The sequence below is a fragment of the Malus domestica genome, chromosome 14, assembly GCF_042453785.1.
Source record: "Malus domestica chromosome 14, GDT2T_hap1".
Lineage (NCBI taxonomy): Eukaryota > Viridiplantae > Streptophyta > Magnoliopsida > Rosales > Rosaceae > Malus > Malus domestica.
The window spans coordinates 3,511,577-3,580,635 of NC_091674.1; the positions used below are offsets into that span (position 1 = coordinate 3,511,577).

The 69,059-nt window shown below is 39.5% G+C and overlaps 7 protein-coding genes and 1 long non-coding RNA gene across 9 annotated transcripts in view; 4 read left to right on the forward strand and 4 right to left on the reverse strand.

The window, feature by feature from the left end:
• Positions 1–578: 578 nt before the first annotated feature.
• On the forward strand, positions 579–3,696 carry LOC114820852 (putative HVA22-like protein g). The gene is made up of 7 exons (XM_029092122.2): positions 579–836; positions 949–1,026; positions 1,140–1,238; positions 2,376–2,432; positions 2,517–2,580; positions 2,864–3,079; positions 3,320–3,696. Exons 2-7 carry the CDS (start codon positions 995–997, stop codon positions 3,572–3,574), a joined length of 723 nt encoding a protein of 240 aa, XP_028947955.2. The 5' UTR covers positions 579–836; positions 949–994; the 3' UTR covers positions 3,575–3,696.
• Positions 2,625–4,449, reverse strand: LOC103414920 (uncharacterized). Of its 2 annotated transcripts, none has more exons than XM_029092123.2 (2): positions 3,313–4,449; positions 2,625–3,187 (listed from the first exon to the last, which is right to left on the reverse strand). In XM_029092123.2, the coding sequence occupies exon 1, from the start codon at positions 4,295–4,297 to the stop codon at positions 3,752–3,754; it is 546 nt and encodes a 181-aa protein (XP_028947956.1). In that variant the 5' UTR covers positions 4,298–4,449; the 3' UTR covers positions 2,625–3,187; positions 3,313–3,751. The 2 variants fall into 2 exon arrangements, with proteins under 2 accessions (XP_028947956.1, XP_028947957.1); XM_029092124.2 differs by having other exon boundaries at positions 2,625–3,197; positions 3,313–4,418.
• A 1,015-nt stretch (positions 4,450–5,464) lies between these two features.
• Positions 5,465–10,305, reverse strand: LOC103414950 (transcription factor E2FA-like). The gene is made up of 14 exons (XM_029092120.2): positions 9,783–10,305; positions 8,809–8,992; positions 8,524–8,571; positions 8,334–8,419; positions 8,150–8,238; positions 7,990–8,044; positions 7,664–7,716; positions 7,529–7,579; positions 7,364–7,412; positions 7,213–7,278; positions 7,046–7,122; positions 6,707–6,938; positions 6,228–6,294; positions 5,465–6,102 (listed from the first exon to the last, which is right to left on the reverse strand). The coding sequence occupies exons 1-14, from the start codon at positions 9,999–10,001 to the stop codon at positions 5,966–5,968; spliced, it is 1,413 nt and encodes a 470-aa protein (XP_028947953.2). The 5' UTR covers positions 10,002–10,305; the 3' UTR covers positions 5,465–5,965.
• A 1,982-nt stretch (positions 10,306–12,287) lies between these two features.
• Positions 12,288–14,005, reverse strand: LOC114820851 (protein SEEDLING LETHAL 1, chloroplastic-like). The gene has a single exon (XM_029092121.2). The coding sequence runs from the start codon at positions 13,353–13,355 to the stop codon at positions 12,318–12,320; it is 1,038 nt and encodes a 345-aa protein (XP_028947954.2). The 5' UTR covers positions 13,356–14,005; the 3' UTR covers positions 12,288–12,317.
• Positions 14,006–19,973: 5,968 nt separating this feature from the next.
• LOC103454221 (uncharacterized) lies at positions 19,974–24,284 on the forward strand. The gene is made up of 7 exons (XM_029092887.2): positions 19,974–20,299; positions 20,560–20,628; positions 21,946–22,062; positions 22,140–22,214; positions 22,622–22,756; positions 23,602–23,743; positions 23,963–24,284. The coding sequence occupies exons 1-7, from the start codon at positions 20,072–20,074 to the stop codon at positions 24,121–24,123; spliced, it is 927 nt and encodes a 308-aa protein (XP_028948720.2). The 5' UTR covers positions 19,974–20,071; the 3' UTR covers positions 24,124–24,284.
• A 21,859-nt stretch (positions 24,285–46,143) lies between these two features.
• On the forward strand, positions 46,144–48,825 carry LOC103454146 (2-Cys peroxiredoxin BAS1, chloroplastic-like). The gene is made up of 6 exons (XM_008393735.4): positions 46,144–46,614; positions 46,954–47,035; positions 47,154–47,233; positions 47,923–48,048; positions 48,158–48,271; positions 48,422–48,825. The coding sequence occupies exons 1-6, from the start codon at positions 46,318–46,320 to the stop codon at positions 48,536–48,538; spliced, it is 816 nt and encodes a 271-aa protein (XP_008391957.2). The 5' UTR covers positions 46,144–46,317; the 3' UTR covers positions 48,539–48,825.
• Positions 48,826–48,932: 107 nt separating this feature from the next.
• LOC139191346 (uncharacterized) lies at positions 48,933–54,966 on the forward strand. Its single transcript, XR_011575371.1, has 2 exons — positions 48,933–49,141; positions 54,839–54,966. It is a non-coding gene; the product is annotated as an uncharacterized lncRNA (long non-coding RNA).
• A 10,367-nt stretch (positions 54,967–65,333) lies between these two features.
• LOC103454147 (cytokinin riboside 5'-monophosphate phosphoribohydrolase LOG7) overlaps positions 65,334–69,059 on the reverse strand; it is a 4,804-nt gene continuing 1,078 nt past the window's right edge. The window contains exons 2-7 of the mRNA XM_008393736.4: positions 68,648–68,745; positions 67,911–67,941; positions 67,709–67,808; positions 67,396–67,466; positions 66,506–66,649; positions 65,334–65,707 (exon numbers count right to left, since the gene is read on the reverse strand). Coding sequence (XP_008391958.3) covers positions 65,612–65,707; positions 66,506–66,649; positions 67,396–67,466; positions 67,709–67,808; positions 67,911–67,941; positions 68,648–68,745 — 540 coding nt within the window. The 3' untranslated portion in view covers positions 65,334–65,611. The remainder of the gene's footprint in view (positions 65,708–66,505; positions 66,650–67,395; positions 67,467–67,708; positions 67,809–67,910; positions 67,942–68,647; positions 68,746–69,059) is intronic.

Consider the following 69,059-nt stretch of genomic DNA (forward strand, 5'->3'; position numbering starts at 1 on the left):
ATAATTTCAATTTATTACAAAATCGTCTAAATAAATAATGTTTATATTAGAAATTATCTCAAATATGTGACTTCTTGCAATGTGATGCAACCTTTTACTTCTTTCCATACGAACCTCCTCCCTCCCTCTTTTTCTCTTTATTTTCATTTTAGTTTCGTGGAATTTTCTTTTCTTAATTAATTGTTAAAACAAAATATCGAACAGAAAAACCAAATTTTATTTTCGAAGGAAATAAAAATAGGCAAAAGTAAAAAACAAATTCGCACCCTCTGGCAACCGGGTACCTTATATGTCAAATGACAAAAATACCCCTAAGAAGAACCAACTGCCAAACGGTAATTGAGGAATCCCGAGAAATCCCTTCCGCTCTCCCCCACAGACTTGCGTGTAAAATTGTAAGGAGGCGTCCATCGCAAGAAATCCTCCTTTTTTTTTTATTTTAAAAATCCAAATCTCTGTTCATCTCTCATATATTAATTAAATTAATTAATTAATCTAAATCTGATCCTGTTGTGGATTAACAGCTTAACTCCCCAAAACTCCATTGTATATATATAGGAATCGATACATATACTGATATACAAATATAGCATTTCTAGAAATTTGGCAATTCTTCCCGTCTCAAACTCCCTGCGAATCTCTCTCTCTCTCTCTCTATCTCTCTTGTTTCTCTCTCCTCGAAACACATTTTCCTTCACAGAATCAGAGTAAATAAAACCCCATTTCTTCTCAAAGAATAATATTAATCCCTTCCTTCTTGCTGTTTAATTGGAACTCCTCACTTGGTGGGCATTTGTGGTTCTATTTCTTCCTTTTAACTTGTTCTCAACGAGAAGGTGAGTCGATCAACGCTGGCCCGTCTTTCTGAAATCTCGACGTTCTATGCGTTTCGGGGTTCGAAGCAATGCAACTGTGGGGTTGATTTAAAAGTTCGGTTTCGTGTTGCAGGGATATAATTTATGTGTGTTGGTGTTTGATGTGAAGAGATTGAAAGATGTTGGGAAGCTTGCTAACCAGAATTCTTATGTATGTTAATGTTTTTTCATTAACGTTAATCCAGTTTTGGATCTTGATCTTCGACTTTACTTTTGGTTTTGTTTTTCGGGTTGGTTTTGACTTGTTTTGTTGGGGGTGTGCAGATTGTTTCTTGGGTATGCATACCCAGCATTTGAGTGCTACAAAACAGTGGAGAAGAACAGAGTTGAGATTGAAGAACTCCGGTTTTGGTGTCAATACTGGTACGTAATTAAAAACCCAGTCGTTTTAGTCATATGCCAATATGGTAAGAGTCTTATATGAAACGAAGATGTCAATATGACGATATTTCAAACCAACCATGTGACGTGGGAAAAAATTAAGAGAATTTTAACGAAAAGCTATCGGTACTATTTACTTTGACGAAAAACCACATTTTTATACTAAAAAGTCAATCTTAGTACTATTTACTTTACCCTTTATTTTGTCATTATCGTTAAAACTCAAAGTTTTCAAGTCATTTTTATTAGTTTTCCTAAAAATTAAAGCACAAGGCAACACGTGATAGGTTTGAGACTCTGTTGTTTTGACATATTCGATTTATGTTCTTCCCCTTATAGGGTTGGTATGGTTGATGTTTGAAATTCATTTTGGTTCCGTTTTGGAAGAGTATTTTCATGTTTTGGTTGTCATCTCATATTGGTTAAGTTCAGATCCTTGGGTAGCAATTCGACCAATAATTTGTTCGTTATTTATTTATTTTTTATCTAAAAATGATCCATGAGATTGACATAACTTCTCATTTTGATTTTCGAGTTTGTCCACTACAATCAATCATTTTTATCATTCCGTGAAAAATTTCCGTTAAATAAGGATAAAATGACAAAAATGCGCTCACTTTTGTCAAATTATTTTGGCCCAGTGTTTACTAAATTCAGGGTATTTTTTGTTATTTTATCCTCATTGAGGGTATTTTTATCATTTTATCTTTATTTAACATAGATTTTTCACAAAATGACCAAAATAATTGATGGTGGACAAACTCAGAGACCAAAGTGAGGAGTTATACCAATTTCAAAGATAATTTTGACTAAAATGCCTTAAAAATATAGAAGAAAAAGTATAGAGAGAAAATGTTGTAGATTCAATTTTAACGTAAAAATAAACTTTTACCTTATCTGAATAATTATACGTATCTGAAGTTTATTTTTATGAAATTAATGTTTTTATTTTATCCGAGTTCCTTCTTTTTCTTTTGAGTCCCTATCATTGTAAACATATCATTAAAGCATTTTGGTGTCTTATGTGGATGTATAGTTACATGTTGTGGGCATGTTTGATTGAGCTCTAAATTGGTAATGTCTAGTTGAATATGCAATAACGACATGTCGTTTTCACAGGATAATTGTGGCAATGCTCACAGTTCTTGAGAGGGTTGGAGATGTATTCATCTCATGGTACAAGTCACTCTCTTACTATAAACTCATTTTGCATACCACATTTTAAATTTAATTTGACATTTGCATTGTGAAAATTTGAAGGTTGCCCATGTATGGTGAAGGGAAGGTGGCCCTTTTTATATACCTATGGTGTCCAAAGACCAAGGTAAGAAACACATAACGGCTGGCTAGACTTATGTTAGTAAACTGTGAATTTGAAGACGATCGACTATACATTCCGTCAACTCTGACAACATAAAATGACAATTTGAAATGTGCATACTTTGTGCTACACTTATGCTAGCAGACTATAAGTCCGACCGACTACACAAACATTAAGATAACAATTAACCTGATTAGAGGTCCACATTCACAGTCTGACAACATAAAGACGGTTGCACGGATTTTCAATTTGACTCATTGGAATGGCGTTTGAAATGCGGTTGCAGGGAACTTTCTTTGTGTACAAGACCTTCCTGAGGCCATATGTAGCAAAGCATGAGACAGACATAGACAGGAAGTTGCTGGAGATGAGAGCAAGAGCCTGGGATTTGACGGTACTCTACTGGCAGAACTTCGCCCAATATGGCCACGCTGCTTTCCTCCAAGCCCTTCGGTACATGGCTGCTAACTCCGCAAAGTTCGCCACCAAACCCACCACCGAGGTACGCCACATTCACAGTGCAATTCAATTGTCGGGTTTTTCCAGTATCGATCGAAGTTTAGTATGTATGTGCCGGAATTCTTGATCGCACATTCAGTCGTTCATTCACCTGGTTCATGCTATGCGTGATCCCATACAATTCTCAGCAAGAAACAGTTTCTCGTACACGAAAACAAAGATTTGAATTCTCCTGGGAAACAAGTTACTGAAAATTCATTGTTTTTTTTAACCAACCTCGCAGTCGCAGACAGTCGATGATGATCAGCAGGACACAGCAGCGCCAGCACCGCCGCTACGTAAACCGAGCGGGAAGAACAAGTGGCAGCCAGGATCCCCACCAGCAACACCAAATGGCAGAGCCACCACAGTCAACCGCGCCATGTCTGAGACTCCGAGGTCCCCCAAGGTGGTTCATCCCCGACATCAAACGGATGGTGGGCAGGTTGACGAGTTGACTGAGAAGCTCCGGCTCAGGCGTTCTAAGCCAATCCAGTGAGAGAGATTAGATTGTAATCACAAAAAACAAGAACAAAAATTGTACAAAACCCAGAAACAGAAATCGATTGATTGATTCATCGAACTCCGAATTCAAATTTAAATTCAAATTCTTTCATTCAATTGTGTTTTCTTTTGAGCCGAAGTATATACAGATGAACAAAAATGGAAGACTGGGTTAGGTGGCGAGCCCGGTACAGAGGAGTGTGCGGCGGAGGGCTCGGGAGAGGAGGGGGACGATGCGGTTGGTGAAGAAGGAGAGGCAGGGGGAGAGCTTTTGGCAGAGGCGGCGAAGGAAGTTTGGGCCCGATGGGCCGGAGGTGGAGGACATGGGCTGGAGGTAGGCCCAGGCGGCCTGTTTCACGAGGCGGTTGCGGATGGAGATTTCGTAGCCGGAGTTGTTGGCGGAGGCGGCGGTGGGGGAGTTAGCGGCGGAGGAGGGGAGCAGGTCTTTGAGAGAAGTGTAGGATTCGGAGCTCTTGTGGGAGAGGAACTCCAGGTCCAGTTGAGGGGGTGCTGGGGGCGAAACGTCACCGTTTGGGAAGGTGGAGCTGTGGAGGCGCTGGAGATGCTTGGTCGCTGAGGTGGGAGTGGTGGTGTCGGAGAGGAGGCTGAGCTTGGCGGGGACCACCACGGAAGTGGAGATGGAGTTTCTGCGGCCGAGCTTGCTTGACGGGAGTAGTGGACCCGCCGGGTATGAGCTGAGTAGGGTGGAATCGTCCATAGTAGAGCAGCTGAAAGCAAAGCAGAAGAAGAAACAACAAAATATGAGAGAGAGAGAGAGAGAGGGAGAGAGGGAGGGAATGGAACGTGAAACGCGGGGTTGGGTTTCCCGCGGGGTGCGTTTTGGCAATAATTGGCCTAAAACAAACGTCGTTTTTGTCTCTAAGCGTATAACACTATCTTATCTTATTATTTGTTTTAAAAGATTGATGTTTGCGGTCCCGCGAATTTCTGGTTGGGGCCACCCGCATGCACTCAAATCCTAGTTGCAACTTGAAAACAGAGGGAGGCTGCGCACACTACTAGTCAACAACTAAACTCGATACTAGGATGGAAGTGATGCTTGGAAACTAATGGAACAAGAGAAATACTAATGAAATTCTCTTAAGTTAGATTTTTTTATAGATACAGGAACTGATAACATAGCGAAAAAGCTTTTGAAAATGAGTTTAAATTGTTGGAGTGTTAAAGTATTTATATTGATCAATCATGTCATATACGCCATTTAACGTTAATTTATGTCCGAAGGCATTCTTGGAGTGACCTCGTAGTTCCTATGGGGTGGAGATGATGGGGTCTGTCCATAGATTTTCTTCTTTTGGCCGCATTTCTTTCAAACAGTTGAAGTGAGATAGCGCATCAAGCTATTCGCAAGGATCAGCTTGATCCTCTTCTCCAATGATCCCAGATGAGGGAACCTTAATAAAGCGTCAATATTATAAAATATAGTGTAAAACACATAAGGTGACAGAGCCCTTAGAAAGTCTCACTTTTGAGAATGTCTCTTTAACATTTCTCATGGAACAATTCTTCACGCACAAGACGTCCATTGCATTTCTCTAAAAGAACTAGATATGAATCAGGGATGGTCAATGGGTGTCCATAAATACTCCAGTCCACATCACCATTAGCACCATCACACACAAATATCACCACTAACTATCGCAATTATCACAAATCTATACTTAAATGTATCAATGTTATTGAAAATTACAGCTATACCTTAGGGTTGTATTTCAAGGATCGAAACACTTGACAGGATAACTGCATATCGTTGGGACCTGGAAAAGCAGGTGCTAGTAGAGACAAAATAGAGACAGCATTGGTGCACGATGGATATAAACCGATTAGTGTTGTAATAAGGAGACACGAAACCCGGACAATAACATTCTTAAGAAAATAGAATCAGATTAAACTCAGGACTAGAAAATCTCTGCTGCCGTAACAATATCCAGCATGCCTGTCCTGCGACATGTTTAAAATCACAGCATTTACAGACAAGGATTCCAAACAGAACCCCCCACGGTGTATGCATGCAGTAAACAATGAGCATGCATCGTACAACTAGATTATGCCATTTAGATTCAGCATTACTTTTCTCCCGTACGTAGCGCTGCCTACCGTTATTGGATGTGCCATCCCTCAATGTTTCGTTCCTCGCTGAATATCCGCCGCTTCTACGGTTTAACGATCAACTCTTTATTCCTACAACAGGGTTCTAAGACATACTGAACTGTACAGTATAACAATAACTCCCAGCTTGTCATCCATAAACTTCTTCCAAATGCATTGCCGGTGTTGCATCTAGCAATACTCGACAGTGATGGAAGGCAGCCGATGGGGTAGATACATGACATTTCTACAGATACTCCGTTACACAAACGAAGATTCATCTTTGAGTGAAGTTAACAGCATGAGATGGGACTTCAACAACCCTAGATGGAGGAGTTTGCGGCCTTGAAGTAATAACATCAGTCACTCCAAAGTCAGCATGAAGAATGTCCGTCCCATTCCATCCAACACCAGCTGAAGTTGTTATAGTGAAGGAACTGATCATTCACACAGTGAAGTATTAATTTAATTGAAAAGAAAACAGAAAGAGTGGGAAGAGAGTGAAAAGAAAAAGGGGGAACAATTTTGAAAAAGGATACAATCCGTCCTCCACATATCTGTAATGCTAACTTCGGCATCAGACAAAAGCCAGTAGTCTGCATCATTCTGTAACAATAACAAAAAAATATTTAGTATTAGCAAGACTCTAAATATTTTGTCTATGTATACATGGTTCTGAAAAATCTTTTACGGGAGCATATGGAACTCCGCTTGCTCTATTTTTCTGGCAAAGGTTGCAATAGGTCCGACAAAAGCATCCATGTAACAAGTCTTCCTATATTTTGCTCAGCTTTCTGATATCATCATACAAACATATAAAAGCGTCTTATGTTGTACCTTCATATAACTATGTGATAAGTAGTCCAGTTAACAATCTTCAAATCTGAGACTTATACGGAAGCTACACTAATTCTCTTGTCATTGTCAATAGTTGACTTTCAGTCTTGGAATGATGTTTTTCTCTTTTACCTTTGCAAGTTACATAAGAAGACAAATCAGTCAGAACAACTATACTTACATCAACATCAGAAGGAACAATCTTCATCATTCCCCCAGCAAACTCCTGAGAAGCGTTCACGTCAGAGCATGTGTGATGAACCTGTTGCAGCCAAGGCTCAATTTCCTTCCCGCTGCTTTCCACAGTTACCACTTCTGTTGTTGGATGTTCATTGGACCCAGAACCAGAAGCAATTGGGAAGTTCACAGGTGGTTCAGCACCATGCACATCCTCGAACTTTTCCTCAAATTGACTAACACCAAATAATACACGCAAAACAATACACAAATAAATAAAAAGGGAGAGGACCTCAAATGTAAAACGATGTTCGTCCACAAAAGAAAAAAAAGGAAACCATACCTGACAAGGTAGACATCAATGGGCCCCATTGTGCTTCTAAGTATTATCCTGTATCTCCTCTGTGGATAGTCAACAGCCTGGTGCATATTGAAGAAGAATTCAGCTATGTATCAAAGAGAAAAGGAATATAAAACATTTACCTTCAGAAAAATTTATGCTTGACTTACTTCATCAGGATCTGGGACTTCCAAGGTGGTTCCATGTGGAGCTTTAATTGCTATCAGGGTTTCATTCTGAAAAAGAAAAGGCGTAATTAACCTAATGGAAAACACTAAACCATCATAGAAATCAGTGTTAGATGTGATGTGTGGAACTCACGTGGAAGCAAGGTAGGCCCTTAATGTCATCTTCAGTCACAAAAAGCCACCTAGAGTAAGAGTAGAAGATAAGAATCTATTTATATACATAGAAGCAAGTGACTCACAATACAAACATAAAAAAGAAAGACAAATTATATGAGAAAATCAATGGACAAGACGATACTTTCGGTTGTTTTCATTTTCGCTCAAATCCCTCAACTTTTCTTGCATCTCTCTGCACAAGGGTGGAGGCGTCAGCACTTTTCAAAAGTCTCGAGACAGAAAATTGGAGTCCAAAAAGAAAATTAACCACATAAACCTTATTCGATCATCTAATCTGTGCTCTTGTAAGGATAGGTTTTCAACTTCTGCCTGCAGGACACACCACAACTTAGGCTTTCAACTTGCTTAAAGAAGCTACTAAATTGTCAAAGTTTCTTTTTTAACACCATGATTTTTGTAGCAATCTAGACAGTTGACATTGTTGGTCTATAAATTAAGAAACATTATGTGAACCTGAGTTCAGCAGTTTTTATGTACTACAGACAAATCCCTGCTAGTGACAATTCAAAGAACAACATAATTAATATATAAATAAATAAGTTCCTGACCTTTGCATTACAAGAACTTGCAACATTGAAATACCTGTAATATAGAGAGATCACCATCCAACTCCCCTGGCATTGAAGCATCAAATCCCCTAATCAATCATTTAACCCATCCTTGTGTAAGTTTCCATGTGTACCAAATCTTATTAGAACTTGGAAATGAAAGGAAATTTTTAGAATAAACTATCAAAGATTACTTCCAACGTATCCTGTTCTTCAGCTTCTTTTCAATGAGACCTATTCCTTCCAAAACATTTGTAATGTCATATATCCGCCTCTTCTGAACCTGTTTCATTTGTAAAACCGTCAATCAGTACACCACCAAATGCAGAGAATTTGTGTTAGTGTGTATATATATACACCCTGACAGAAAATGATTACCTCCAAAGTTTCTGCTGCTTTGTTTAGATCAAGAATTCCATCCTCTGCACGCTTAATCAAATTGATGAACTTTTTTGTCAACAGACCTGGACAATTTAAGCACATTTATATCAAAGTGACACAATATGACAGCCTTGAGAACTCTAAAAACCACACATGTCAAAGAGAAGAAAACTCATTCTCCGATTACCTAAAGAACTGTCATAACGACAGCTTCCGGCAGGAGTAGAAGGGGAACCTGAATGTTATTGTTGACAGAAGCAATCCAATTAGATTCTTAATATCTATGGAACAAGATAGTCGACAGTTCTAGGTGTATTTAATCCAGGGAGAAAGAAGACTTCGTTAATATCAACAATGCTATGCAAGCTCTTTCTCGTGGACGGCTCCATCTGAAGCTCATCTTGGTGATTCGTTCAAGTTAGGTCAAAACTGTAGAGGTCAAGCAAAAAACTTAAGAGATAAGAAGACTCACCAACAATTGACACAGGCGTCTGAGGTCCGGATCTACCACCCTTGGAAGCCTTTGACCTGTTGTTTACCCTTCCCCCTTTTGCAGACACAGGAGTCTGAAGGGGACTCTGTATAACATTAGTATTTCCAGGACTGCTGGTCCAATCACTGTACCCTACTTCATTGTTGTCCTTCTGAGTAAGTTGCTGAAAAACACCAGCCAAGTCAAAGGATGCTCATTAAAAAATAGGCACAAGGTGACTTAGCAACCATACTACTTAAAATGCAAAACTGTAGTGGCTATGCGACATTATGATCTCGGTGAGATGAACACTGGAAATCAATCTAGATGAAATGGAGGATGGAGAATGGAACTGCTATCGTTGTCATTATACCCAATTACCCCACACCTGATCAAGAAACTAACACACCCCATGAGCAACAATTGATTCTAAATAGGAGCCAAATACTACAACTTGAAAGTCTACTTCCAAATCAGTACCTTCACTCCAGATTAGGCAACACATTTAAGTGCGATGCACCTCAACACCATATCATTTCTCAGTCTTCCCCTCATCGCCAACATTTAGCACAATGCTTCAACTTGACAAGTTGCATTATGCACTAGACTTACAATTGTCGTTTTTCTCCGGTTGCAAATAACAATTGCAGTTTTGGGTTAGCCAAACTTACAAATTTACAACATAATTATAAATATTTTTAGAAGTACCACCAATTTACAATATATCTTAAGAAGCACTACCTTAGAGGTAAGTGAAAAAGAATAGCTTATGACCTAAAAATTAACATTTATGAGCTAATCCAAATCTTCTAATTACAAATTGTTCCAAATCTCACACAAAACCCTAAACACAAAAATCAATCACAATCACCAGAATTACCCTTAATTCTTTGAACAATTACAGCGCAATTCACCCAAACAAACCAACGCAGTGAGATTGACACAATGATATCCATGGAAAAGACAACACTCACAGGAGATCGAACAAGAATAGCTTCAGGTTCTTGGTCCCCAGCTCTGCGAGGACCGCCGGCGAATCGATGATAATTGTCGGGAGGGAACGGCTGCGGCTTCGTGGACTCGAACGCGAGGTGACGCCTCAACGGCGGCAGAATCTGGGAGCCGCCGCCGCCGCCGTTAGCTGCCGTCGCCGGCGGTGCTTGGCGGTTGGGTGCTCGAGCGAAGCCGGACATAGAGGGATCGACCGGGTTGAACTAGCGGCGGTCTCCGATTGCCGAGAGACGGCCGGAGAAGGAGAGAGGTGGATCTTCAGGTTTGGGGAATCCGGAGAGAATCGGAGGGAGGGCGGAGGAGGGGCGGGGGTTGAGGGTTTATGGGGAGGCGAAATGGGATCCGAGAAGGGTAGAGAGAGAAAGAGAGAGGGGGTTTAGAGAGAGAAAGTGAGGGTTAGAGAGGGAAAGTGTGTTTATGGGGGTTAGGGGAGGAGCTAGCAGAAAACGAGGGAAGGGAGGGAATTTTTAGTTTCGGATAGATGTGGAGGGAACACGGCGAAAAAAATTAATTTGTTTACTTTTTTTCCTATTTTCCACCCCTGCCATTTTCCTATTTGTATTGTGGCCCTAAGAATATACATAATAAAATAGAATTAGAACGATTAAAGATAATATCAAAACAATTAAAAGTTGACTTGTACAAAATTGTCACTAGGTCAATTTTTCTTCGTCTGTATAGTTTTAGTTTGAAATATAACTAAAGAAGATCCATGATATATGGTTAAAAAAATTATCAAATCGAGCGGTAGCTTGAACTCATTTGGTTAGCAAAATGAGCTTTTCAAGAATAAACTTCTCATGCTCATTCCTATGCGAGAAGGGAACATTTTTTTTCAATGTTTAGAAATAATTGAAAAATGTAAATGAGGGAATACCATTTTTATTTCATTTCCACATCTGATTTATGGGGCAATAAGAATCAAATGCATATATTTTTTTCAGTAAGAGCATTATGTTTCATATTCAAAAGTGGTATATTAAACATCTTGGATAATTAAGAAATTTTAAAAATATAAAAAAAACCTTTAAATGTCTTCCCAAGTCGTGGACACAAAATTTTCCAAAAGATGGTTAAACGCATGAAATACCTTCTTTATAGGTATGTTGTAGGTTTTCTAATTTTATTGTTGTTGCACCAAACATGGGATTTTTTCACATACTTATTCACAATCTTCTAGTCTGCAAACCAAACGAAAGGGACATGACTAAAGTTAACGTGAGTGCAATAGTTATACTATGGTAAGATACAAGAAACTACGTTTAGTTATTATGGGTTTATCAAGACCAACATAAACAAGCTAATCCAAAATGTGTTATTCTAATTATAACTAGAATTTGTCACAACCTTCAATTTTAAAATTAAGATGCAATTAGACTATAAGTTGTTGATTAAGTCGAGGCATTACGAATGAGAAATAAAATGTAAAAAAAACACCAAAAGGGGAAAAATGGTATACTGGATGGCCATTTTCGAATTATCCCAAAAGGATGGGGCAAAAGTGCATAAAAGACAACAAACGAAAAATACAAGAAGAATCGCCGATCCGCGCCTTTATTTGGCTTTAAATAAAAAAATATTCTGATTACTTGGCGGCTCATTTCTCACTGTCTCTCACATCTGCTCCAACCCTAACTTCCCCAACCAACTTCAGCTAACAACAACGTACACGTTTACTTTTGTGAAATTACTATTTGACGGAAAGTTACGGGCCGTTTGGTATTTGATTTGAGTCTAGATTTTTTTTAACTCAAAAATAGTTTTTAAATTTATGAGCGAAAATAATTGTACAGTATGTCTATTTTGCAAAATTGGACCTTGAAAAATTTAAAACAGCCGTATTATTTGAGAACAACAAAAGTCAAGTTTTAGAGTTTCCTGTTCAATAGTCTAATTTACGTATTATCACTTTTGATCTCTCATTTCTCACGTGAGATTCTCTCTCTCCCTAATGTGCTTCTATCTTCGATCAAAGGTCAAGTTGAGTTCCTGGGCTCGAGATGTAATAGATGAAGACGGATGTCACGGTTTTTGCCTATCGTTAATCAGTGTTCTCCTCCCGTTCGTCAGTAGAATCCCGACCAAATTTCTACAATCTCTCTACCTCTCTCTTCTGATCTTATCACTTTACTCACTCTCCTTTGGCAGCCCCTCCAAGGAATTGGAATTGTTGGTAGGTCTTTTTTCAATTGTTCAAGATTTGAAACAACAAAAAAATTTCAAACCAAACAAGATTTTTAATCCTATAAAAATTGTTCCTAAGATATGATCTTAGGAAATATTTCTAAAAATAATTAAAAAATAATAATAGGAGACCAAACGGGCCTAAACATTGCTTTGAAGTCGAGGAAATCTCCAAACTTTCACCCCAAATTAAATCAAGTAGTTGACGAAAATCATCGTTAGCAATCCAAAAAAGTCATTCTGCACCGACTCCCGGACCTAATGACTAGGGTAAATTTGTAAAATTGGAAATAGACCTTATATATAATATATTTTCAATTTTCTAAATCATCGGAAACCGAATTTGTACACCACAAAGGAGAAGTTGTCAAAGGAATAGAAGAATTACAACAAAACTCCAACCTATCGCGAAACTTTGCCTCGCTCGTCTTTAACAACACCGGCAGCGGAAAGCAAACCCCTTTCTCCACGCACCGCTGGTGCCGCGGCCGAATCCGATTCTCCAAGCTGAACGAGAAGTAGTGCGGAAACTCCCTCAGCTCCTTCATCCCCCTCCCCATCTCCACCACGAAGTAATTGAATTTCGGCTCGAAGTTTTGCTCGATGCTGTAGCAGAACAGCTGCGGGAACCGCCGGAACATCGACAGGGCGTCGCGGCGGGAGAAGCCGATTTTTTCAAGGTAGTCGATTCGGGGCAGGAGCTTGTCTTCAACGCTGCAGGAGAGGAGGGAGGTGTGTTTGTTGACTTGGGAAATGCCGATGCTCTGGAGGAAGTAGAGGGTGGGGCGGAGGCGGGTTTTGACGCTGCAGGCGAGGAGTCTGGGGCGGCGGTTGATGACGCGGCGGAGATCGGAGCCGTTGACGTGGGCTTCGCGGAGGAGGAAGGTGAGGATTGGGACGATTTCGGCGACGCGGGAGGAGAGGATTTCGGGGCACATGCCGATGAGGCGGCGGAACTCCGGGGAGGTGAAGCCGATGGAGGTGAGGAGGAAGTGGACGGTGGATTTGATGTGGGAGAGAGGGGAGGAGAGGATGGGAGGGTGGTGGTTGATTAGGGAGAAGAAGTCGAGGCCGATGGAGTCGAGGTAGAGGACTTTTTCTTGGAAGTCGGAGTGGGGGTTGGGGGTGGTTGGGGGTTTGAGGGAGTGGAGGGGGAGGGAGACGGTGGTTTTGGTGGCGGAGAGGATTGGGCAGTGGGGGGTTTTCTTCGGCGGCGGAAAGGAGTGGGAAGAGTCATGGTGAGAGGAGGAGGGGGATTGGGGTTTGGGAACGGGAATGGGATTGGAAATGGAGGAGAAAAGGGGCTGTTTGGTGGCGGCGATGGCGGTGGAGAGGAAGTGGGCTTCTTGCATTTGGTTGGTTGGTTGTTGTTTGGGTGCAGCTGGTCATGGCTGAGGACTGGGGAGTGTTGTTTTGGGGGAAAAGAGGGAAGAAGAAGATAAGGCTTAATATTCTCCAAACAATATCATTGTGGAGATTGTGATTGGTCAGGGATAGAGGGAGAAATCAGTAATCTACCACCAATGGGCCGGGTTAATAAATTGGATATTACCCGAGTCCAGTCTAACCTAGTCAGCCCGGATTAACTTAGCCTAAGAGGGATATGTTTGGGCTTTTTCTTCTTCATTGGTAGACTGATAGTCATGATTGGATATTACCCAAGTTTGCCACTGGTCTTGGGTTCCGAGATCAGCCAATTTGACGGCGCACTTTTTCGCGTCGAGAAGTAATACAGAGATGTGTGGGTTAACTTGGATTAATACTCCTCCATCTTCGTTGGTTCGTGTATTGAACAAAGATGGTCTTCCTTGCCCTCCATAATATTTTTTGTTCTTCCTGCAGTGGAGGGGGCGACGCCTTGCTCTAGGTGCAGCGTCTGATGTTCTGTACCCTCCTTTTCTGCTTTATGTTTTTTTTCCCTTTGTTGCCCCATCTCAGTGGGCTTCCTGTTGCTTTGGCTTCGGCCATGGTTATGCAATATTTCCAATCTTTCAAAAAAAAAAAAAAATCAGTAAGTTATTTGTGTAGTTTTATATATAGGTATGAGAGTTTTTTTATTTCAAATAAATTTGATTGATACCCAGAGATAAAATTTAGGTGTACAAAGAACCACTAGTCTCGAAATATGTTGAGGTGAAATGATAATTGCACACTTTTTTTCTTCCTACATACTTTTGCTAGTCAAGAAATGCTAAGAAGACTCTTCCAAAATTGGAACTCTCTATGGATTCTCGGTCACCTCATGTTTTTGACACAATTCATATACAAACATATTAAAATATTGTGAGAGAGTCTTCTTAGCATTTCTCTTGCTAGTATGCTTAATCTTGATTGATGTTTTTGTTTGATATGTTTAATTCGATGGTAAGAAATTAAAAAAAATGTGTGTAGAAAGAGAAAAGTCAATGTTTAAATTGAATGGATTGAAGAAGATTAATGAATTATCACAAGGTGTGTAAGGTCATCTCCAACCGAATGGTCCAGATGGCTATAAGGCCGAAAATAGCCCAAAAATTGTCTCCAACGGATGGCTAGGCTAGAGGGCTCGTGGGCCTCACGGAATCTGAAAGGGTCAAAGGGATGGCCGTATGCAGCTAGCCAGAAATTTCAGCAATCCTGTCGGATATAACCAACAGGAATATATTTATATCCGACAAGAATGCTTAAACTAAAATTTGAATCCAACGGCTAGCTGACGCCAGTTACTGTTGGATTCAAATTTTATTTTATTTTTGGTTTTTTGGACCTTTTTTTTTAATTCTTACAAATTTTAAATTTTTTTCCTATAAATACCTAAACCATTCATTCACCATTCCTCACAAAATTTTCACCATTCCTACACCATTTCAATTCTCATATTCTTTTTCCTCTTTCAAAAATCTATACTTCAAATTTAAGTTGTTGTAATCTTTAAATTTAAGTTAATGTTGTTTTTAAATTTAATTTGAAGTTTTTAAATTTAATTTGTTGTTTTAAATTTAAGTTGTAATTTTTAAATATAAGTTGTAGTTTTTAAATTTATATTGTTGTTTTTAAATTTAAGTTGTATGTTTAACCTTTTGGCCCTCGGTTAGAGATGGTTTTTTGAAGCATGGCTAAAATGAATCATGTGACCCTTTGGCCATCGGTTGGAGATGGAGGCAAATATGACCCTATACTGTTCATTAAAATATTAATATATTGGAGGATTAAAGGGGTAAAACGAGCCCTCTAACCAACCCTCGGTTAGAGATGGCCTAAGAGCAGTTCTAGCGTGGGAGCCATCTCCCCAGACTATCCACTATGCTATCCACCCAGTGAACAGTAGCTGCCCTTAATGAACAGTAATCGCCTTTTGCATCTCCACCCCTACACTGAATAGCCCTAGCAATTGATAATAAAATATTATTATTATTATTATTATTATTATTATTTATAATTAATATTATATTATTTACTTTGTATAAATTAATATTATATTATTAATTTATCTTTTCCTTTTGGTATTCCCGAAACTTCTACCATTTTACTTTCTTTCCTTCCCACTTCTTCCTTCCCGAAATTTTCTTCCTTGCACTGCAGAGAGAGAGCACTGCAGATTTATGTTTTACAACTCCAAATTTGATTTCGTTTTTTCCTACAAATTTCTGGAGAAGAGCACTGCAAGGTAATTGACTTTTGGGTTTACCGCAGATTTTGATATTTTGTGTGCTTTCTGTTTTGTTTTTCCAGAATTCGGCGAGCTCCGTGACCAATCCCGGCCAAGCTCGACCACGGTTGTTACTTACAATGGTAGAATCTTGTTCCTTTTCATTTTAGCATCATTTTTGTGCTTAAATTATGTTGATGCACAAAACCGAAGGTCTTGGAACAACGTAAATCCGACCATGAATCCGCAAGAAATGTAAATAACACAAGATGTATTGTGGTTCACCTCAAGGTTTGGGCTACGTCCACACTGATTGTATTTCTCTGAGAGTATTTGTGAGGGATAGAGTGTGAAAGCTTTGCTCTAGATAGGAGAGGCTTAGCGTTTGTGAGGGTGAGGATGCCCTTTTATAGAATAAGGGCTCCTCCCATTTTTACATATTTGCCCCTTCCTTTATTACATAATTACATTTGAGTCCCCTGAGTATTTATACGAGGTCTAAATACGGAGGCCCTAAGTATGTTATAAACAAATTACAATTTTTAATGGAGTTTTAAGTCGAGATCGGAATCGGGATGAATCCCTGCCAAATATTCCGGTGTTCTCCCTCGAGGGTTCCGGTGACCCATGTTTTAAATTGTGACTGATGTCGCCCAAACGTCAGCCTTGCGTCACGTCACCTTCGGGCTCTCAGGCTGGCAACTCGTGCTAGGCCTGTTGCTTGGGCTGGGTCTGTCCCTCGGGTTACCACACGCTAGACCAAATCCGTCGGGCTCTCTAGCCTTGTTCACCCCCTATCCCCCAAGGGCTCCCGCTGGAGCTACTCTAAGAGATAAAAAGTGGATTGTGAAAAGTTGTACCCGAATTTTTATATGTATTATTACCTAGATTTCCGGTTGCCCCAGTTGTATGGAGCCAGTTGGCCGGTTCAATTGAAGCCTACCAACCATCTCTCTCTTACCTACCCCCTACTACTTATCCTCTCTCTGTCCCCCAACCCTTTTCTTCACCTCTCACCCCACATCACCCACTATTGGTCACTGACTAACTTGAGTGGCTGAGCTCTCCACAACTCCGTTTGTCTTGGACAAGCAAGCTCAGTGTTTATCAGCGACACGAATCCGAAATCCGCATCGGAATGTCTATAGTTCCGTTGGTTCTATTTTTGATAAAAGCCTGTAAATCTTGTAGGGCCCATTTATGTGCCACATCAGCACTTAACGAAAATTTTAACAGAATTGTGACGGAATGACCATATTGATTTGCGACACCTATTTTCAGGGACTACATTAATTGATTTTCAATTTCAGAGCCATCTTGATGGTCAGGGTCAATTTTAGGGACTATTTGTGATAAAAACCCTTCATTTTTTTTTTAATTTTTAAGTAGTCCAAATAGGTGATAGAAAGGGCTTGCGATGCCACGTAAGCAGATAACAAGGATACTAACAAAAGATTGTAACTTTGACGGACTACAACATTATAATGAAATTGAAATCCTAAATTTTTTTACATGACATTGCAATAAGATATTGTATGAAGTTGCGATTTGACACAAATTTGATACCGCATAAACTATAATTTACCCTTGGAATTTCATTGACCCTTGAATTGTACTAGATTGTAGCCACGTTGCGTGTGTTCATAATTCGAACTTGGAAGTGTGACAAGAACAAAGTTTAAAATTTATTCGATACGGTTGATTTTCCATGGAGATATCCAAAAAAAATTAGAGAAGTATGGAAAATGGGTGGTGAAGTTTAAACTTCACCTCATATCGGAAAAACTCTTTAAGTTTAGACTAAAATTGACAGATATCGTCGATATTTCTGACACATTGTTAAATATCGGAGAAACTCTTATATTTTTTTTTCTTCCAAACCAATGTTTGACAATCCCTATAATTTTGTTCTAAATTTCATCATTTATATCGAAAACAACTGATATTGATATCAATATTTCTACAAATTAGCATATTATCAATATTTCCATAAAAATCGATATTTTAAAACGAAAACTAATGAAAATGGCTTGAAAACTTTGAGTTTTAACGATAAAGACAAAATAAAGGGTAAAGTACATAGTATCAAGTTTGACCTTTTAGTATAAAAATATGATTTTTCGTTAAAATGAACAGTACCGTGGTCTTGGAAGGAAAATGAAGAAGCCAAATCGAAGTAGATAACCCGTCAGACGGTTGTTAGTTGGGAACTTGGAAGGAAAATGAAGAAGCCAAATCGAAGTAGCAGAAAATGAATTGTATGGCCTTCAAATTCAATCCCACCACTCCGTTTGTCCTGGACAAGCACGCTCAGTTTATATCAGCGACATGAATCCGAAACCCGCACTGGAATGTCTATAGTTCCGTTGGTTCAATTTGTGATAAAAACCTGTACATTTTGTAGGGCCCATTAATGTGCCACATCAACACTTAACAAAAATTTTAACAGAATTGTGACGGAAGGACCATATTGATTTGTGACACCTATTTTCAGGAATTACATTAATTGATTTTCAATTTCAAGACCATCTTGATGGTCATGGTCAATTTTAGGAACCATTTGTGATAAAAACCCTTAATTTTTTTATTTTTGAGTAGTCCAAATAGGTGATAGAAAGGGCCTGCGATGCCACGTAAGCAGATAACAAGGATACCAACAAAAGATTGTAACTTTGACAGACTACAACATTATAATGAAATTGAAATCCTAAATTTTTTTTACATGACATTGCAATAAGATATTGTATGAAGTTGTGATTTGACACAAATTTGATACCGCAAAAACTATAATTTACCCTTGGAATTTCATTGACCCTTGAATTGTACTAGATTGTAGCCACGTTGCGTGTGTTCATAATTCGAACTTGGAAGTGTGACAAGAACAGAGTTTAAAATTTATTCGATACGATTGATTTTCCATGGAAATATCAAAAAAAAAAATTAGAGAAAGTATGGAAAATGGGTGGTGAGGTATAAACTTTACCTCATATCGGAGAAACTCTTAAGTTTAAGTTAAAATCGACAGATATTATCGATATTTCTAACATATTGTTAAATATCGGAGAAACTCTTATATTTTTTTTTCCAAACCAATGTTTGACAAGCTCTATAATTTTGTTCTAAATTCCATCACTCATATTGAAGACAACTGATATTGATATCAATATTTCTACAAATTAGCATATCATCGATATTTCCATAAAAACCGATATTTTAAATACTGAACTGGAGATAGGCCTACCATCGTGCGGTTAGAATTAGTTTAATCAAGTAGATAACCCGTTAGACGGTTGTTAGTTGGGAACTTGGAAGGAAAACAAAGAAGCCAAATCGAAGCATCAAAAAATGAATTGTATGGCCTTCAAATTCAATCCCACCACTCCGTTTGTCCTGGACAAGCACGCTCAGTTTATATCAGCGACATGAATCCGAAACCCGCAACGGAATGTCTATAGTTCCGTTGGTTCCATTTGTGATAAAAACCTGTAAATCTTGTATGGCCCATTTATGTGCCACATCAGCACTTAACTAAATTTTTAACAAAATTGTGATGGAAGGACCATATTGATTTGCGACACCTATTTTAAGGGATTACATTAATTGATTTTCAATTACAAGACTATCTTGATGGTCATGGTCAATTTTAGGGACCATTTGTGATAAAAACCCTTAAATTTTTTATTTTTGAGAAGTCCAAATAGGTGATAGAAAGGGCCTGCGATGCCACGTAAGCAGATAACAAGGATACTAACAAAAGATTGTAACTTTGACAGACTACAACATTATAATGAAATTGAAATCCTAAATTTTTTTTTTACATGACATTGCAATAAGATATTGTATGAAGTTGTCATTTGACACAAATTTGATACCGCAAAAACTATAATTTATCCTTGGAATTTCATTGACCCTTGAATTGTACTAGATTGTAGCCACGTGTGTGTTCAGAATTCGAACTTGGAAGTGTGACAAGAACAGAGTTTAAAATTTATTCGATACGATTGATTTTCCATGGAAATATAAAATAAAAAAAAATTAGAGAAAGTATGGAAAATGGGTGGTGAGGTTTAAACTTTACCTCATATTGGAGAAACTCTTAAGTTTAAGCTAAAATCGACAGATATTATCGATATTTCTGACACATTGTTAAATATCGGAGAAACTTTTATATTTTTTTTTCCAAACCAATGTTTGACAATCTCTATAATTTTGTTCTAAATTCCATCATTTATATCAAAGACAACTGATATTGATATCAATATTTCTACAAATTAACATATAATCGATATTTCCACAAAAACCGGTATTTTAAATACTGAACTGGAGATAGGCTTACCATCGTGCGGTTAGAATTAGTTTAATCGCAGTAGATAACCCGTCAGACGGTTGTTAGTTGGGAACTTGAAGGAAAACGAAGAAGCCAAATCGAAGCAGCAGAAAATGAATTGTACGGCCTTCAAATTCAATCCCACCACTCCGTTTGTCCTGGATAAGCACGCTCAGTTTATACCAGCGACACGAATCCGAAACCCGCACCGGAATGTCCATAGTTCCGTTGGTTTCAGTTTTACCAGGAAGAAACTGAAACGATGCCGCCACTTTGCTCCTCCAAACGCCACCCCCTTGGTGGAATTGGAGCTCCCGCTCCTTCCCTTTCCCTTGAACGAGGTTTTCACTTCAATTTCTCTTTCTTTAAACTCAATCTTTTTATTTTTCAGTCCGAACTTCGCGGCGGAAGGGAGCACTATGCTCTAACCAACTTGGCTACGAAGATGTCTGCTGTTGTTTTTGAGCATCATTATATTTGTGTGATTTAATTTAGTTAATATTTGGATTGCTTGGAATGATTAATTCTTTTGTTTGTGTTTATTTCTTACAGTAAGAAGAATTATTTCTAATTTTCGAAAAACTGGTTTTCGAAATTTCAGGTTCTAGTTCCCTCTGAGAGTAAGGCATTGCACTTATATGAAGCAAGGTATCTAGCTCTACTGGAGGAGGTAATATATACTTTCGTTGCTACATTTTCTCCGATTTGATGACAGCATGAGTTTTGAGTGTTGAGCAAGTAAGGTGGAAGAAATTTTGTTAGAATAAACGAAAGAGAAACATACAACCGCGAAAGTCTATTGAAACAAGAACCAACCGTGCGATAAGTTTTTAAGAAGATGCTTTTGTTGCTGTTGTTCTTCCATTTTAGGTGCTTTGCTTTTAGGAGCAGCTTTTAGTAAGCCACAGCATACCGAATCAGGCCTTCTTGGCTCTGAATTATATGAGGTGGGAAAAATTCATGGAGATTTAAGTCAAATTGGTATTGCTAGGGAATTTTTGAAGTTACACTCGGCAAGCTACTGAAAGTCTGTTTGGTTACTTTTGCAAAGCTGCTATTGATAGGTAGAAGCACTTAGTGAGATAGTCGTAAGTGTTGTGAAGATATGATGTAAAATGAAGATGGTCTGCCGACTTTCCTTCTGACAAATACCTGTCAATGGCACATTAACATCGTAGCTATTGTGCTTATCTATAATCAAGTAGTTTTCTGTAAAGTTATATACCATTGATAGTAATAATGTGCAGCACCTGGAAAGAACGACATGATTGCTCTTCAGATGAGATTATAGAACACAGAAATATAAGTCCATTTGAATTTTATAAATTGTTCGTTTGAATGCTTTTGAAAAGCATAGACAGAGACACCCAAATTCAAAAAAAAAAAAAACCGGGGGATTTCTTATATGCATTAAGAAATGTCCGAGTCCTTTGGTGCTAATGATGAAATTCGATGGTTCAGTTAGTGTAGGTTTTTCATGGCAGCTGCAGGTGCTCATCACATGTCATATATGGAAGCCCTTTGGTTCACCTTGAATGCTTTTCGATGTTTAAATCAAGCAATGTGGTTGAAACCCAAATCTCTTTATGCCAAAGGACGGTGCCTTGGTTTAACAACTGACACCTCGTCAAGCCAAACAGAAGGGACTTCGGTCTTGTCCACCATTATTTGGCGTCTGCTTTAGAATTATTAACATATATAAATTCTGTTATTTTGTGTAGTTGTAATTCCCATATGTTTGTCAGTATATGTAGCCATGCGTTTGCACAACTGCGGGTCATTTTATGGTGAGAATCACAAATTGTTGTACACCCAATCACTCATTCATGCTACTTTTGTATTTAGTATAACATGAATCCGAAAGGTGAGCCGAGATAAAACAGTCCCTCCTCGTATGTGTAGGTTAGGGAGATCCTATGGTGTGGTTTGGGATGTCAGAAAAACTATCTGTATTCATCCTACTTACAGTTTATTCTATTTGTTGCAGTCATTGACAAGGAAGAAGCTTTTTGTGCATTTTGTGTTGGATCCTATAGTCATTGACAATTCATCAGGAGAAGCATCCTTTGCAGCCAGAAATGGCCGCTTGGTTTTCATAGAAAATGTAAGCTTCTGAACTTCAATGCAATTTCCAAATATTTGAAGGACCTTATGAACTAAAATCATTCCAGTACTCTGCAGGTTGAGCGTTTAGAAGTTGGAGCACTAGTCTCTATTAGAGGAATTGGTCGTGTAAAAATTGTGAAATTTGTGCAGGTGAGTCACAAGAGATTTGGTGAATATTAGGAGCTTTTGATGCGACATTGAAACTTTATAAACTCTGCGCACATGAAGTTAGTCAATCTTGGCATTGATAATTGAGTTTAACTGTACTCTGTGTACATGAAGTTAGTCAAAAACTTATTGAGACGAAAAACTTTTAATTGCAAGTGCAACCAAGTATAATTTTTACAGAAAGTGTTACTATGCATGGTGATCAGAATTGACTGTGTAGTGAGTTCAGGAAGGAAGAGGAAATATAACCCTCAAGGTCTTTTATTTTTTCTTTAATTCTTCTTATTCTTCTGCTCTTTCTGTTGTACTTGTACCATCATTTGTATCTCCTACGAAATAGCTTGACTCTTATGCTTTCTAGATGTTGGTTTGCACTTTTGTACACGCAGGCAGAACCTTACTTGAAAGGTGTTGTCATACCTGTGCACGACAGGGTTCCTGAAAGCGAGAGTGGATTAGACCCAAAAGTTATGCAAGTAAAGGAAGCTCTATATAGTTTAAATAGCTTGGAAATCAAGCTAAAGGTGTGCTTCTCTCTCTCTCTCTCTCTCTTTCTCTCTCTTTCTCTCTCACACAGACTATTCCCACTTCCTACACTCTCCCCACTTATTCTCTCCTTCTCCTCAAATTTACAAAACTATCAAAAAATGGAGTGAATCGAAGGTTTGGAAGAAAAGCTGAAATATCTTAATGAAGACAATGAAAACTCCGTCCGTCTTCCACTCTTCTGAAGGCTGATAAGTTGAGAGTGAATAACTTTGTGGGAAGCTTAAGGTTGTAGATGTGAAAGAGACTCTTACTTGAACTCATCGGAGAACACTAGAACCAAATTATAGTGGCCATAATACCACCAGAACAGGTGTCGTTTGTCTCCCTACAGTGTAGATAGAAGGGCATTGTTCTTGCTGTCAGTAGATCCAACCAGAATAGAACTGGAATACTGGTGGCAGTGGAGTGTTGTATGATCACGAAGAGGGTGGAGATCCAGACAGTGACTCGTGCGTCTGATCAAATGAAGAAGGTCGAGAGTCAGGTGGAGTGTGAGGTGCGGGAGCTTACAAAACATAATGGAGAGACAACCCTGTAACCATAACTCACTCTCAAATCTGATATGGTGCTTCGAGAAGCAAAAGTCTGGTGGAAAAGAAAATTTCAGGGACAGGATAGTCGGACAGAGAGGGAGAGAAGAGTTTAACAAGGAAAGGAGAGAGACAAATTAGAAGAGAGAGAGAGAGAGAGAGAGATTCGACACAACTAATGTGTATCGTTTTTTATGTGGTCCTTAACACGACTCTTTATTAGATGAGGACTGTATGTACATTATACCCTCATATGCATTCGTTGACTCCTGTCTGCTCTGTTCTACTAGGCCCCCAAGGAGGCACCGTTGCAGACTCGAATTGCCAATTCTCTAATGTGGAGTGAAAAGGAACTAGGCTCAGATTGTGATGAAGCTTTCATTCCTTCCTTGCCTGAGCGTGTTTCCTTTGCAGCACTTCAACCGGTATCAGGTAACAACTTTTCTAATGGAATCAGTAAGTTGTGTTGGCATCCTATTCTAGTGAAGCAAACTTAATTTGGCCGAAGCCGACAATCGAACAACATAGTGGACATTGGTCTTAGGAGACATAGGACAGTGTCAAGTGGCTTTCCTTGTAAACTGGAAATTGGTGACAATGCCTGAGATCTCCCCCTCATGCATCTTGTTGTTTATATGTAATGTGTATCAGGATCAGGTGAATCGGAACTTGCGAAGCTACAGCTAGAGAAGTTAAGGGCAATGGAGCTCAAAGACACCGTCCAGAGGCTAGATAATTCCCTGGAATTTGTTAAGGATAATATCTCCATGGTTGCAGCCAAGCTCGCTATACAATCAGTGGAGATGCAGTAAGTTGTGGGAAGAATCCATTCGACGATCACCCTTTCATTGCAAAATATTATTCTCACACCTGTTTACTCATCATCCTCTGAATTCTGGCAGTTTTGCGTGTATAATGTATATTGAAACACTATATCTTGGTTTTTTTTGTTTGATCACGATTCACAGTTACATTTCTCGTTCTCAATGTTTTCCAATTCGACTAATGTTTCATCGCGAATTCGGGATGATTCTTGGATAAAAATCCAAAATTATTGAACTGCAATGTCAGCGTGAAGAATATGGGAGCTCGGTAACAAACCATAAAAATGATAGAAGTGAACAGTACCGAGAGTTTTTCGTTAAAGTTTGTTGATGCACAAAACCGGAGGGGTCTTGGAACAATGTAAATGCGACCGTAAATCTACAAGAAATGTAAAAAACACAAGATGCATCGTGGTTCATCTCAATGTTTGGGCTACGTCCACACTGATATTGTATTTCTCCGTTTGTGAGAGGATGATGAGGGTGAGAACTATGTAATGTGAGAGTGAGCTTGAGAGAGCCTCTGTTTAGGGGATGTGAGCTCCTTCATTTGTGAGGGTGAGGATGCCCTTTTATAGAATAAAGGCTCCTGAATTATTACATATTTGCCCCTTCATTTATTACATAATTACATTTGAGTCCTCCGATAATTTATACGAGATCTAAATATAGAGATCCTAAATATGGTACAAACAAAGTTCTCAAAAATTATTGAACTACAGTACCAAGTAACAAGACGTCGGCTGCAATTGCAATTATTTTTTCCTTCCACAAACTAAGTTTGACAGAGTGACAACATTACAAAACAAGAGGTAACAAATTTGTATGAAGTCTGAGTAAGATCAGGTGATATCCTTATCAATCAAAAACAGTAATTGTACCACATACTCAAATCCCTTGCAGGCATAAACACGACCGACAGTAAAAAAACCTCCAATTTGAATCCAAAACTCATGGAAAGAATCCCTCAATTAAAGCATGTGATAGTTTAGTTGGGATAGTTTAGTTGCGATCATTGGTCCTTAATTGTTATAGACTCAAATATTAGAGCATTTCCAAATGAGATGTCAAATATAATATGTCAAAATTTTATTTGATGGCTAATGTGTCAAATTGAATACAAGTGCTAAATTCTCTTCTTTTCCAATGAATGTGTCAAATATTTATTTTATTATTTTGTTGGGCCTAAAGTTACATTAACTATTAAAAAATAATCAGAATTAGTTTAATTTTTATTCTATTGGTTGTTAATGGGACTCATGCATTAAAAATTAAATTAAATATATTTGACTTCTTTTTGTTTGCCATAAAAAAAAGGCACATAGAAAGCAAGAAGTCAAATGACTCACATGTCACATTATATATGTCATATCCATTGGAGAACACTTAAATGTCTTTTAATCCTATTTAACATATTTGACATCTCCTTTGGAGATGGTCTTATACATTTTAAGTTTTTTTTTTTTTTTGAAAACTTTAACATGCCAAAACGAATTATTCGTAGCAATAAAACCATCTCTTAAAAGTCGTATCGAAACGCCCGAAGGCAAATCTAAAGAATCTCAAAAATCAACTTTGTGATATACTCAACTAGGGGTATCATAGTAGCCCTAAGGCATAACCATCACCCGAAGGTGAAGCTGTACGACACTGGGTTACGCCAGTGAAGAAACATGGTAGGCCCCATCATCCGAAGGTGAAGTTATACGGACTCTAGGTTAAGCCAGAGAAGAAAATATAACTATAAACATAACACACCGACACTAGCCGTGGCTAGTGAAGCTGTCTGACACTGGTTTCGCCAGTGAAGCTGGAAGTATGTCATAAATATCCTCAACTGTGTCCTATGGCCATAGACGTATACATATTTAGGTTGTGTGTATGAGATGTATGATAACCCACTAGATAAGGATAGAAAACATATCTCAAAATCTCATATCAAACTTAGGATCCAAATCTCATAAATCCAAAATAAATCATTTTGGTAAATCCGTAGTATTTCATAAACGAAAATCCAATAATTCATGACATAAAACATAAAATCATGGAATCATGCTTTTCGTGAATGCAAGCCTAGCATTTAGTAAAAACCATGCAATTTAAGAAGGGGTTTACTCACTGATACTTGCGAGGCTGTAGCCGTCCAAACTAGGAAAATTGGAGTCTCCGATAGTAATCGTACCTTAAGCATAATAGAAGCCCATTAGTAAAAACTCAATTAAAACGTTTAAATTTGGAGAAACGAACGACGGATCCAAAAAGTCAATGGTTGACCTTTTGGGTCAACCGAGACACCGAGCCGGTTAACTACGCTAAAACTTCAGAATCTCACTCAATGGATGTCAAAAATGAACTCGGGGAGTCGAAATTAGTCTAGGAACGTTTCCGGGAAAATTTCATAAAATTCAACACAAGGAATATTCCAAAGAATATCTCAGGGAATATACCAAGAATATTCCAGATCCATTTGGGAATTGAGCCAGGCTGGATCCCAGGTTGGATTTAGCCTATGAATCTGGGCTTGGGCCAGTTTCACTATTTGGGCTGGAACAATGGCCTAAAGGTTTGGGCCAAAATGGATTTGGTTTTGGGTGCGGGTCGGGTCGACCCAGTTGAGCTTGTCGGTTGCCAGACCCAACGAATGAGAAGGCTGGATTTTGGCTGGAGAATTCCCGAGCTCCGATTAGCTTCAAAACTTAACCATTTTATACGATTCAAAAGGCAAAAATGAAATTAAGAACGCCAGGAACAAGAATATACCATTATGGTCCTCCGCCGTGGCTAGAGTAGGTCGAAAATGGCCTGCAAACATCTCGGCTTAGCCGAAATATGGGAAATAACTTCCACGAGTTATCTCTGTACCTTTTCATCATTAAAACACATAGGGAACTCAGAACTCACACCAAAAAGTTAATAAAAGGGGTTTTGAGCGTTATTGATCCTTACCCAAATCGGAATAAAGTCATGAATTTGTCGAGCATCCCATTCAATGTCGGAGCTAATCAATCCGAGGATTTTCCACAGTTTAGTCCTTAGTTATAGATTCAAGGATAGAGATATGACGAGGTGGAGGGTTGGGTTGTGGTGGCAGTGTTCGCCAAAATGGCGAGGCACGGTCTCTGGGTCTCAGCATCGGTGTTACAGAGAAGGGAGCTGAGAGATAAGGAAGAAGAGTCACGAGAGAGGGAGAGAGAAGGCCCACAATGGTGGTGGTGTGTGGTGCTTGCCAAAGAGAATGGTGAGCAGGTGTCTAGTGTGTGTGCATGTGTGCTCGGGGATGAGAGTGACAGAGAGATGAGGGAGAAAGTTCGAGAAAGTCCGAGAGTATTGGGGAAGAGATACGGGAAAAATGGGAGGTGGGGAGTGGGTCCCACAGGGAACAAAACAAATTAATAATATAATAATATCAAATAATACAAAACAATAATTTCAAAAATTAAACAAATCTTTCGGATTTGTAAACCCATAATATTCGGGGACGGGTCGTTACACCAATTCACCAATATCATCACGCACTCAGGTTCTTTCAAAACAACAGTTTTTATCTTGATATTTTTATAGCCCTAATAGCATGAACATTCACCATAATACATGACCAAACTTTACGTTTTTCAAATTTTAGATTATACATAAATTGTGTATGCATTATATCTATAATTGTTGAATTATGTGAATTTGATATTGCCATGAATTGGACTTGCAGCTAGATTTAAGTCACAAACTGATTTGGATAAAATAAGATAGGATAAAGCTAGATTAGGCAATGATAAGATAAGATAAAGTTAGTTTGGATAAGATAAGGTTAGATAAGGTTTTGGATAATGTTTCCTCTTTTGAGCTGATTCCTTATCTTCTTTGTCTTGGATTTATTTTCTTCATCTTTTCAGCACATTCCTAGCCTCCTGAACTTCAAATTCGTCCATCCATCTTGCTCAATTCATAAGCTATCCATTTGGTGCCCAAAACTGCTTCAAAATGCTTCAAAATGCACTTTCTTGCCAACTTTGCTAATTAGACCTACAAACACATGAAAATAGCTTAAAACACTATAATAAGTAAGAACTAACAACATAAATGCAAGAAAACAAGCTAACTAAGTCGGATAAATATGCTCTTATCAAATTCCCCCACACTTAGCTTTTGCTAGTCCTCGAACAAAACAAGACAAACAAAACAAACAAAACATAACCTAAACCTTTCAACATTTGCCTCAAGGATTTTCAATGAAACATGACATATTAAAAATCACTACTCATATAGATTTTAGTTATCCTTACCCTCAAGCGCATACTTAATCACAGTCACCACTCACTAGCTCGCATTTAATCAATTAAAACAACATTTTAAAGGTAGTAACATGCCTTAGAGAATTTCCTCAATTCATCACCGGATATACACTCTATTTTCACACAGACTTTCTAACTACACTCCCTATACTAGGTATATGTGAAAAGATTGATGTAAACATGTAGACTAGCCACTCACATATGTTTTAAGCAAAGAAAGCACTTTTTGGAATTATTAATGCATTAAACTTAGTGCACATATCCCGACTAAGGATCACAACTAAACTATCCCAACTAAACTATCACATATGCTTTAATTGAGGGATTCTTTCCATGAGTTTTGGATTCAAATTGGAGGTTTTTTTACTGTTGATCGTGTTTATGCCTGTAGGGGATTTGAGTATGTGGTACAAATACTGTTTTTGATTGATAAGGATATCACATTGTTGATGAGCACGATGCATGCCAAGGACTAAAGGCGTTATTACATAAAATTACTGGTAGTTGGAATTAAGTTTTATAATATAATACATGCATTTTTAGAGTGATAATGCATGTATCTAGCTTTAAATGTAGGCATATGGAATTCCTAGGGTAATGACATTTTATGAAATCATTTAGTTTTTTAGGAGTTATATTGTAACCCTTTATTTTTTTATGTCTTTTCATATTTTGCACTTTAAGTTGTAAGCCTATAAATGCTTGTATTTGTAAAGAAGAAGGAGAGAAGTTGTTTGAATTATCATATTGATATTTGAGTTGTAAACTCATTTTTATGTGCCTTTCTCTTTGTAAGATTGTTTTGCTTTGTTCTTTCTAGTGTCTACATTTTAGGCTGGTACCAGAACCAAAGTTTATAGGGTTTTTAGGCCTCTCCTCGCACTAGGAGATAGTGGACCATACCTATCCATTCTATCTATCATTTTAATTCGTTTCTGTCCGCTGCACCCTGTATCAGTTGGTATCATATTTTGTGTTCTCTTGATAACAAATATATGCCATAGCAAGACTTGCTCAAAGAACAAGTATGGCCAGCCTCTCCATATACGTGGAATTCGACTTCCTCACCCTTAATCAAATCTCATCCGGGTCCCATTATTAACATAACTAATAAATAAAATTTAAATGTAAAATAACATATTCTCTCTTCCTCACCTCTCTCCTCTGCAGTCTTTTTCTTCCTGATGTACGGAGAGCCAAAAAAATCGAGAATTCTTACAGTTTTGTTGGTTTATGGACTCTTATTCAAATAAATTTCGACTCCATAATTTTTTCAAGAACTAATCCAGTTGATAAAGCCCTGTAATTTGATAGCAAAAAGTATCGAATAAGAAAATAAATTTAGAAAACATCTGTTTGATCCAAATATTGGATCTGCCAGGTGATGTTGATGAAACGTGTATGTGTGGAGCACCTTGATCAATAAAAACTAATACTAAAATATGATTTGTGTCCAAACTAGTGAAGGAAGACATGAACATTGTGTCTATAAAAATCAAATGATTTAAATATATTAAAATAGAGGGCACGCAAATATTTTTTGTGTTTTTGTAAATTAATAAAAAAAATTAGAATTACGGATATCCATAAATAGTGACACAAACTTTTGTGTTCAAATTTTAATAGGCACAAATACACTTTTGTTTAGACACAAACTAATGTGCCTTTTTGTTCAAAAAGCACTTTGTGATAGTTTTGTGTTCATTGACATATAAGAGCACCAATATATATTTGTGCTCAATGAAATTGAAAAGGGCACAAATCAATTGTGTTCTTAGACCATATTTTTTGTAGTGGAAAGTGTAAACATCAATCTTACGAGCACTCCAATGCCACTGGCCACTTCGAAGAGAGTTCTTGGCCCCCAAAATTCTAAACCAGAAACGCACCCAAACAAGTTGTGAAAGTCCCCCCCCCCCCCCAACCCAAATTAAAAAAAAAAAAACACTTGTGGGTTACAAGTTGAATGCAAATTCAATCATTATTCATGACTGAAAAAAGAGAGTTTAAACTCAAATTTTCCAGACTATACAAGGAAAGGGATATTGATACATTTAATTAGTCATTGCCCTTGTGATTCCTGAGACATGATTAATTAATTATAAACTAGTTATTTGTATATTAGTATAGGAAGATGACGATGTTAATTAATTGGAAGCATATATATAGATTTGGTTGATCGATTATTATTAGGCATATTGGTCTTCCGTTAATTATTTAAAAAAAAAAGAAGAATGGAGGGTTAGGGGTTCAAGATATCCAATGCTTTAATCTCGCCCTATTCGCGAAGATGGGATGGAGACTTATACATGACCCGGGATCTTTGCTTGCCAAGGTGTTGAGTAGACCTGTAAACGAGTCAGGTTTACTGGGTTTGAGTCAGGTTCAACCCGATCCATTATTTTAGCGGGTCATCTGAACCGAACCCATCAAGCTAACGGGTCATCCAAACCCAACCCGTTTCATCGATTAGCCTTTTTTAATTTATTTTATTTTTTAACATTTCATCCAAATCAATACAACCCTGTTCGTGAGCATCCTCGAAGATTTCCTTGAGCTTGAGGGGCTCTTTAGTCTGTGCATTTGAGATGACTGTGGCGGAGAAGATGGGGAGCAAACTCGGCATTTTGTTTTGCTTCGGCAAGATTGAGGGCTTTGAGAGCCTCGAGGTGGAGAACGGTAAGCATCTTAAGCCTGTGAATTGCTGAGCCAGAGACGCCATGGATGTCTCTCTCTCTCTGTTCTTTTGTGTTGTTTTGCTCGCAATGTGGCTTTTGAGGAAGTTGAAAGCTTTTTGGTTTTGTTTAGATAAGGCACTGATTGGAGAGAGAAAGTGGAGAGGGACTGAGGATTTTCTATTAGGACTATTGAAATTACACAAAAGTCCTTAATAACGGGTGAAACGGGTGGTTAATGGGTTTCGTGGGTTCACCCAAAATGATCCGTTATTTAACGGGTTGACCCATTAACCATCTAACCCGTTTATCACTCACCCGAATACTAATTTTAACGGGTCAGATCGGGTCGGGTTGAAAATGCCAGGTCTAGTGTTGAGGGACAAATATTACCCCAAGGAAATCCTTTAAGGAGGCTAGTCTTAGGAAGAAAAACTCATGGGGCTGAAGGGCATCATAGGAGCACTTAAGGTGCTAAAAAATAGGCTACGATGGAGAGTCGGTGATCAGATGAATATTAATTAGTATCCGTGACGACCCGTGGTTTCCAATACCTTCTATGTTCAAAGTGTGACCTCGGGATGGATTGCAAGCAAATATGGTATGTGAATTAATTGAATCGGAGCCAAAGGCCTAGAAAGTTGATATGATACATAGATATTTTAATCGAGAAGATGTGGAAGCAATTCTTGGTATTCCGTTAAGCAGATGGGGCACAATGACAGGATGGTTTGGCATCACACAAAGAACGGGTGTTACACGGTTAAAACGGGTTATGGTGTAGCCTTGGGATTGATGGAAAATGGAGGCTTGGGGAGGAAAGGAAAGGGATCGTTGAGCAACAGTGGGAACCATAACAAGGTATGGAACATGATATGGAAGCTGGATGTGCCTAATAAATTTAAATTTTTCTTGTGGAGATTTTGCATCAATGCTTTGGCAGTAAGGGGAAATTTACAAAGCAGACACATGCATGAGAGTTGATAATATTTATGGGGTGTGTGGCACGATCAACGAGATAGAAAACCATATATTTTTTAGATGTAAACTAAGCCATGTGTTTTGGTTCTGCTCACCTCTTCAAATAAATTCTTTTGAGTTGAAAGGACCTGACTTCCTTGCGAGTTCGGAAATTTTTTGTAATAGAGTTAGAAGCATGGACAATGCAGATGAGATCGTGCAAGATTTAGTTTTTGGTTTATGGAGATTGTGGAAGAACAGAAATGAAGCCGTATTTCATGGAGTGCACAAACATCTGATGGAGATTTTGGAGATATGAAAGAAGAACATTGGGGAATTTAGAGGAGCGAAGCTACAGGTGGCTGCCCTTTCGTGCAGGTTTGGTGCGGCGGTGAAGGAGGTAGCGAAAGGACAAAAGGAGGCATGGCAGAAACCGGAGTTTGGGACTGTTAAGGTTAGTACCGATGTGGCATGCAAAGAGTCATTACGAGCGGAAATGGGCTGGGTTGCTCGTGATTTTGCTGGGTTGGTGCAGGCGGCTGGAGGCTCGGGTGATTTGCATTTTTCAAATGCAGCAACGGCTGAAGCTGCGGCCATTCAAGAAACGATGGAATTTTGCATTGAGATGGGATATGATAAAGTCATTTTTTAGTCTGATGCAAATAATGTAGTACAGATGATCAACAAGGAGTTTGAACCTGACTTTGCTCTGGAGTGCATCCTGGGGGACATATGTGATCTTGTTCCAAAATTGAGTTCGGTGAAATTTGCGTTTGTTACTAGAGAGTGTAATCGTGCTACACATTTGGTGGCAAAATTTGTTTTAAAGAGGGTCGTCCCCTTGTTTGGGATTGTATTGTCTCGAATTTCCTATTTAACATTTTGGCACAAGATGTAAACCTTGTAAAGCAACATAGAATGTTGCAGAGATATACAGTATGTAGGAGTTTCAGTGATAGAAAGAGAAAGCTTGTAGAGGAAGAAAAGTCTTTGTATTTCCAATATTGTAAACTTACAGAAGTGAATGTAATTACATGAGATTATATATATATATATATATATATATATATATATATATATATCTCTCTCTCTCTCTCTCTCTCTCTCTCTCTCTCTCTCTCTTACAATTGCTTAGCAACTAAGCTAACTACCTTGATAACTGCCTAACTAATCTTGTCACACATGGCATACTATAAGACCATTGATTCATTACAGTTATATTGTTATCATCCCCCTCAAGCTTATGAGAGAAAGCCTGAGATTGCAAAAATGTGTATGAAACAATGGTGATGACAGGCCCTTGGTCAAGATATCAACAAATTGTTCATTGGAAGACACAAATTGCATTTGTTTAAGCTGTTTGGCTACTCTCTCTCTCTCTCGAACAAAATGAACATCAATTTCTATATGTTTTGTCCTCTGATGCATGACAGGATTGCAAGTAAGTGCAATCGCAGACAAGTTGTCACAAAACATAGTTGTTGGAGTAGGAACCTGAATATGTAGAAAAACAAGTAATGGCCTAATCCAATCAATTTCAGCTCTGTGGATGCAATAGCCCCATATTCAGTTGTGGACCAATATATAGGATTTGAACCCAAGAACACCACCAAATCAGTTGTGGACATTCTATCATTGGGATTTCTTGTCCAATCAGCCTCACTATAAGCATGTAAATTCAAAACACCTTTGCCAAACTAAATACCTTAAGATTGTGTCCTTTTTAAGTATCTCAGAATGCGTTTGACAGCTAAGAAATGGGACTCCGTTGGATTTTGTTTCTTGGAAGACCAAGAGATAGGATTTGAACCCAAGAACACCACCAAATCCGTTATGAACCTTCTGTCATTGGGATCTCCTGTCCAATTAGCCTCACTATAAGCATGTAAATTCAAATCACCTTTGCCAAACTGAATACCATAAGATTGTGTCCCTTTTAAGTATCTCAAAATGCGTTTGACAACTAAGAAATAGGACTCCGTTAGATTTTGCATAAACTGACAGACTTGATGAAATAAGAATGCAATGTCAGGTCTTATGAAGGTGAGGTATTGAAAATCCCCGACCACACTTTTATATAGCTCGGGATTGTTGGAAGAAGTGCCATCATCCTTTAACAATCGATTATAAGGCAAACAAGGTGTTCAGAGAAGGTCGAACAAGGCCCAATCGAGTTGGTTCTAATTAGTTGTACGATTGCACCAAGACCTTTAAAACGTTCATAGTACGCAGGGAAGGATTCTCCTTGATTTTGCTGAATACCACTAATCATTTTGCGTAGAAGAATGACTCGAGAAGTTGGGTAAAACTTTTCCAAGAACGCCCGTTTCATGCTCTCCCAAGATGTGACAGTTCCGGGAGCTAATTCATATAACCAATCCTTGGCATTTTCCATGAGAGAAAAGGGAAAAGCCTTCATTTTTAGAATGCTCCCATTAACATTCACATGAGTCATGCTTGAACAAACAACCTCAAACTCCTTCAAATGTTTATTAGGATCTTCTATGGACAGCCTATGGAACTTAGGAATATGGTGCAATAGGCTAGACTTTAAGTGGTTGATTTTGCATTGTTTTCAAGTGGTTGAAAACAATGCAGAATCAACCACTTAAACTAATTGACATGACATGACATTCAATAGATGGTCATTCAAGTGGTTGATTCTGCATTGTTTTCAAAAGTTACTCTATATATCCTCTTTTAAATGCTCATGTATTTGGTTTGGGTATCCTCTTTTTCGTGCATCATTCCTAAGTTTGTCACGTTGGGGTTTAGTGAAAGTGGTTGGAAATCGTTTAGTAACCAAATAGTTCACCAAATCTGCATACCAAGGTTCACTTACCTCAATGGACAACAATTGCTCATCCGGGAATGTCTCTAAAAGAGGGAGAGAGTTCTCTTTATGCACCATATGGCTTAGGTGGTCAGCCACCATGTTTTCACTCATTTTCTTGTCCCGAATTTCAATTTCGAACTCTTGGAGAAGAAGCATCCATCAAATAAGTCTTGGTTTAGCCTCCTTCTTTGTAAGCAAGTATTTCAATGCTGCATGGTCAGAATAGACAATCACTTTAGTTCCAATTAAATATAAACGAAATTTATCTAAAGCAAAGACAACAACAAGAAGTTCTTTTTTCGTTGTGGAATAGTTCAATTGAGCATCATTTAAGGTGCGTGATGCATAATAAATGACGTGTGGCTGTTTGTTATTCCTTTGGCCCAAAACAGCTCCAATTGCATAATCAGAGGCATCGCACATGAGCTCGAAAGGAAGGCTCGCACACTATCAGAGATGGGATAGATCATCCAACGACTATCAGAGATGGGATAGATCACTCCACAATCAAATAACTTGATTATCTCATTCTTCACAACTTCCATCATAGGAGAGTTGAGTCGGCGTTGAGCCTCTAGAGATGGTTTAGCCCCATCCTCTAGAAGTATGCGGTGCATGCAAGTGGTATGACTTATTCCCTTAATGTCAGCCAAGGTCCATCCAATTGCAGTTTTGTGCTTCCGTAACACCCTCACCAATCTGTCCTCTTCTTGTGCTGTGAGTATGCTTGAGATGATGACGGGCAACATCTCATTATCTCCCAAGAAGACATACTTTAAGTTACTTGGTAACGGTTTAAGTTCTAGGGAAGGTAACCACTGAGGGAAGTAACTTATTAGTAGAAACTAAATAGGAAATTGGGATTGGAAGCTTACCAAATTGTAGTGGCAGTGACTCAAATGCAGCAACCATCTCAACCACCTCCTCACTAGGATGCACGGCAAGGTCTTCTTCATGGTGGCCGTGGGTTTGTTTGCTTGCTGCCGTATGGTTTTTGGACTCCATTCCATTTAGAAGGGCCGTTTCAAGTGCACCGTCATGTAATTGTTCAAGATGTACCTGCGCCAATGAATCAACAATATCAATTGAAAAATAGGAATGATCATTACTAGGGTACCTCATGACATCTGCAACTTGAAAGTTTATAATGTCGCCATCAAACTCCATGGTCAATGTCCATGTGAACACGTCAATCTTGGTTTGAGCCGTCTTTATGAATGGTCGGCCAAGTAAGATGGGCAATGGGGAAGAATGGGCCAAATCCTCTATCTCAAGAATATAAAAATCAGCCGGGAAGATCAAATGATTGACCTGCACCAAAGCACCCTCCAAAACTCCCTTTGGATAGGCATTAGATCTATCGGCTAATTGAATAATTACGCCATCATTTTTCAGCTCACCTAAGTTCATGGATGCATAAATTGAATATGGCATGACATTTATTGATGCACCTAAGTCTAACATGGCATGTTCGAACTTGGTATTTCCAATAACACAAGGGATAGTAAAGCTACCTGGGTCCTTACACTTAAGAGGCAGTTTGCATTGCAAAACAGTGGACACATTCTCACTTACCTTTACTACCTCATTGTTCGACATTCTCCTCTTGGTTGTGTACAACTCCTTCAAGAACTTGGCATACTTCGGGACTTCTTTGATTGCGTCAAGGAGCGGGATGTTCACTTGCACTTTCCTAAAAGTGTCCAGAATGTCCTTGTCGCTTTCCTCCTTCTTTGTTTACATGAATCTGCGAGGAAATGGTGCATCAGGTGGAATAGGGTTAGAATTAACACAATTTGAACCCAACTTACCTGTGGTGGATGATTTAGGGGTACTCGGAGTGCACGGCAAGGTTGTTTCCTTCCTTGCCGTGGGTGTATGTTGGACATCTTCCTCTTGTTGCAGCTTCTCATCCTCTGTTTGGGCAGATTTTGATGGTTGGGGGTCCATTCTAACTTCTTTTCCACTTCTCAACGTAATGGCCTTGGCGGATTCAAATCCTTCCCTTGGATTCACAACGGTTGTGCTAGGCAGTTTGCCTTGCTCTTTGAATTGCCCCATGAACTCCGCCATTTGGCCCATTTGTTTCTTCAACTCATCCACCTCCTTAGCTTGATTGAGCATTATTTTGTTTTGATTTTGCTGCCCCTGCACCAAAGAGGTTAGTAATTGAACAATTTGATCATTATCCATGGATGTACCTGAATTGGTTTGGGCAAGTTGTGGTTGAGGTTGTGTTGGTGCGTAGAGCCTTGGGTATATCCCAGCGTAGAGCCTTGGGGTGGTGGCTGAATTCCTTGAGGTTGTTGAGACTCCTTCCATTTGAAATTTGGGTGATCACGCCATCCCGGATTGTAAGTGTTGGCATATGGATCATATCAGGGCTGATTCGGGCCTTGGTAGCCAATGACGTTTGCACTTTCCCATCCACCATTCTCAATCAATTGAGGACACTTCTTAGATGGGTGGCCTTGAATGGAGCATACACCACACACACTTGGGGAAATTCCTTGCGTTTTGCATCTTTCCATAAACTATGAAAACATCGAAGTAAAGTTAGTTATTTGAGATTGCAAATTAGAAACGGAACTTACCTGGAAGGATTCTCCTTGATTTTGCTGAATACCACTAATCCTTTTGCGTAGAAGAATGACTCGAGAAGTTGGGAAAAACTTCTCCAAGAACGCCCGTTTCATGCTTTCCCAAGATGTGACAGTTCCGGGTGCTAATTCATATAACAAATCCTTGGCCTTTTCCATGAGAGAAAAAGGAAAAGCTTTCATTTTCAGAATGCTCCCATCAACATTCACAGGGGTCATGCTTGAACAAACAACCTCAAATTCCTTCAAATGTTTATTAGGATCTTCCATGGACAACCCATAGAACTTAGGAATATGGTGCAATAGGCTAGACTTAAAAACAATGCAGAATCAACCACTTAAACTAATTGACATGACATTCACATATGTTTTAAGGACCTACTACGATTAAACTAATTCTAACCGCATGATGGTAGGGTTCTCTCCAGTTCAGTGTTTAAAATATCGATATTTATGGAAATATCAATGATATGCTAATTTGTAGAAATATTGATACCAATATCAGTTGTTTTTGATATAAATGATGGAATTTAGAACAAAATTATAGAGATTGTCAAACATTGGTTTGGAAAAAAAAAAATATAAGTGTTTCTCCGATATTTAACAGTGTGTCAGAAATATCGACGATATCTGTCGATTTTAGCCTAAACTTAAGAGTTTCTCCAAAATGAGGTGAAGTTTAAACTTCACCACCCATTTTCCTTACTTTCTCTAAATTTTTTTGGATATTTCCATGGAAAATCAACCGTATCGAATAAATTTTAAACTCTATTCTTGTCACACTTCCAAGTTCGAATTATGAACACACGCGGCGTGGCTCTAATCTAGTACAATTCAAGGGTCAATGAAATTCCAAGGGTAAATTGTAGTTTTTGCGGTATCAAATTTGTGTCAAATCGCAACTTCATATAATAAATGGTCTCTAAAATTGACCTTGACCATCAATATGGTAATGTAGTCCCTAAAAATAGATGTCGCAAATCAATATGGTCATTCCGTCACAATTATGTTAAAAATTCCGTTAAATACTGATGTGACACATAAATGGGCCTCACAAGATTTACAGGTTTTTATCACAAATGGTCCATGAAATTGACTCACGTCATCAAGATGGTCCATAAAATTGACCCAAAATGGTCCTTAAAATTGAAAATAGATTAATGTAGTCCTTGAAAATAGGTATCGTAAATCAATATGATCGTTCGAGTTGGTTCTAATTTTCATGTAATGGGGTTAATCTTCGGTCAAACATTGTTTCCTCGTCAATATGAACTTTCAGTAGCTAAAACCTGGAAGGGTGAAAAACAGAAAACGTGAGTGGGCAAAAAACAAAGCTTTTTGAAACCATTTCTCTTTCCAAAAATAATAACCCCTCACTGTAAAACCCATATACTTTTCTAGAAAATAATAATACATACGTATATAGAAATCAGGCTTGAGAGCAATGAAAACCAAAGTATGTGCCATGTCAAGTATCTCGGCAAATAATATGTAAGCCAGGTGTTGTGAATCAATATAAAATGATATGTCAGCCGGAGTCACCTAATGTGATATGTACGACTAAACCTATAGCTCATAAACCAATTCTTGCACACGAGTCAGAACCACCTATTGTGGTCTGTATGACAGAGCTTGGTGTAAATAAGTATGCTTAAGTGCTACGATCACGTGAAGTCTGTGTGATAAATCACAGGTCACCTACAAGTCGGAACCACCTATTATGGTCTATACGATAAGGTTGTGCACCAAACTTGAATCCAAGGTGAACGTGTGGTGCGGGATGTGAACATCACGTGAAGGACTATGCCCTGGCCACGGGCGGGAGCACTAACATTGGGGTGCAGGATAATGAGCTCTAAATGCATCTACGTATAACCATACATAATGCAACCACCATTATCATAATGTATTCACCTGAAGCTTACCTGGGCCTCTGCAGCATCATTCAATAGTATGCAAAACCATCATAATGCAAATACTAAAATATAATGCATCATTGACATGACATTTAAATCGTAGATTCATTTAAAAATAGTTTTTGGAAATCGTAAAGCATATATATATATATAACAAAAGCCCATTCACTTGGAGTCCGCGCTACAACTCCCTAGCACGAATATCGAGGCGTCACGAACGTTTGGCGCCTAGAACAATTATCAAATCACATCTTAGAATTCTTATTGATAGAATATGTAACTTACGCAAAGCACATCCCTAAGGCGCTAATGATTCGAGACCCATTGACTAAAAGTTAACCGTCGGTTAAAGATTGACGGTAGGGTCTACAACCCTACGTAACTCGATCTGAAAGATCCACACTTTGGATTTCTGATCTGTAACTTCCAAATATCCACATTATGCTTCTAAAATATCATACTAAAGTTTCATTACGATCCAACGGTTGGATCTCCGCCAATTGTAAATTCAAGTGACGGTTAACGCTTTATTTTATGAACTTACAATTCCAATTCGGGAAGATCCGAGCGTTGGATTCCTGATCCATAAGTTCCTATGATTCTTAAATATTACGTAATATAACATATTGAATTTTGATGACGATCCAACGGTCGGATCGTCAATTCATACTTTTACCAAGTAACACACCTTAATTAAACTAGATTCATAATAATCAAATCACATCATATGAATATGAAATCTGAGATCAATATATCGATTTAGCATAAAATAGCATCGGTGGCCCACTGGCCACACATAGCCGCATGCGCTGCCGCTGGTGGTGGTCGGGCGCCCTGACTCGCTAGAAAATTCAACTATTTCTAAAAATTCTCAAATTTTACGGGAATGAAGATCTTAATGAGTGGAGCAACTTTCATACTTGTGACTAAGGCCAATTTGGCTGAAAAAGCCTCAATTTCACGAAAACTCGTCGACACCCTAGAAATTGGTGGTTCTTGACTCAACTCCATCCAAGCTTCGACGCCTCCAAGGTTGATTGGGCTTTGTTTCTAGGTTCATGGAGAGTCTATTGGTGGTGTTAATTGAATGAAAACGTTTCAGGTTTGGTGGATCTCGGCCAAAGGTCCTCATGGCACCCATGGTTCCGTCGGGATGTTTTCCTCAAAATACAACCAAATTCATTATACTTTTAAGTGGAAAAGGAAGATGGAAGGTAGTGGAATGTTTTCCCAGGTGATGGATGGCGGCGATTCGCCAAAAAAATCGCCTGCAAAGGCGTTGGAATGTGTGGAGAAGCCAAGTTGGGCACGGGTTAAGGAGAACCTGGCGGGTTCCTCTCTTTCTTCTCCTTCCTCCTTTCCCTCATTTCCCTCTTCCCTGGTTGGTCACTCTCTTCTCTCTCCTATCCCCATTAGCCTTCACATCTCCCTCTTTCACTCATTTATTTCCTATCTCCACCGCTCATCTCTATTTTCCTTCAATTTGGCCACACATGTGGCTCTATCAGATTATGCTCCAAAAATCTAGAGCATTCCAGAAAATAACCAATTTACTAAAATACCCCCGACTTTAAACATTAATAACTCCTTCATTATAACTCTAAAACACATTATGTTTGCCCCTACGCGTTAGTAGTGATGAGTACTACCACAATACTCCAAGAAAACGAACCTTACGTGACACGACACGGCAGTCAACAAAAATCAACACTTTGCCTCGAAGGGCATTTTCATAACTTCACTTATTAAAATTATAAAAATCATAATTTTTTAGAGACAGGTTGTTACAATGCTTTATATGTATGAGATATATAAACTCATAATTATATACAACTCGTGACAATTCGTAGAGACCTATTCATTTCAGATGAAAGTGATATGAGAAATTTGTCCAAAACCAATTGGTGTACTTTTATAACCAGGCAAAGTGGTAAATATGACTTGCAGATTCTGATGCGAACAAAGAAATGGGTTTGATTTTGTACATTTCCGCATTCAATTGAATGGATTTCAACCTAAATTTATGATCCATGGGATTCAATGGATGTGTTTTACAAAGAAAGTTGAGGTTCCACTATAAAATTAATAGACAATATGGAGAATAGTCCAACATTTTATAAGCCCTTGCAATGTTTCTCTTTTCACTAATATAGAATTCTTTTATCTTCACATCCTCACACGCTTCCTCACATGTGGCAAATTTTCAAGCCAAACATGAATTAGGTGATGTAAAGTACGTGTGGCCGTTAGGCTTCACACATATGCCAACCCACTATGATACCATGAAGAAAGTTGAAGTTCTACCATAAAACTAATTAGCAGCCCAACCTCTTATAAGTCATTGCAATTTTTCTCCTTTCACTAACATAAGACTCTTTTATCTTCACATCCTCATATGTTAAAGAACATGGACAAATTAGCTGGTGGTATAAGGACAATATGGTTTCAATAGCAATAAATGACTGAGAATAACCATGCATGTTTTATAAACATTCATATGGCCTCAATTTTGGTATTTTGGTTTCTACATTTTAAGACATTAAGGACATGGCTCAAACGGTGGCTTTAAAAACCTCGTGGACGACTTTAACACCTTAGTCCTTATGTTCAATTTGTTCGTAGTTAAGAACCAATGACTTGAAGAGTAGCTGAGTTGAATTTATTGTTTTGCTTCTCACATGCTAAACGTTATCTTTGACAATGAAGTTGAAAGTCAGAGTACATCGAATAGATGAACAAACATACTACAAAACTGATAAAAAAAAAAATTTGGTAAAAAATATTTAAAAAGTGAAAAACAAATATGGAAGATTCTAGTAAAAATGAATATTGAGTTGTGAAGGGAAAATGAAGAAGATGGTTGGACTTTTATAGAATAACAATATAAAAAAATTCCTTTGTTTTATTATTTTTACCATTGGATTAATCTTAGCTATTGATTTTCAAACTAATTTGAAATTGGACGCACCAGAATGCGCCACGTGCCACAAGATAAAATTTTAATTTTTTTACTGTTGAAAATGGCACGGTCCAAATACTCTGGTCTTTAGAAATCTAACGGTTGCAAGGAAGCCAAGTCAACGAGCCATTGGGCTATGTTAATTTGCTGCAGCAAGGCCCACTTTTGTAGTTTTTGTCTCCCAATTGCCAAAATCACGTGAGTGCTACATGCGCCTGACAGAAAAAAAAAATTAAAATAGTGGTTGACGTCATGCGGACATCGGCTGCCTGCTAGGGTAAGGTCAGGCTTATCTTGCTCGACCTTTTAGACGGGCTGGTATTGGCCCAAAATTTACCCTCGACAAATTGTCCTTGCCATCCACCAACCGGTGGACATGCTCTAATAGGAGCTGATTTTCACATACCCTTTTTCACCTCTCACACATTACTCTGAAACAAAAATAAAAAATATAATTAAAGAAAAGCTATAGAAGGGTAAAAGCTTTGTGTGGTTATAACTTAAAAGTTACTTGTTTCTCATCAATGATCACATAAAGGCTAGAACTAGGGAGCAATAAGTCCATGTCCATAAAGGCCCGATCTAGTACAATGTTGGGCTTGAGAAAACCTTGCTCGTGTTCTTGTGGGAGATCTTAGCCGAGAGAAGATAGAGTTACAGGAAAGGTTTTGGCTTTTTTTATTTTGTTTGGCTTTTTTCTTCTTTTTTTTTCTTTCTTTCTTGTCGTCCTACCTTGTGCATATGTTGTATTTTTTTTGTTTTGTTGCAGCTATGATATTTTTCAAGTGCTTTAAGAGCAATACCATCACTATTCTTGCGAAGGAAGGTGATTCGCAAGATAAGGGAATGACGTTAAAGCTTTGTGCGCCATTGACTGGCCCTAAGACACTTGTTTTTCTTGCAAAAGACAACTCGATGCATATCAAGTCGTGGTCTTCTGAAGTATCTTGGGAGGTGACAGATTTTGGTAGACCAAAAACAAAGAAGAAAATGTGTATGTCGAGGATTCTTATCTTGAATCCTTCACACCATGTTCGTGACAATCCACAAGCTTTGTTTGAGCTTCTTGGTGATCGCATCCGTAGCGGAGCTATGACTTGGAATAGCACCTTATCGACTACTGGAGAGGCCGTCTTTGCTAAGTTTTACTAGGAGTGGCTTGAAGATGTCTTGGGCGGATCTAAATATGTGCTTACCAACGTGGGCCTTTATCACGTCGTGTACACATCTTTGTTTAATTATGATCGTCATCCTTCCATCCTTCGTGCGTTCTTTGAGCAATGGTGTTCAGCAACCAACACACTTCACATGTCATATGGGGAGATGTCGATCCATATTCAAATAACGAAGATTCATGAAGAAGTATTGCGCTATTTACCTGTGAGTGGTATTTTTGGATTGGTCTTTTGGTGGGAAATGTTCTTCATTTTAAACTGACTGCACAATATATAAGGAACGTAGACAATTCGAGAATCTCCGAAATCCTCACAAAGAGGATCCTCATTCAAAATACAAAAACAAAAATTAAATTAAATTTCAACCACAATGTGCGAACAAGCCCAACAGCAATGATTCGTGCATTTCGATGGGTGGGCAGTGCTAGACCTGTAAACGGGTCATGTTTATTAGGTTTGGGTCGGGTTCAATCCGACCCGTTAAGTTAACGGGTCACCTGAACCCAACCCGTTAAGCTAACGAGTCATCCGAACCCGACCCGTTAAGCTAATGGATTTGAAGTATAAAACTAATCGAGTACTTCAAACATCACATGAAATACAAGGTGCTCATACAATCGATTAACAATGTGTATTAATTTATCTTTTCCTTTTGGTCTTCCCGAAACTTCTACAATTTTTCTTTCTTTCCTTCCCACTTCTTCCTTCCCGAAATTTTCTTCCTTGCACTGCAGAGAGAAAGCACTACAAATTTATGTTTTACAACTCCAAATTTGATTTCGTTTTTTCCTACAAATTTCTAGAGAAGAGCATTGCAAGGTAATTGACTTTTGGGTTTACAGCAGATTTTGATATTTTGTGTGATTTCTGTTTCGTTTTTCCAGAATCCGGCGAGCTCCGTGACCAATCCCGGCCAAGCTTGACCACGGTTGTTACTTACAATGGTAAAATCTTATTCCTTTTCATTTTAGCATCATTTTTGTGCTTAAATTACAATTTTTAATGGAGTTTTAAGTCGAGATCGGAATCGGGATGAATCCCTGCCAAATATTCCGGTGTTCTCCCTTGAGGGTTCCGGTGACCTATGTTTTAAATCGTGGCTGACATCGCCCAGACATCAGCCTTGCGTCACGTCGCCTTCGGGCTCTCGGGCTGGCAACTCGTGCCAAGCCTGTCGCTCGGGCCGGGCCTATCCCTCAGGCTGCCACACGCTAGACCAAATCCGTCCGGCTCTCTGGCCCTGTTCACCCTTATCTCCCGAGCAAGAGCTCCCGCTGGAGCTGCTTTAAGAGTAAGTCCACCGGGGATGAGAAAGGCCAGCACCCAGCCAAAATACTAGCCCGGCACCCAGTGAAACCACTCCAGCCCAGCATTTTGATCGGCACCCAGCCCAAGCTGGTCTCCAGGCCAGCCTAAAATCGACAGAGGCGTGAGCCGGCCCGTATGACGCCAGCGTGACGTCGTGGGCTTTTTAAATTTTTTTTTCTGCAATCTCCACCTGCACCGCCTCACCACAATCTCCACCTCCATCACTCTCCGTCGCGCCTCCGACGCCTCCCAATCCCTGAGGTTCTTGGAGTTCTGTTCGTCGATGTACCTGAGGTTGTCTTTAAAGATTTGGAACTGCCACTCATTCTCTCCCAGGGCGTTGTATGCTTTGCTGTGCTCCGCCAGCCACCCCTCGTAAATCGACATCACCTCATCGTCGGTCCTCCAGCTACCTGTGGACTTGCTGTCTTCGAGGTTGTTGTCGTATGAGATGATGGACATGTCGAGGGCCGATGAGACAGTGAAGATCGTGAGGAAGAGAACCGCCACGGCCGGCGATGATCAGTACGGCCCCATTTTTTTGCTGTGTTTGTATGCTGAGAAAATAGAGAGGAGAAGGGTGGGAGTGATAAAATATTAAAATATTAATATTAGATGATAAAATAATAATTGATATGAATAAAATAATAATTGATATGATAAAATATTAATTGATATGAATAAAATAATATAATATTAGATAGACTAGGTGCCAGCGCATTTTTAGGGGTGGAGATGCATTGGCCTATTACTGTTCACTAAAGTATATTACTGTTCACTTGAGTAGATAAATGAGTTGGGTGCTGGCACAAAGTCCTTAGACCATCTTCAACCCTTGGGCTAAAAGCCAAATTTTTTAGCCCCGGAAAATTTAGCTTTTAGCCCAGAAACATCTTTTCTGCTCCAACCCTTTACCCTAAAATTTTAGCCTGGAATTATTAAAGAATGAAATTAGCCTAAATTTTTTTCTTACATCAATTTTTTTTAAAATAAATATGTAGATTATTGTAAATTAATTTTATGAACATTTTAATATAAAAAAATTTAAATTCCGATAAACATTTCGCATTTAGCCCGGGGGGAAAGCTGGGGGGTATTTGGCCCAGAAATAGCATTTGGCATTTAGCCTAAAATTTTAGCATGGGTTGGAGAGTGTTTGGGGGGTAATTTGGCTTTTAGCCCAGGGTTGGAGATGGTCTTAGGGGTGGACTTGCTCTAAGAGATAAAAAGTGGACTGTGAAAAATTGTACCTGAAATTTTATATGTATTATTACCTAGGTTTCCGGTTGCCCCAGTTGTATGGAGCCGGTTGGCCGGTTCAGTTGAAGCTTACCAACCCTCTCTCTCCTACCTACCCCCTACTACTTATCCTCTCTCTGTCCCCCAACCCTTTTCTTTACCTCTCACCGCACATCACCCACTATTGGTTACTGACCGACTTGAGTGGCTGAGCTCTCCACAACTACCATGGCTGCCTCCACCGCCGCCCTCATTTCCTCCGCCCCCTCCCGCGCTTTCTCCTCCTCCAAATCCACCCCTCTCGTCGCCGCCTCCTCCAAACCCATCTCCCAAACCCTGACCTTCCCCAAATCCATCCACGGCCTCCGCCTCCCCCGCGTCGCCCATTCCGGCTCCCTCTCCCGCGGCGGCTCTCACGCCCGGAAGTCCTTCGTTGTCAAAGCCTCCGCGGTTGAGCTTCCCCTCGTCGGAAATGTTGCTCCTGATTTCGAAGCCGAGGCTGTTTTCGACCAGGAATTCATCAAGGTCCAATCTTTAACTTAATTCATCGTTTTTGTTTTGTTTTGCAATCGCATCTGTATTTTGATTTTCCGGTCTGTTTGGGATTTGCTTCTGAGAGATTTAAATTGATTCTGGTTCATACAAGTGCTTTCTAGAGAAGCACCTGCCAGATGCTTCGTCAACAAGCACTTCTATGTTCTTTGAGGAAGCATTTGGACTTCGATAGAAACTTCAAACATGTTTCAAATAAAATAACTTCTAGCATAAGCGCTTCTGAGCAGAAGTGCTTCCTATAGAAGGGGTTCCCAATGACTAGTGAGCCCTTTGTTTCATTTCAATTGAAGATTTGGTTTTGGATTTCAGGTCAAGCTCTCTGAGTACATTGGGAAGAAGTATGTGATTCTCTTTTTCTACCCATTGGACTTCACGTTTGTTTGTCCTACAGGCAAGCATGGTTTCGCAATCAGCATTTCTGCATACAAGTTTTTAATCTTTATTGAATTCTGGATGAATCTAACTGAATCTGATTGATTTGTTCAAAAATTTATGAACCCATCTTGCAGAGATCACCGCTTTCAGCGACCGCCATGCTGAGTTTGCGGAGCTCAACACAGAAATCTTGGGTGTTTCAGTTGACAGTGTGGTATGTTGCCCTGCACCCCACTTTCTTCAATACCACAATCTGCCACACATACCACAAAAAGTCAATGTTCTGCCTATATACCACGAAAAAGTTCAGCCTAGACATGTAGCCATGTTCTCATGCAAGGGTCAATAGCTGCATATCGCACATGCGATAATATGCTAAGTTGCACCTTGAACTATATGCATGCTTTGTTCTTTAGATGAGTAAACAAATAAATACCGTAACATGAGTTCTAAAAGTGTCAATTTTGTGCATTGGGATTTTTGACTTCGAAATGAAAATGGACTCGTGGTATGGGTCGTAGACAATGCATGTGGTTTTGGTTGAGCCAAAAGATCAATTCCCATTGTTGGTGGAGAAAGAATACTTAATAGACAAGGAGGATATTCAACCAAGAAAAATAATAGCAAAGTTGAAATGGAAATTGAATCATCTGGAATACTATAATTGAGGTTAATCAAACAGAGTTACTAAGATTGGCGACATTGGAGAGTTGTGTTCTAGCTGATGGTTGATGAATGATGTGAATCTACGTATTTTCTGCTATTTTTTTCTTATGTACATCTAACTTGTGTGCCTGTGTGTCTCTCTTCGATGTAAAGTAGTTTTAAAGTTGCTGTTCCATAGATTGGTAAGATGAAATTATGTTGGCCTTATACTTTTTTTTTCTTTTTTCTTTTTTGTAGTTTTCCCACCTTGCATGGGTCCAAACTGATAGGAAATCTGGCGGTCTTGGAGACTTGAAATATCCACTGATCTCTGATGTCACCAAATCAATTTCAAAATCTTATGACGTGCTGATCCCCGATCAGGTATGATATGTAATTATAACTGATTCTGAAATTAATGAATGATAAACTTGTGAAATTCTCAGTGCTGTGATATTCTGGATTATTTAGATGTTCGGTTTCTCTGTGATAGGGAATTGCTTTGAGAGGACTCTTCATTATTGACAAGGAAGGCGTCATTCAACACTCCACCGTCAACAATCTTGCCATTGGCCGTAGTGTAGATGAGACTAAGAGAACGCTCCAGGTAAACATATTCATCAAGTCCAAAATAGAAATAGGATGCTTTAGTTTCCAAGAACTGCCATACATCTGAGAATTTCTTCGTCATGTTTCCTATTACATTTTATAATCGGTTTTTGTTGCTTCCTTTCGTTGCCTTTGTTGGATTCCGCAGGCCTTGCAGTACGTGCAGGACAACCCCGATGAAGTTTGCCCTGCTGGGTGGAAGCCTGGGGAGAAGTCCATGAAGCCAGATCCCAAGGGCAGCAAAGAGTACTTCTCCGCAATATAAAGCTAGTACATTGCATATCATTATCCATGTCGGATTCAAATAGGGAGGTGTAAACGAGTTTTGTAGTTGTGTAATCTCTTTTTTCAGTCCTTGGTTATTTTGAGCATCAGCATGTCACAATAAAACCCAATCGATGGGGCTTGCATGACACGTTTGTTCAGCGTATTCAAGCATCATACAATTTCGTTCATCGCTTTCTCTTTTATCGTGTAAACAGGCCGAGCCTCTGTAACTTTATGTGATCTGAAACTTGTAAGATGGAGAGAATAATCATCATTCCTCTTCTATTTTGCATTTTCCGGGCAAGGGTTGGTTCGGTCCGACTAATCTTCAAACCGTCATCTTATTCAGAATTTGAAGGGAGGAGAAGATAATACAAGCTAAATAGTCATTGAATACGATCAACCGGTTACTTTTAGTATCGTTGTGCAATTTGATTACTCAAGCAGTTAGTTCAGTATGGAGTTCCGTTGTGAAGCCAATCGCAAAAACTCGGAGCAACTTAAATCTTTATAAGCGCATGTAAGGTCCTTTAGTGATTCATACTTTCAAACAATTGAGATTTTGCGTTGTTTCAACCTCACCCTGGTTTCTATACCTAGGGTGTGTTTACGTAAGGGGAATGGAGTGAGAGGAATGGGAATTGCATTCATTTCAAGTGATTCATGTGTTTGCTAACATTGGGGGAATGAAATTGTATGTGGGATCCACTAAAAATAGGGAATCATATCCCTGATTTGCATGGAATTGGATTACCAACTAATAGGTGGTATTTGGATTCCGGAAGAAAGCCTCAACCCGGAATCAGATTTTTCTACCCAATATACCCTTATCTCCTTCCCTCTTCTCCGGCAGCACAGCACCCCTTATCTCCTTCCCTCATCTCTGGTAGCACAGCACCCCTTATCTCCTTCCCTTGTCTCCGGTTGCACAGTACCCAACGCCTTCCTTATATCCTTCCCTCGTCTCCGGTGGCACAACACCCCCTTAATCTCCTTCCTGTTAGAAATCAAAGATCTGTGAAGAAAACAAAATTCTAGAGAGAGTTTAGACAGAGAAAGAATCTAGAGAGAGACTGAGGTTGTTGAAGAATGAATCTCATTAATTTCACACTCAGTACAAGTTGTATGTTATACATAAATACTCAGTTATGCTGACTAAGCATTCTAATACAACAAACTCTAACTAACCAAAACTTAACAACTAAGCTAAGTATCTAGGTATTAATCTGATACATTGTGTTCATGATTAGTAGATAGTCCTGCAGTATCCTTAACACACCCCCTCAAGCTGAAGGGAGGAGAACAAATTGAAAGCTTGTGACTGAGAGTAGCAAAACGAGATGCAGTAAGGACTTAGTAAAAATATCAGCAATCTGAAAGAGAGTAGACACATGATGAATGCTGATATGACCTTGAAGAACTTTTTCGCGGATGTAATGATAATCAATCTTAACATGCTTTGTTCGAGCATGAAAAACAGGGTTCTTAGCTAATGCAATAGCACTTTGATTATCACAAAAAATCATAGGAGGGCGAAGAAGAGGAAAAGAGAAGTCCTGCAAAATTTTGCACACCTAAGTGATCTCAGCAGCAGTATGGGCTAAAGATCGATATTCTGCTTCAGTAGACGATCGGGCCACAGTGGTTTGCTTCTTGGCACTCCAAGAAATCAGATTTGGACCCAAGAAAACACAATAGCCACTAGTAGAGCGGCGGTCAACTGGACAACCTGCCCAATCAGCATCAGACCAAGCTGTGAGAAACTGAGTGCCAGGTTTAAACCATAAACCGAAGTCAACAGTACCCTTGAGATAGCGTAAGATTCGCTTGACAGCCTGGAGATGAATAGTACGAGGAGCATGCATGTGTTGGCACACTTGATTCACCGCAAAAGTCAAATCAGGGCGAGTCCATGTCAAGTACTGAAGAGCACCAACAGTTGATCGATAAAAAGCAGGATCAGAAAGAATGGTGCCAGAATGATCCAACTTGTCGGAACTCACTGGAGTAGAACAAGGTTTGACGCCAAGCATATCTGTCTTCTTAAGCAAGTCCAAAGCATATTTGGATTGATGAAGAAAAAGACCAGTAGAGGATCGGTGAACCTCAATGCCAAGGAAATAATGAATATCTCCCAAATCTTTGACAGGAAACAAAGATTGCAACTTCGAAATGATGGATTGGCAGACAGTAGGCGAACTCCCAGTGATGATAATATCATCCACATAAACCAGTATAAAGGTAATAGTAGAGTCTTTCTTGATAAAAAGACTAGTATCAGAGGAGGAAGAAATAAATCCCAATGAGAGAATAGCACCATAGAAGGCTTCATACTAGGCTCGGGGTGCCTGTTTGAGACCATAGAGTGATCTTTGCAGTTTACAAACGTGATGAGGATTGGCTGGATCAATAAAACCAGGTGGTTGCACCATGTAGACAGCCTCTTTGAGGGAACCATGAAGGAAGGCATTACTCACATCCAACTGGTGAATAAACCAACCATATGTAATTGCAATAGAGAGGAGAAGACGAATTGTAGTAGGTTTAGCTACAGGACTGAAAGTCTCAGAGAAATCAAGGCCTTCTTGTTGATGAAATCCCTTGGCCACAAGCCGAGCTTTGTAACGCTCTATAGAACCATCAGCTTTATGTTTGAGTTTGAACACCCATTTGCAGCCTACCAAATTATATTGAGGATCAGGAGGAACTAGAACCCAAGTACCGGTGGACTGGAGAGCTTGATACTCAGCCTGCATTGCTGCCAACCAGTTTGCATTCTTAGAAGCTTGCAGGTAGGTGGTTGGGGTATGAGGAATTACAGTAAGGGAATCAACCGTGGGAGGAAGATGATGTTTAGTTGCAGTGAACACTTTAGGCTTGTGAATGCCGGCCTTAGCCTTGTAACCATGGTATAAGTATTAACCGGAATAGAAGGTGCAGGAGGTTGAGCAATGGATGCAGATTCTGGAGAAAGAGCAATGGAGGTAGAGTCTGGAGATTGAGCAAGGGATACAGGTTCTGTAGGTGCTGGAGAAGAAGAAGTAGGAACGGGTAAAGGTGTGGAAGGAGAAACTGGTATGGTAAAGGAAAAAGAAAGAGCGGATGGTGGAAGAGAGGATAAAGAAGAAGTAGTAGGGGAAGCAGGGAGGTGCTTAAAGGGGAAGGAATTTTCATCAAAGACAACATGTCGGGAAATGTACAGCTTGTTGGTAACTGGATCGAGGCATCGGTAACCACTGTGATTCAAACTGTAGCCCAAAAATACACAGAGCTTGCTCTTTGTGGCCAGTTTGTGAGAACTATAAGGTTGCAACCAAGGGTAACATGCACAACCAAAGGTCTTCAAGGTGTGATACTTAGGTGCAGCCTTGAACAATAACTCCCAGGGACATGATGAAGACTGAGAAGGTAGGCGATTGATGAGATACACAGCAGTTTGAAAAGCTTCTACCCAAAATCTGGATGGCAGACCACTGTGAGATAACAAAGTCCTACCCATTTCAACAATATGCCTGTGTTTCCTTTCGGCACAACCATTTTGCTGGGGAGTGTGAGGACAACTCAACTGGTGTATAATGCCCTGAGTATTAAGAAATCCTTGTAAAACAGAATTGAGAAACTCACCCTCGGAATCAGATCGCAAGCACTGGATCGTACTGTCAAACCAATTCTGAACTTTCAAAACAAATGTTTTAAGAACAGAACAAACATCAGATTTGAAGTGTAAAGGATATAACCAACTATATTTGGTGAAATCATCAACCAAAACAAGATAGTATTTATAGCCAGTACATGAAGGAGTGGGAGAAGGACCCCATACATCAGCATGAATGATATGAAATGGTCTAGTGGATGTACAAGGTACAACAGAAAATGGAAGCCTATAAGCTTTCCCAAATTGACAATCAGAACAAAAAGATTGTTTATGTACTGAACCAGCAACAGGCAGTTGACTTTTATTAACAATCTTATTTAAAACAACACTAGAAGGATGTCCAAGCCTTCTGTGCTAGATATTGATGTCAGCTTGAGCAATCATAAGAGCATGAGGAGAAACAGCAATCCCAGATATGCCATTAGATGCATTCTAATAGAAAGGATAGAGACCTCCTTCATTGGGGCCCTGGAAAAGCGTCCTCCCAGTGCGTAGGTCCTTGACATAGAATCCAAATGGATCAAATGTCAGAGAACACCAATTATCATGAACAAATCGATATACGGAGAGCAAGTTATGAGATGCTTGAGGAACTAAAAGAACATCATGTAGTTAAAACACAGCATTAGCAGTTCGAATAAGAGCATATCCAGTGTGAGAAATGCAGAGACCTTTACCATCACCAACAAATAGTTGATCAGTGCCAGTGTATAGAATGGCGGAGTTGAGAGAAGCAGGGTCAGGAGTCACATGATGGGAAGCACCACTATCAGTAAGCCAGTAGCTTGGAGAAGGGGAACCAGTCATGGTAGACATACCGACATGAGGAGTAGTGAAACCTGGAGATTGCTGAGAAGCAAATTGAGAAAGACGGCCACAAGAAAAAGCACCATGACCATACTGATTACACAACTGACAAGGAAGAGAACGTCCAGAGGAAAAGGATGAGGAACACGCTTGATAGTGATTAGGAATAAAACCAGAGGATGAAGGTCGATTCGAATTCGGAGCAGGACCAAGAACACCACCAAAATTGCGATTAGGACCAAAATTACGATTAGGACCAAAGTTACGAGGCTGATGAGAACGATTCCGATTCTGAAACTTTCCTCTAGAATTGCCTCGAAAAGAATTGGAGCCAGATGAATGTTGTTGTGTTGTATAAGCATGAAAAGGTGCTGAGGAGGAAGAAGAGGATCGAGTCTTACGCTTCTGGAGAGAGATTTCTTTACTGGGGAGAAGCCCGTGAAGTTCATCAGTAGTCACATCTTCAGATCGTGTCTCAATGGAATCAACAAATGATTCATACTCATCAGGCAAGCCAGAAAGAATATAGGCTGCAAGATCCTTCTCAGAGATCGGCTCACCAGCAGCAGCCAGTTTATCGGAGATTTCTTTGATGGAGTTGAAGTAGTCGGTCAGCGAAGAGTCACCTTTCTGAATAGTCTGGATCTTGGAGCGAAGACTATGCACATGAGTACGTGAAGCACCAGCAAAACGACGCTCAAGAGACTGCCAAAGAGATCGTGAATCTGCCATCCCAATCGTCAACGGAAGAAGATCCTCAGCAAGCATAGAGTTGATCCAAATCGTCAGAATCTGATCACGTTCACACCAAAGTTCATGAGCACGGTTGAGAATCTAAGATCCAGAAGAATCACGAACAAATTCCGGTGGACATAGATCGTCGCCATTAACGAGACCTAGAAGCTTGAATCGTTTCAGAACAGGAAGAAACAAGCTACGCCAGGTAATATAATTCTGACGATTGAGTTTAATCGGAATCATGCCAGCAACATTCTGAACCGTAATCGATCCAATCGAATGATGAAGCAGATTCGACACCTCGCCATGAGATGTAGGACCAGAAGAAGGAGAATCAGAGGTAGTCGCCATGAAAGCAGCAAACAAGTCACAGAAAAGGAAAGAGAGAAATATCTGTTTGGGAAGTAAGAAAATGCACACAAAACGGAAGGAAAAGATCGAAGTACTATGTTAGAAATCAAAGATCTGTGAAGAAAACAAAATTCTAGAGAGAGTTTAGACAGAGAAAGAATCTAGAGAGAGACTGAGGTTTTTGAAGAATGAATCTCATTAATTTCACACTCAATACAAGTTGTATGTTATACATAAATACTCAGTTATGCTGACTAAGCATTCTAATACAACAAACTCTAACTAACCAAAACTTAACAACTAAGCTAAGTATCTAGGTATTAATCTGATACATTGTGTTCATGATTAGTAGATAGTCCTGCAGTATCCTTAACACTTCCCTCGTCTCTGGTAGCACATCACCCATTCAAATCAAAACCAGTGAAGAAGCAGACATAAGAGAGAGACAAAGACAGAGAACCAATATAATAAATAAATAAATAAATAAATATTTGGAATTAATTAGTTATTTGGAAGAAGAAGAAAGAATAATCAAAAGAGAAGAGGAAGAATCAGAAGGGAAAGAGATGGGGATTTATAGAGGGCGAGGAGATGAGGGGGAGGGCTGCGTTAATTTTGTTGTTTTTAATTCCATACAATTTTAGTAAACAAATTCAATAGGAATCTGATTCTGATTCCTCCTCACTTCAATTCCCCCTCAATTCAATTCCCTTCAATCTGATTACGGATTAGTAAACGCGCCTCTAGTGAGTTACGTAGCACACTAAATTCGAATTTACGAATTCGGGTGGAGTCTGAACTTCTGAGGAATCATAATCTGCTTAAATAAGAAGCTGAAATCTCACATGACTGCTTAGTAAAGCAGCAATGCTAAAGACTTTGAGCAAGTAAATCGTATCCACCAAAGAGAAGTGACCATTATCCATTTCTCTACTAATCCCTGTAGCTCGTCTTTGGAGTTCGGAAGGCAAATTGAAGGACAAGCTTTTGGAAAGGAAGGAGTCCTGCATTCTTCAACGCTAACCCTTCCCATTACTTATCATCAAATCTCCAAGACCCAAATCCTGAAAACAGCAAACCACAACCACACACAAAGGGTTAAGGATCTCCACGTTCTCACCAACATAGGGAACCAAAACTGGTAAGAAATTCCCAACAATATCGGCAGCAACAACGATTAAGCCTTCGCAGCCTCTTGATCTAACAGAAGACAACATTCGAAAGGTCTTAGCCGATGCAAGGGTTGAATTCGGGCAGCTCTTCGACACTTCAGTTGGCATGACAGGTTGAACTCTTTATATTATCTGTATTTCGTTTAATTCATTTTGTTTAGTTTCTGGTGGTGGGAAATCAGTTAAGATAGGGAGATGACTTGCAGGACAAGTAGAACTCGCGGAACTGGACAGACCATGTTCGCTCCCTAAATCCGCCATGGGGCCTTGCAGGCAAGCCGGGGATTTACTTCACATACGAGATTGGTGGGTGCGGGCGTGCCACGACTAGATGCCGCTAGTAGACAGGATTAGAATGATTGAGGTTGCGCCTTTTGACTTCAAATCAAGAGATTGTGCCATTTGAGTGGGAGTTGCTCAAATTAAGGTTCTTTGTTTGCCTTAAAAATAAGGACTTTACTTATATGAAGAGATAGAACAATATGTAAATGACAATGTTGCTTGGAAATATAAATGACAGAGGAAAGTGACTAATATTGCAGATTGCTTGTAATTTATATGACTGGAAATGAGTACATAAATGCTACAAATCAGATCGATACTACAAGTGAGTAGCAGAGCTAATAAACAAGAAAAGCAAAGGATGCTTGGCTAAAAATAAATGTCTACAAGGAAGCTGATGAGCTAATTTGAGTAGAGTTTTGATTGGTTGTTTTGAGTGTCCTTGATTCTGACTTCTCTTTCTCCTTTTATAGCCACCTTGGCTTGGCCTCCTGTAGCAATAATCTTGCCCGAATGCAGTTTGAAGGATAGTGACTCATCAACTATTTACTTATATTGCCATCATAAAGTACTTTTGGGCTGATTAGCTGGCTGGTCCATACCACTTGGCCCTTGGGTAGGTGAGCAAGTGGTGCAAATGATCTGCACCTAGTCGGGAAAGGCCCTTTCTGCTTTCTAGGTCTAGGCTGAGCTTCGGGCTTTTCCTTCTCTTTTTGGGCCAACTCCCTTCTAAGCCCAAAGTTTAAGTTTCAACCCAAACAGTGCCCCCTTCAATCAATATTCAGACTGGAATTCTAGGCGCCAATATTGATTGAATATCCTCATGCTTGTATACCCGCTCTTGGAACTTGTGTTTTTCTGGACAGGAGGCCTACGACCATGCGTCTCTTGCTCTTCTCACGACCTTTGGGTTACCCTCTGAGGTTTCTATAAATTCAGGTTTGATTTTGCCTTTTGCTCAGTCAACCAAATTCCTTCAACCTTCGCTTCAATTAACCCTGAGTATTTTTGCCTTCTTAGTTTTCTCCCCAAGACTGAGAAATGAGCTCTTCAAGATTCAAATGGGGTTTCCTAAAACTCCCTTTTCATGAGAAAAAGAGTTTTCATCAAATAACCACTATCCCTAACACCCTTGGTCAGGCACCCTGCTATCTCCAACACCCTTGGTCAGGCGGTGCTCCCATGAAGACTTGCCTTCCCGCTCGTCGCCATGATAAGTCAGGCTTCACCATCATATATGGTGATGACTCTGCCTGATGATCCTTTACCAGGCGCGTCTTGGCCGCACAACCTAATCACCTGACCGAATTCTACCCATGAAGATACCAGAAAACCAGCTGAGACGTCATTGCACCTGGAATGAGTCGTACGTAGTACATCGTGATTGAATTGAATTTGTTGTAAACTTCACCAGTTTGTTGAAAATGAAATAAACAATATCTTAACAATCTTGTGTCTTTTTGTCTTCTTGAATGACTGATGAATATACACTATACTTTATCATCCCGAAACCTGCTTTACTTTGCATCCTCCTCGATGTAACAATCCCTAACATCCCATAATGTAGGACAATACCTTTTCAAGAATTTAACATTAATGGGATGTTTCTGCCAATTCCCTTCGAGGTCCGCCAAGTAATATCCCCCTTTGTCTAATACTTGACTAACTATGAAAGGACCTTCCCACGTCGGGCTCCACTTTCCAAAGCCCCTAAGCTGAGCTCCTAGAGGAAGAACTGTCTTCCACACCAAATCTCATTCCTTGTAAGATTTTGCTTTCACCCTTTTGTTATATGCTCGGGCAACAGCTCTCTTTCCTTCCTGAATCTGGTTCAGAGCTTCAATTCAGGCTACATCTAAGTCTTCAATCCCTTGACACATGGCTTCAATGTATTCTTCGCTGTGTAACCCAAACTGATTTTGAATTCTGACAGAACTCACATTGATCTCCATGGGAAGCACTGCATCTTGCCCGAAGGTTAGAGCATAAGGATTTGTCCATGTACCTGCCCTCTTGGAAGTTCTGTATGCCCACAAAGTATTCCCCAGCTTTTCATGCCATTTTTCCGGACTATCTATCACCATTCTTTTGATAATGTTTACCAAAATCTTGTTGCTGGATTCTGCTTGGCCATTTGACTGCGGGTAGTAAGGACTGGACCGGATCATCTTTATTTTGTATTTGCTTGCAAATTCTTCAACTTCTTTTGAAATAAAAGATGGCCCTCGATCCGTCACTATGGTTTCGGGCACCCCAAATCTATGCAAAATCTTGGTCTCAATAAAAAATTTTACCGCAGCTGAGGTTATGATTTTTACTGCCGAGGCCTCCACCCATTTGGTAAAGTAATCCGTTGCTACAATGATAAAAGTGTGCCCCTTGCTAGAAGCCGGGTAAATCTGCCCGATGAAGTCCATTGCCCATCCTCTGAAGGGCCAGGGCTTGACTACTGGATTTAAAGGCACAGAGGGTACATGTTGGAGATGACCGTGCCTTTGACATTCCTCACACCCTCGGGCATAGGACTTGCAATCTTTTTCCATGTCTGGCCAAAAATAACCATATCGCCCAAGTAACCACCTCATCTTTGTCCCCGCCTGATGTGCTCCACATACTCCTTCATGTACTTCGGCCATCACTCTCATGGACTCCTCTTGGCCTAAGCATTTCAATAATAACCCGTATGGAGTCTTCCTTAGTAGGTTTTTCGCCCATAAGACATACTTAGTTGCTTGCTGTCTATTCTTCTTGTTGGTGGGTAAAGATGGATCTTTCAAATGATGGATGATGGGCGATCTCCAATCTTCTATCTCAGTTTCTTGAACCATTACATCCAGGCTGAATCCCCTTTCCATGATAGAAGGAAGATTTCTCCTTTGAATCTCAACATCCAACCCATATCTTCTTTCCTGTATTGGCATGCCTGAGGCCAATTGCGCCATCTCATTAGTTGCTAGGTTGGCTCCCCTGGGAACATGACTCACCGATATATCAGAATCCCAATAACTCAACAATTGTGTGGCCGCCAAATAGTATCCGGCCATGGTGATATGTCTGCACTTGAACTCCTCATTTAGCTGGTTTATTACCAATTCTGAATCACCAAACACCTCAACTTCTATTGCCCCCAGACCCATCAAGATTTCCAAACCAATTATTAAGGCCTCATACTCTGCCCAATTGTTGGTATTCCCTTGATAATCCAAGAGAAATGAGTAATAATGATAAATCCCTTGAGGGTTGATAATCACAATCCCAGCTCCTGAAGCCTTCTGAGTATAAGAACCATCGAAATACAGCTTCCAAGGAGTAATCCATAAACCAGCCACTCTTCGTATCTCCTGCTGGATCCACTCCTCTTTGCCCGAGATATCTTTGCCTGGCGAGATCCAAACATTAGTAACTTCCAGGGTTCCCGGTATATTGATTATCTCATCTCGAGATTCTTGATGCTCCGCCAAGAAGTCAGCATTTACTTGGCCTTTTATTGCCTTTTGGGGGACATACTGGAAGCTGAATTCTAATAATGTTAGAATCCACTTCCCAATCCTTCCTATTAACATTGGCTTTGACAACATGTACTTTATCACATCTGTCTTGGCGATGATGTGCACGTGACAAGGTAACATGTAATGCCTCAGCTTATTGGCAGTAAAATACAGAGCTAAGCACAATCTCTCTACTGGGGAATACCTTGTTTCTACCTCGGTCAGAATTCTACTAAGGTAGTACACTGCCTGCTCTTTCCCACCTTCATTATTCTGAGCCAGCAAACTCCCAATTGATTTATCTGAAGTGGAGATATATAGCTTTAAGGGTTTTCCCCTCTTAGGTTGTACCAATACTAACGGGGAAGTCAAATAAGTTTTGATACCATCGAAAACCTCTTGGTGCGGTGGTCCCTACTCAAAATTCTCCTTATCCTTCAGTCTTAACAAAGGAGTCAGCGGCTGGATCTTGCCCGCTAGATTGGCAATGAATCTTCTTAAGAAATTAATTTTGCCCAGCAGCCTCTGAAGTTGCACTTTGTTCGTGGATGAAGGCGACTCCATTATTACCCGAGCTTTATTTTTGTCCACTTCTACCCCTCTTTGATGAACCAGGAATCCCAAGAAATTGCCCGCTTTCACTCCAAACGCACACTTCTTTGGATTCATCTTTAATTTGTGGATCCTCATTCTTGTTAATGCATGCCTGAGGTCTATCAGATGTTGTTCTTCCGTCTTGGATTTCACTACGATGTCATCAATATACACCTCCATATTATGGCCAATCAGATCATGAAAGATGGCATTCATCGCCCTTTGGTAGGTTGCACCAGCATTCTTGAGCCCGAAGGGCATAACCAGATATTCATATGCCCCACATGCCCAGGGCACCTAAAAGCTGTTTTATGTATATCCTTCGGGGCCATCTTTATCTGATTATACCCGGCATTTCCATCCATAAAAGATAAGACTTTGTGTTTTGCTACTGCATCTATGGATAGATCTGCCATGGGCATGGGATACTCATCTTTAGGTGTAGCACCATTAATATTTCTGTAGTCAACACAACATCGTACCGCTTTTGTTACGGCTTTTAAAACGGGTACAATGTTGGCTAACCACTCCACATATTTGGCTGGCCTGATAAATCCGGCTTTTACGAGCCTCTCAATCTCTTCTTTGACCTTCTTTTCTATTTCTTTCGACATCCTTCGTGGTGCTTGCTTAACCGGCTTATATCCTTCCTTGATGGGCATTCTGTGTTCCACCAAGGTTGCATCTAAACCCGGCATCTCGGTGTAATGCCAAGCAAAACAATCTCTGAATTCTTGCAAGAGACAGATAATTTGTGCCCGATCCTCACTCTCCAATAAACCACTTATTTGTATTGGTCTTGGGTCCTCCTTTGTTCCTAGCTCAATAACTTCCAAAGGATCTTGGACCTCCGGTGGTGGCTTATCAGGTTCTGCACACAAAAATTCGACTAGCTCCAGGCTTTCGGGCAAGTCATCTGGCTCATCTAGGTCATATATACACTCGGCCATTTGAATGGCCCTTTCCAATTCTTCTTGACAAGATTCCTCGTTGCTTTCATCCTGGCTGGTTGAAGCTCCCACCTGACAAGATTCCTCGTTGCTTTCTTCTTGACAAGATTCCTCATTTTCTTGTCTTCTTCCTTTCCCATACACCAACAGTCGTTTAATCAGGGATCTGACTGCCATTACCTGATCTTTCTCCTTTTTTGTTCTATCATTGATGGTGTAGGGGTGTTGGGATGATATAAGGTTTGTCCCACTCCTCTCTAGTAAGGAGCATTCCTTATTCTAGGAGCTTTTAGGCCGTCACCTTGGTAGGGCGGCCGTTCTCATCTGCTCCCAAACACTTCAAGATTCCTACGTTGGGATTGTAGAAACTTGCTTCTGCTATATTGGCTGTGGGAAGAAATGGCCGTGATTCGGCCTCTACCATCTCCCAAAAGCCTGGCCCTTCTACGCTTACCTCATGATACACAGCCACTTGTTGATGTAGGGTGGAGGGTACAACAAGACTTTGGTGAATCCAATCTCTTCCAAGTAAGGCTCCATAAGTGGAGGTGCAATCCACCATAAAGAACGCCAGCATGATCTGTTTAGACCCCAGATCTACTTCCAAAGGCAATATCCCAAGAGTCTTGGTGATAGCGCCCAAGAAACTAGAAACTGTGAGGTCTGTAGGAATAAGATCCTATGTGCCTCTCCCCAACTTTTTCATCTGCTTGCCTGGTAATACATTAACAGTTGCCCCTCCATCAATCAAAATCCTTTTGAAGGGCACTCCCTCCAAATGAGCTGTTACATATATGGGCTTTAGATGATTGGCAAGTGAAATGTTCGGGCGACTAAACACCATTTTGTCTGTGTAGATCCTTAAAGGACCATCTTTGGATGCTTCAGATGATGCAGCTTTTCCCGACTCTCCTTCTTTTGCTATCTCCATATTAACATGAGCCATCATTGGCTCAGTTATTACATAATCTCCTTCCATGGCGGCGGGCTAATTAGGTTGGGCAACAAACATAGCAGATAGCATATACGCCATGTTTATATGAAAGTTGCTAGGCTCTGGCAGTTCCTCTTTTTTGCTCCCAATCTGGTCCATGAACTCATCCAACCACGCCATAGCATCTGGTGGAAGCAATGGTTCTGGTGCCCCCTCTAGCTGATTCACACCTGAACATGGTGTTTGTTTTGGAACTTCCCCGAAAGGATCCTCTAATGATAGAGAATGTTGTTTTTTCTCAGAATAGACAGTTCCAAAGCAAATAGGCTGCTCTGCCTTCCATCCGGGAGTCGGCACCATAACCATATCTTCTTGAGCTCTCCTCAAGATTCTATATTTCCCAGGGTGTAGGCTTTATGGCACATGATTTCCTTCGCCTTCAATCTTGCTGTTAGCCTTTTCCACCTCCTTCTTACTTCTCCAGCGGAGCTGACTGCTCCCCCCAGATGACGTTTTCTCTAACTTTTGATTTTTGGAAGCTTCCGACGTCGCTGGGGTTTTCAAGGAATTCATGTAGGCTTTGTGTTGCCTCTGAACCCTTCTGACCATGGAGGCACCCATTTGCTTAACGGGCTGTCCATTCTTCCCGACCACATACCATTTTCGCCCGATGCGGGCATGATTATCTTTTGTGACGGGGTTTGTTATCTTGTCATTCCTCCTGACCTCTCTTCCCATATGGCCATACTGAGAGTGCCCTACACTTCTCTCTTTTGGCTTCTTGGCATCTTTATCCTCTACCTCCTCAGAAACTTCATGGTTACGAAATATTTCTGATAAAGCCCTTGGTTGGGAATCGCCTCCTAACCGCTGAAAGACACTTCGGGAGGTATCCCTTCCTGCAGTCCTCCGAGCTTTCTCTTGTGCCTCTTTTCTCTTTTGTTCTTCATTCCTCCTGATCAGTTCATGATCTATGAGGGCTCCCGTGAGCGGTATTTCGAGTTCACACTCGCATTGGCACTTACTGCACAGCACCCTTCCTTTGAATATGGCGGCTTTTGGATATTCAGGCAAGTTAACCCCCCCTTTATGGGTTTGTCAACCAGTCTTCTTTCTTCTTCTCTTGTGACCTTCTCTTTTCCCTTCTCCACCCAGGCCATACTGATCATATTTATAGGGGCCTCTGAGAAGGGATTCGTATGTTTATCCGTCACCGCAGCTTCTTCTAGTTGATTGGTTTTAAGCCCCCTCTTCTCCCTATCATCTTTCTCCCCAAGATGAGGTAAAGACATAGGGATAGGTGGTCTTAGAACCGGGTCATCTTCTTTTCTGGAGCCTGCAGAAGCGTTATCCAGTCTTTGTAGCATGTGCAACAAAGCAATTTGGAAATCTTCTGATCCTTTTGACATATTGCTTTGATCAAAGAATCCCACCGGGCGTGCCAAAATATGTTCGCTCCCTAAATCCGCCATGGGGCCTTGCGGGCAAGCCGGGGATTTACTTCACATACGAGATTTGTGGGTGCGGGCGTGCCACTACTAGATGCCGCTAGTAGACGGGATTTGAATGATTGAGGTTGCGCCTTTTGACTTCAAATTAAGAGATTGTGCCATTTGAGTGGGAGTTGCTCAAATTAAGGTTCTTTGTTTGCCTTAAAAATAAGGGCTTTACTTATATGGAGAGATAGAACAATATGTAAATGACAAGGTTGCTTGGAAATATAAATGACAGAGGAAAGTGACTAATATTGCAGATTGCTTGTAATTTATATGACTGGAAATGAGTACATAAATGCTACAAATCAGATCGATACTACAAGTGAGTAGCAGAGCTAATAAACAAGAAAAGCAAAGGATGCTTGGCTAAAAATAAATATCTACAAGGAAGCTGATGAGCTAATTTAAGTAGAGTTTTGATTGGTTGTTTTGAGTGTCCTTAATTCTGACTTCTCTTTCTCCTTTTATACCCTTGGCTTGGCCTCATGTAGCAATAATCTTGCCCGAATGCAGTTTGAAGGATAGTGACTCATCAACTATTTACTTGTACTGCCATCATAAAGTATTTTTGGACTGATTAGCTGGCTAGTCTATACCACTTGGCCCTTGGGTAGGTGAGCAAGTGGTGCAAATGATCTGCACCTAGTCGGGAAAGGCCCTTTCTGCTTTCTAGGTCTGGGCTGAGCTTCGGGCTTTTCCTTCTCTTTTTGGGCCAACTCCCTTCTAAGCCCAAAGTTTAAGTTTCAACCCAAACAGACCCTTTGTGAAGATCAGTCTTAAAGGCCAGTTTTGGCACCAAGTAGTTTAAGAGCGTTTATCCACGCATTTAAAATTCTGTGTTTATATCTAAATATTTGGATCCGACATAGAAGTGGTTAAAAAGTATTTTAGGCCAATAGAGAAATTTCAAGCTGATATCATGATTATGATTTTGAATTTTTCTAGTGCGGATTCCCTTCATATAACAAGTGTGAAACAATATAAATGCGAAGAAATACAAAAATAAACCAATCACTAAAACACAAGGACTTACGATGTTAACTAAATATGAGCTTTGTCGTCAAGTTGCCACAAGATTCCCACCATCAAAGAAGAAGGAGAACAAACTCAAGCGTTTCCTCACACTCACTAGATCGATCATGATTATACTTTAACACAACTTAATACAAGTTAAGTGTCTATGCATCTACGCGCAAGTGATTCACAATCGTTGATTGGTAGGAACCAAGCATCAATCAAATCTCTTTATAGTTATGTTAAATTTCAAGTCTCTTATGAAGACCAAGTACATTCCTTGAATTAGCACATAAGCAAGCAACTTAAATTTTCTTGAACTCGTCATTCTTTTTATTAAATAAAATGAACGTGTTTCGCATTTTCCCCCATTCTTTTTCGGTGTCTTTTCCAATTGTATTAGAAATTTAGAAGCCACCAAAGTATCTACGAACTAGAGCAAAAGATTTGCAGATAACCTAAATGCCAAGCTATATGCCAACCACATACGTTCAGTTTTTTTTTTTTTTTTTTTTTTTTTTTACCCTTGTACTACCAACAACAAGAGAAGCCTTGGATTTATTGACTATTGAGTTGACCTTTGAGGGTGAGGATCTTATTCTGATTCAATTAGATCTATACCGTATCTTAAAGCCTTAAATCAATTGCAATTTGGACATTAATAAACTTCATGTGCCTCACATGCTGACACCACCTGACTTTTAGAACCTAATCAACAAACCGTCCTCAAGTTTCATGACAAACTATTTTTAATTAGAAAATGTCTAAGAGATCGTATTTTATAAATCACATTATGTGACAGTTGATAATTGAATCCTTTATTTAAATCATTAAAGAAAGAATTCAACTATCAACCGTCATATCTCTCATTTGTTGTAAATTTAAACTCAAAATTATGAATTGAATTGGTGGTCTTCAGTCAATTCAGTTGTCATGTTGCTTAACCTGCTGTAACAAGAAGTCTGCTTAATATGCTATATATGCATGAAACACAAGCCCCTTTCTTAATGACTAATACGTAGTCGGTCAAATATTTTTCTTGTTTTTTCATATGGCCAATATTGGGAGAGTGAATGCTCCTAATCGAATACTTCACTGAAAATAAAATAGTTATTCAGCCTCTTGTGACATATATTCATATCAACTTCAAAAACAACAATATCCACTTTCTAAGTTTTGAGGACCGTATGAGGAGTTTGCAATACATCTTTTCGTATATTCTCCTGACATTTTCCTCACAAATTTAAAGAAACTGTAGATGCCCAGAAGACATCGTCACAAAAGAATCGATACGGTAGAACAACCATGTAGCTAGCCAAGAAGAAACTTGAATTGATTCCTTCAGAGTTTTACAAAAAGGGCAAGCATTTCCTTCATTTTCTAATTTTTTTTTTCCTTTTTATCTTCGAACAAAATATATTATAAGAGGACTTTGAGAGAGTTTCTGGGTTCAGCTACAAATACAAAAACCCAAAGTTCCTATGCTGCTGCTGCCGCTGATGATGTACGGTGTCATACCGTATATTAACCGTATATACTGTGAAACCAAAACGCAAAAAAAAAGACTTGCATGATCAATCGAGCAACACATCACGTGGCCACTCCTGGTTCAGATACATAGCTTATTCTGTCCACCTCTTCCCACACCAACTTTGATGTTACTTCATCGTGTTCTGGTACATACTCCTGAGGCCAAAAAACCAAAACATATAAAGATCGTACCCAGTGCACAAGGTTCCCGCTTTACGCAGGGTCTGGGAGAGGTGAATGTCGGCTAGCCTTACTCCCATTTATGGAGAGGCTGCTCCCAAGTCTCGAACCCAAAATTGTAAATTACGGTGTAAATTAAGGTGTAGTTAAATAACAAAAAGGGTTAGTTCGTACAAATCTTCCCTGATGAAACTATACGAAAATACATTTTCTTTCAGTAACGTGGAAGGCTCAAGCACAACTACAAAAACTAAGCAACAACTGATCTTTCCGACAAACCCTTGGTAAATCTTCTAACAAATCTAAACCTAGGTATTGATAATAGCCAACTTTAATTGAGAAACCCAATTGCATGCAACTGGTGACAAGAACGCCTTTTCCCAACCCAGCATTGTCGCCAAGGTCAGCCGGATAGGGTTGGGAAGCACCCATATTTTCAACCAGATTGAACCGGACCAACCCATAAGCATGATGTTATAGTGTGTAAAAAAATGGTTCTCGTTTTATTGTACAAAGGAAATTTCTCCATTTTTGGTTATATAAAAAATCTAAGCTAAAAGTCTACGTTGTCCAGACCATCCTTATATTGCTGAGGTCAGCACATGCATAGGATCAGTGGGAATCCATGAGCATCAATGTGGCATAGTTTGAACACTACAAGGACTTGGAGTGTACAATCCGTAACACATGAATCAGGCCCGTTAATATTTATCTTGATGATCATATTCTATTCTATGATGCATATGATATGATGAAAAGAGGCACGAAGCAGACCTCCAGTTGTCTGACCAATTGCTTGGCTGTTGGAGCAGACACGATAATGTGACGTGCAGTAGGAGAAATAAAGCCTTCATCAACGGCCTTATCGATGAAACACAACAACGAATTGTAGTAACCGTCCACATTCAAAAGCCCCACCTTCAAAAAAAAAAGTAATTCTCACTTAATTATTTAATCAATCAACCAATTAATTAATAATATCCAACTTCAAACATCCATTTAATCTCCATATTATATGAATGTTGTTCATATGTCCTCATTGTCTTGTGACCAACAACACCCTTCTTTGACCAACAACCTCTCTTTTTTTAAACCTAAAAGGATAAGAAATGAGAGGCTTTCTCCCATTCAAACGGAGATCCTCCAACTAATCAAACCACCTAATCTTATGCTATCTTTCCATGTGAATTAGAATTAAGTACCACGTGCATTGATTCTCTATATCAAACTTTCTCATACATCCATACCACGCAATTAGATTGACTCACATCATCACAATATCATCTCCCTTCAGCTTTGCTAGCTTAATTTGTATGGAATTATAGATGAGAGAGAGAGAGAGAGAGAGAGAGTCGTGTACTTAGAAACATGATAAATTAATTAATCATAGACATATGATAGACTTATTTAGTCATGGAGACAAGAGACATGATAAAATATTCTTCAATATGAAGAAAATGATTGTTAATTAGTGTTTAATAGAAAATTTGAGGATATCAACAACAACCATCTACAACATCGTAACCACATTTGAACAAACAAGAAACATGGCATCATGTGAGGGATTGCTTTTTTGTAAAGTTTTGAATGATTTATAAAATTATTTTTGACATTCAAAACCCTTGTATAGAAAGGGGTGGATAAATATTAAGAGCATTTCTTACAGGTTTGCGGTGGATTCCAAGCTGAGCCCAGGTAATGACTTCCAGCAATTCTTCCAGGGTACCATAGCCACCTGAACATATTAATTTCAATTAAAGGGTTTTACAAAACAATTGAGAGTTGATTTGGATAATGGTTCACAACTTCACATGCACATGGATGGCTTCCAACCCTTGAACCATGTAAAATCAGAGTAATATCAACATACATCAACATTTAACAATCACCCATGCACACGAGGAAGACAAACTTTAACATTCATTAACATAAATAATGACATTTGTGACACGTCCGGTTCATGGATCAAAACCATACCAGGGAGGGCAATAAAAGCATCAGCTTGACGGGCCATCTCGGCTTTCCTTTGGTGCATATCTGAGACAGTTCTCACTTCTCCAACAGTTTCACCAGTTATCTACAATAATTTAATCAAATCACATTATTAATTAATCATTTAGAGATCGGCAAAGCCCAAAGTGATCACTTAAAACCAGCACATTTAAGTTTTTAAATGTACCTCTCTAGGCATTAGGGTCCTTGGAATAACTCTGCAAAAACAGCACATCAACATATATTTATCAGCAAACTGTTATATATTAACAAAAGAATTTACAAAAAGTTTCACATGGGCGAATAGACATATACTTGAAAATTAACTGATCAAATATTTAGCAAGAGGCATTGACCATACTAATTTTCTGGGGTTGTGTTTTATAGAACGTGTTTAAAGTTTTAGCAGATCAAGAGCCCTTACATAACAGGGAAAGCAGGCTTTTCACAAAATGCAATCACTTCCTCTAAAAGTCTCCATACTTTACTAAATAGCTTTTCCAGTTCTATAAATCTTTCTAACTGGAAGCTCCAGAGGGAACTGACATTGTAAGAACTTAAAAGGAGGTCAACTTTCAGGCTTACTTTAGATCACATTAATTTAAGTGGTTTCGAACCATGTTCATAATGTCTAGAAGACACAATAATTTTCCATAAATATGTGAACCTTTTTGTCCCAATAAGAAAAATAGAGGACAAGGGAATGCACAAATTTAATTATATAATATGGGGGAGCATTTGATCCTAGATTCCTATGTTGTCTGCCTTTGTGAACCCAGTTAATTAACATATAACTGGGACTAATTTTGCATGGTATGGTTCAATTCAATAGAAAATAAGAATGTAACCAATTTGGCCAATCATTTCATTAGGGTAACCTATGCGTGTGGTGTGTGTACGAGTGAGAGAGAGAGAACTACAAACCCTAGGACATGGCGCCCGCCATCATGAACTGCCTGAGAAACAAGACCCATCAATCCCACGCTTCCACCACCATAGACCAGATCAATCCTTCTCTCCACCTTCAAAACACATCGAAATTCAAAACCCATCAACACGTGTCAGAAACCGAGTTCATCATAAAATATAAAAAAAAAGAAGTGCATGATTTGATTGAAACAAACTAGAAGAGATGGCAGCAACAATAAGTAATGAAGGCAGATTGTCGAGTGTCATTCCTATTCCCTTCTATTTTGTGCGGTCACAATTAAATTACATCAACATTTTATATTAATTTTTTTATAAAAATAATAAAATGAAAACAATAAGAATATAAAATATTATCGTGACTTAACTGTGACCACATAAATAGAAGAGAATGAAAAAACACTCAAAC

Bases quoted from the DNA above. Each gene is read 5' to 3' on its own strand.
- LOC103414950 (XM_029092120.2), bottom strand. From the start codon at position 10,001: ATGTCCGGCTTCGCTCGAGCACCCAACCGCCAAGCACCGCCGGCGACG. The intron at 8,572-8,808 runs GTGAGTCTTCTT...AATAACATTCAG, and splicing joins GACGCCTGTGTCAATTGTTG to GTTCCCCTTCTACTCCTGCC. The intron at 8,045-8,149 runs GTAATCTTTGAT...ATGATTGATTAG, and splicing joins AAGAACAGGATACGTTGGAA to GGGATTTGATGCTTCAATGC.
- LOC103414920 (XM_029092123.2), bottom strand. From the start codon at position 4,297: ATGGACGATTCCACCCTACTCAGCTCATACCCGGCGGGTCCACTACTC.
- LOC103454221 (XM_029092887.2), top strand. From the start codon at position 20,072: ATGAATTGTACGGCCTTCAAATTCAATCCCACCACTCCGTTTGTCCTG. The intron at 20,300-20,559 runs GTTTTCACTTCA...TCGAAATTTCAG, and splicing joins TTCCCTTTCCCTTGAACGAG to GTTCTAGTTCCCTCTGAGAG. The intron at 22,757-23,601 runs GTGTGCTTCTCT...CTGTTCTACTAG, and splicing joins GCTTGGAAATCAAGCTAAAG to GCCCCCAAGGAGGCACCGTT.
- LOC114820852 (XM_029092122.2), top strand. From the start codon at position 995: ATGTTGGGAAGCTTGCTAACCAGAATTCTTAT. The intron at 1,239-2,375 runs GTACGTAATTAA...TCGTTTTCACAG, and splicing joins CGGTTTTGGTGTCAATACTG to GATAATTGTGGCAATGCTCA. The intron at 2,581-2,863 runs GTAAGAAACACA...ATGCGGTTGCAG, and splicing joins TATGGTGTCCAAAGACCAAG to GGAACTTTCTTTGTGTACAA.
- LOC103454146 (XM_008393735.4), top strand. From the start codon at position 46,318: ATGGCTGCCTCCACCGCCGCCCTCATTTCCTCCGCCCCCTCCCGCGCT. The intron at 46,615-46,953 runs GTCCAATCTTTA...TTTGGATTTCAG, and splicing joins TCGACCAGGAATTCATCAAG to GTCAAGCTCTCTGAGTACAT. The intron at 48,272-48,421 runs GTAAACATATTC...TGGATTCCGCAG, and splicing joins AGACTAAGAGAACGCTCCAG to GCCTTGCAGTACGTGCAGGA.
- LOC114820851 (XM_029092121.2), bottom strand. From the start codon at position 13,355: ATGCAAGAAGCCCACTTCCTCTCCACCGCCATCGCCGCCACCAAACAG.